At 34.5% G+C, this 71243-nt stretch overlaps 7 protein-coding genes, 1 long non-coding RNA gene and 1 pseudogene across 9 annotated transcripts; 5 read left to right on the top strand and 4 right to left on the bottom strand.

The window, feature by feature from the left end:
• Positions 1-12201: 12201 nt before the first annotated feature.
• LOC145134100 (uncharacterized) lies at positions 12202-13007 on the top strand. The gene is made up of 2 exons (XR_013718917.1): positions 12202-12649; positions 12802-13007. It is a non-coding gene; the product is annotated as an uncharacterized LOC145134100 (long non-coding RNA).
• Positions 13008-14206: 1199 nt separating this feature from the next.
• Positions 14207-18001, bottom strand: LOC145132799 (protein INVOLVED IN DE NOVO 2-like). Its single transcript, XM_079067708.1, has 7 exons — positions 17698-18001; positions 15785-16824; positions 15547-15707; positions 15409-15477; positions 15045-15329; positions 14741-14950; positions 14207-14638 (listed from the first exon to the last, which is right to left on the bottom strand). Exons 2-7 carry the CDS (start codon positions 16818-16820, stop codon positions 14405-14407), a joined length of 1995 nt encoding a protein of 664 aa, XP_078923834.1. The 5' UTR covers positions 16821-16824; positions 17698-18001; the 3' UTR covers positions 14207-14404.
• A 9255-nt stretch (positions 18002-27256) lies between these two features.
• LOC145134023 (uncharacterized) lies at positions 27257-30285 on the bottom strand. Its single transcript, XM_079068953.1, has 7 exons — positions 30008-30285; positions 28683-29122; positions 28466-28539; positions 28322-28390; positions 27975-28157; positions 27667-27885; positions 27257-27603 (listed from the first exon to the last, which is right to left on the bottom strand). The coding sequence occupies exons 2-7, from the start codon at positions 29113-29115 to the stop codon at positions 27370-27372; spliced, it is 1212 nt and encodes a 403-aa protein (XP_078925079.1). The 5' UTR covers positions 29116-29122; positions 30008-30285; the 3' UTR covers positions 27257-27369.
• An 8099-nt stretch (positions 30286-38384) lies between these two features.
• LOC145130849 (protein INVOLVED IN DE NOVO 2-like) lies at positions 38385-39032 on the top strand (annotated as a pseudogene).
• A 44-nt stretch (positions 39033-39076) lies between these two features.
• On the top strand, positions 39077-40485 carry LOC145130848 (protein INVOLVED IN DE NOVO 2-like). The gene is made up of 8 exons (XM_079065608.1): positions 39077-39182; positions 39271-39356; positions 39451-39519; positions 39591-39704; positions 39749-39859; positions 39932-40159; positions 40242-40328; positions 40447-40485. Exons 1-8 carry the CDS (start codon positions 39077-39079, stop codon positions 40483-40485), a joined length of 840 nt encoding a protein of 279 aa, XP_078921734.1.
• A 471-nt stretch (positions 40486-40956) lies between these two features.
• LOC145134470 (protein INVOLVED IN DE NOVO 2-like) lies at positions 40957-44771 on the bottom strand. Its single transcript, XM_079069309.1, has 10 exons — positions 44500-44771; positions 43241-43680; positions 43018-43091; positions 42868-42936; positions 42411-42774; positions 42166-42326; positions 42042-42086; positions 41689-41964; positions 41379-41597; positions 40957-41315 (listed from the first exon to the last, which is right to left on the bottom strand). The coding sequence occupies exons 2-10, from the start codon at positions 43674-43676 to the stop codon at positions 41082-41084; spliced, it is 1878 nt and encodes a 625-aa protein (XP_078925435.1). The 5' UTR covers positions 43677-43680; positions 44500-44771; the 3' UTR covers positions 40957-41081.
• A 13811-nt stretch (positions 44772-58582) lies between these two features.
• Positions 58583-59641, bottom strand: LOC145130847 (uncharacterized). Its single transcript, XM_079065607.1, has one exon. The coding sequence runs from the start codon at positions 59639-59641 to the stop codon at positions 58583-58585; it is 1059 nt and encodes a 352-aa protein (XP_078921733.1).
• Positions 59642-60200: 559 nt separating this feature from the next.
• LOC145134473 (factor of DNA methylation 3-like) lies at positions 60201-62064 on the top strand. Of its 2 annotated transcripts, none has more exons than XM_079069311.1 (6): positions 60201-60607; positions 60682-60755; positions 60851-60919; positions 61108-61248; positions 61343-61555; positions 61662-62064. In XM_079069311.1, exons 4-6 carry the CDS (start codon positions 61138-61140, stop codon positions 61926-61928), a joined length of 591 nt encoding a protein of 196 aa, XP_078925437.1. In that variant the 5' UTR covers positions 60201-60607; positions 60682-60755; positions 60851-60919; positions 61108-61137; the 3' UTR covers positions 61929-62064. The 2 variants fall into 2 exon arrangements, with proteins under 2 accessions (XP_078925437.1, XP_078925438.1); XM_079069312.1 differs by having other exon boundaries at positions 60202-60607; positions 61108-61227.
• A 1872-nt stretch (positions 62065-63936) lies between these two features.
• Positions 63937-66963, top strand: LOC145134472 (uncharacterized). Its single transcript, XM_079069310.1, has 7 exons — positions 63937-64213; positions 65099-65538; positions 65682-65755; positions 65831-65899; positions 66062-66244; positions 66334-66552; positions 66616-66963. Exons 2-7 carry the CDS (start codon positions 65106-65108, stop codon positions 66847-66849), a joined length of 1212 nt encoding a protein of 403 aa, XP_078925436.1. The 5' UTR covers positions 63937-64213; positions 65099-65105; the 3' UTR covers positions 66850-66963.
• The last annotated feature ends 4280 nt before the right edge of the window (positions 66964-71243 follow it).

Genomic DNA, 71243 nt, shown 5'->3' with positions numbered 1-71243 from the left:
AATATCCAAAGGAATATTTTGTAATATCTTTGGTCAAGTCTCTGTGACTTTTGGTACCTAGACATTACAAAAGAATCATTGCATGATAGTTTATAATCTAACACTTCCTAGCAGTGACAAGAATTTGGAATTATTACACTTGCAATAAGGATTTGGAATTTTGAAATGAGCATCATTGAAATGTTTTTCAATTGATCTATTTCACAAAGTAAGGACCATAGACAAACATAGTGTGCATGCTTGGTGCATGGCATAACTATTGTTTAGACAAACATGGTGTGCATGCTTGGAGCATGGCATAACTATTGTTTTAATTCAAGTATTAAGTTGATTATTTGAAACATCATACAATGAATAATGAGTAATCAATATGACTCAAAAGTTTTTAGGCCATATAGGATTAGTATTATTCTTGATTTCTTGTGTTTCACTTTGCATGTTTTGACTTCCCGAATAACTAGGTTATTCAACCCATCCACAGTCGATCATACTTTGGAAGTAGGTATTGAGGCAAGACTGTCATGAATGGGTCTGTACTTTGTCTAGGACAAAGTGGCTGCAGTGTTCATGAGTACTCTTGGAATAAGATTCAAGTATTGGATTCAACTCATGCTCATTTGAATCACTTCATGGATTTTATCACGAGTGATCATGAGACGATAATATCTTATATTCTTCAAACGGAGACGTGTGAGTTGTAGTTGCGAGTCGGTTGCACATTGACATATGTAAACGCACCAGTAACTTGGTTGTTATAAAACATATCGTTGTGTGTAATTTGATGAGTAAAATACAAACGAGCATTTGGGTCGAAGTTTATCTGTTCCTTTTATCCCATGTGGATAAAAGCGATATATGTGGGCCCCTCGATGATTTAGTGATGACATCAGGCCTGGACTGATTTGATTTGTTCAATTAGTCGGTCGTCATAAATCGGAAATCGGGAAACAACAGATGGACATAGAGAATGATTATAATCCATGTCTCAGTCCATATGATATCTAGAATGGAGGAATATATGATCCATTATCTAATGGACACGTCATTGACTAGATCAGAGTTCGACAGCGGCTTTTAAGAGCTACGATTGCTAGTCGGGTTGGAGTCATGCTTGCAATAATAGTTATTAGACTTATCCAAGTGGGAGATTGTTAGGTTAGGTGTCTAAGCCCATAACTATTATTGGTATGTACTTGACCCGAGAGTAGCATGGTCCATTTGGGTTGCATGGCATCAGAACAATTTGGATAGACTTTTGTGAGAAGAGGATATTTATGATTTATTAATATATTATAAGTTCTAATATAATAATATGAAATCATATTATTTAATTAGTATTGATCAAGAATTAGTTTGGAATTAATTTTGTGATAAAAAGAGACTAATTAAATAAACGGGGATTGATTTGGTAAATCATTCATTCTTATAAAGTGGGCTTATGATCCATAGTTCTTCATGTTGGGCTAAACCCATGTGGTGACCCATGGATACTCCATGGAGGTTAAAACCCATGGATCATGAGGAATGTGGAAAGTCATGAGTTACATGGCGTAACCCTAATGTGCACACTATATAAGAAACCCCAAGGCTCATGAAATTGGCACTAGTGATAGTGATAAGAGGGCTAGCCGATTTGTGAGTGGAAATATCATTCTCTCAAGTTATTCCAATTGTTGGTGGTGTTGTGTGATTCCATTTGAGGTGCAACACTTGGGGCACTAAGTTCTTAAAGGTCCAAGGCTTCCAACTATAAGAAAAGGTATGTATTCTAACTTATTTTATTACCCAAGTATCAATGTTTTCTATGCTAGTTAGGGTAATACCTTGGAAAGTTCAAGTTTGCATGTATAATAGAGAAAACATAGATCCAAGGTATTTAGTGTTGCATGTACACCTTAGGAGTGTTAGAATGCTCAAAACCCAACAGAAATGTGGACTGGCAAGTAAGAGTAGGATAAGGGAGGTTTCCGGCAAGTTGCGGGCATCGCCGGAGATCCAATCGAGGGTGACAGAAAGAGTCACGAGCTCCACCCAAAACTTCCAGCGACGACTGATGGTCTTTGAATTGATCCATCGTCGTTCCTGTAACAACGACGGGGGTCGCCATGGTTGCAGGTACTCTAACACGCGATTGTCGGAGCTTTAGAGATTTGGCGAATAGCAATTGGGTGGTTAGATTTGGAGCTACTGGTGGGTAGTGTAGGTTGTGATAGAGAAATGAGGGTGGTGTTTTTGGGTTGTGCCTGGTGGTAGTATAAGGTGGAATGGTGGTTTGGTGGTGGTCATAGTGGTGGGAATGGAGATGGAGAAGGGTGGCGTTAGGTGGTAATAGATGATGAAATGTAACGTCCCAAAAATCAAGACCAAAAATTCCATTTTAATTGATTAAATAAACCATAAGTTATCAAAGCATTTTATCCAAACATTGTCATCAAAGTTCCATATCAAAATCCAGAGTAAAACATCCCAGGCTAAACATCATGGTGTGTGCGATGCAGTCATCCCGAGCTCTTCCCTCCGCTACCGGAAGTACCTGAAACCAAAACTAAAAACCGTAAGAACGAAGCTTAGTGAGTTCCCCAACCTACCACATACCATACACATAACCACATACTGGGTCCCTGCCCGCTGCATCGGGACTTGCCCGACATCAAGCCCCGCCTGGCATCGAGCCCCGCTCGGTATACATATCTGTTTCTCTTAGGCCTCGCCTGTCTCTGGGCCCCGCCCGCTATACATATACAATCACATAAACATACTAGCACAATAAGCAAACATACTCTATTGTATTCTTGTTCTAAGGCCTCGCCTATCTTGGGCCCCGCCCCTGTCCTGCTACTGAAGAGTCATGGAACCCCGTTCATACTCCTGCTAATGGCGATATATGGGCCCCCGCCCACACTCACCTCTCTCCTGTCCCGGGCCCTACCCCTGCTCTGCTAATAATAAGATACGGAACCCCGTCCGTACTCAGCTAGTGGTGAGATACAGGACCTCGCCCATACTCACCTCCCTACCAGGCACATACATGTATCACAAAGACAACAAGTATAACTACAATGCAACATATAACATTCCTCGGGCTTACCCCGGCATCGGACCCTAGTCCGAAACATACTACCGACACATGCAAGAATCACAAAGACCTCTAGCATACCAACATACCTCGGGCCTTGCCCAACATCGGATCTTAATCTGGAACATTTATAGTAAAAATGCCTATGGCTAACCCCCGAGTCTTCCTACTATACTCAAACATAATGGGCCGGCATTGTGGCCGTAGACCCATGCACACAATGAGGAGACTCACCTTGCACTGCTGAAGACATGTTGATACTCTTCTGGCTGCTAGCTGGCAATTCCCCGAACTGCTGCTCCTTCGGCTCCCCGAGCTACCAATACCAAAATAACACTTAGGCCAAAATACCCTCAACAGTCAAACTAGGTCAACCTTAGTCCAAATCAAAGTCAACGGTCAATGGTCAAAGTCAACGCTCCGAGTTGACTCAACTCGCTGAGTTGCTTCATCAACTCGTCACGTTCTAAAAACTCAGAAATTTGAAATCCTGAACCAACTCGTCGAGTCAACCCCTGACTCGCCGAGTTCCCTGGTTACTCAGACTCGGGATTAACCGAGTCAACCCGTCGAGTCATCCTCAGACTTGTTGAGTTCCTTAGAACTCAGAACCATGCAAAACCTTGGTCAACTCGCCGAGTTGTTCCATCAACTCGTCGAGCACATGCAAAATCCATAATCGAGAAAACCCTATCCACTCGTCGAGTCACCGTATCGACTCACCGAGTTCATGCAGTAACCAAACACAGGAAAACCCTCTTCAACTCCAGTGGCGGAGCTTGAACAATTAAATAGGGGGGCGAAAGTATTATAAATTGAAATTAACGTTCTTAAAAAAAACAAATTGTTTTCAACAAATAAACACCAAAAACACCTAGAAAAAGAATTACAACTCAGCCCGATGATCTTTAATGTCTTTAAACACCAAAAATAGTTTAAGGTTTTCATCTTTCCCATGATTATATCTATTAAAATCAAAATGAAGGAACAATTGATTCAATCAAAATCAAAATTAGAACAATAACCAATAACTCATTTAACAATTAACAATGTGTGAAAACTGAGAAGTAAAACCAAATCAAATTGACAGCCAAATCAATTTTATAAAAATAGTCTATGGTTTTCATCCATCTTTGTTTTCAGTTTTGTTTGAAGCATAACAATTAACAAAATCAATTTTTTTGTCTATTCCAGACTTCCAATTTGGTGTCCAGTGTCCAGTCCTACTATCCTACAGCTTACAATAAATAGACTAGAAGAGCTAAACAAATCATAATTGGATACTGATAAATCAAATTGACAAATTCACAGCCAAGTTAAAAAACAAACTGTAACTCCTAATTTGGAGTTTGGACCGAGAGAAAAAGAGGAGTCAGGAAAAACTCGGAAACAGCAGCAAGTCACCAACAGTGCAGCACAACATTCAATCAGAACAAATAAATGAAGAACAATAGAACTAAATAAATGAAGAACAAGAGAACTGGAAAAGAAAGAACAAGATTCGGGATCGGGGATTCCATACCTGATTTTTGGACTGAGAGAAAAGAGGAATCAGAACAAAGAAGTGAGACCAAGCGAGTGACTCAACACAGCGACAGCAGGTAGCATCGATTCAGCGTACGAGGAATTGGGGAAGAGCCGATTTTGATTTTTGGATTATTTCTTGGAGAAGTCGGACTATGCTTGCTGCTTGGAGTCTGATTCGGGAGGGGCCAAAGCCCAAGTTTGAAAATAACAGGCCTGTAATTAAATTTATTGAAGTATAATCTCTATTTCTAGCCCAAAAATCAGGGGGGCAACTGCCCCTCCTAGCCCCATAGATACTTCGCCCCTGTTCAACTCGTCGAGTTGGCTATCCAACTCGCCGAGTTCGTTTAGTCCACTTCTCATTCGGACGATTCTAAGCCGAACAATTGCTCCCAAAGGTAGATCCAACCTCCTAGAGAATGTTTTCCGTGTAAAGTTGCAACCTTTACGTGTAAACAATTCCCAAAAGCAAAAACTAAACTACAAGGTAGGGTTTTGCTATGGAGGAGGGCTTCAAGCCTCAAAAGCTTGAGACTTTAATACATTAGGGACCTTGGAGAGTCCAGATATGAAGTTGCAACTTCAGATCGCGTTCCATGCAAGCACTAGTCCACAAATGTGTTAGGAATGGCTATGAAGCTCAAGATGAAGGGATCTATCAAATGAATGCTCAAGGTAACGACTTGTTACCTTCTATTAGCTGCCAAACTGAAGTAAGAGCTGGATCTACACTTCCTTCCTTGATCCTTGCTTCCAATCCTCCAAGATGTGCACTCCAAATGAACCTTTATCTTCACAAAGCTCAAGAAATGAAGTTGGGTGGCTAAGGTTCCGTTTCTGGACTTGAGAGGGTAGTAAGGGGGCTGAGTGAGAGGCCTCATGTTCTTTAAATAGGGTACAAGGCTCGAATTTAGGGTTTCCCAAACCCTGACCAACTCGCCGAGTTGGTCCCTCGACTCGCCAAGTCGGTCACTTAATCCGCGACTCAAAAATCCGCTCCTACTCGTTGAGTTCCTCTGTGGACTCGGCGAGTAGACCTCTTGACTTAGAGTTTTTCTTTATTTTCTTGACCTTCTAGATTCCGGGTGTTACAAATCTCCCCCACTTAAACTAGACTTCGTCCTCGAAGTCCGCCACGTCTACTACCCTGCAACCTCTCACAACATTCCTATACGAGGCATGCTTCGCCTGCTCGTCCAATCCTCGGAGGGCCGCTTCCACTAGCCTTCCATTCAGTCTTCCGCATAAGCAAATCCTTGGAGGTAAAAACCTCGAGAGCACTTCTAATCACTAACAATTCCGAGAACATGGCTCTTGCCCAAACCAACAATCCTTCCGATCTCCCCAAGTACTTACACTTGCCATCCAAGGGTTCAGCCTCAACCCTGCGCAATCCACGGTCTTCCCAAGGCAACTGAACTTAAGCAACAACCTTTCCTATCTCTGTGAAGGACAGACCCTTCTTTGTAACTACATATCCAGCCACTCCCAGTGCTTGTCACTTCACTGATACTCACTGAATGCTTTCTCTTACTATATCCCAGTGCTGAACCCCCAACCCAACGAATGAATAAGATAATCCTTTGAGTAAAAGACTCATCCCTGCAACGGTTAGACTCATACGAGAGCTGCGCAACGGAGTCAAATCACTCACTCTGAGATTATTTAATCCTGTTGTGTGTGGCTTAGCACCTCTCGGTCAACTAACTACTCCACGCACAAATTCTCTTATCTCTGTCCCTGCCTGAAGTTTCTGCTGTCTCTTATCCTCTTTCCGGATGAACCAAGACCACCCTGGTCCCTACTAATCTGCCATTTTCTGGGTTACTGGGCTCCCACCGGTTACTGAACCCAAGTTCAATCTTTCAGTCGCTCCCAACGACTTTCGAAGAAAACTTCGGCTATCTGTAACTTCTCTATCTACCTTGCCACTCTAACTCAATAAGTCCTGGGATCCTCGATCCCCTACCTTGACCCTAAGGTCTCTACCAGGTCCCACCTGCGCTGCTATAATTACACGGGCCTCGCCCACGGGTCTCACCCAACTGTATTTCGGAGTGGCCTCTCCCACATGTTTCACCTATCTAGGGCTACACAGGACCAAATCCATCCTGAAACTCAACGAACTATCCTTTCTTGATCTCTATCATGCTAACTATGAGATACGGGCCTCGCCCACCCTCTATTAATTAGGAGATACGGGCCCTCGACCACACTCCTTTATCTAGCTGCTAACGAATGCTACAGTTATCCCGTAGTCTTACATCCTGACTAAACTAGCGTACTGCCTACCAAATCTCCAACCTAGTTTCCCAAACCAGTCATCAACTAATCGTGAATACACGAACCCAACATCAAGAAGTTTTCCCAAACTTCCAATTCCTGCACTACTCTATCCACAAGGTCAATCAGGCTGCTTCCATACTCAACGTGATGCGAACTTATCCCGGCTCACACCTTCTTCTGCTCCTGAATACTCGGATGGTTCTCCCCCACTTTGATTCAGCTAACTCCTTACAACTCACAGCCTTGTAAAGGTTTCCCATCCTTCCCACCGTCCAACGATCGATCCGCTCGCAATCCGACGCTCACACTGCTAGTGATCTAACTGTCCAGTACCAATCAATACCTCCCTCGAAATACTTACGACACATATCCCGAGTTCTAGCCGCGCTTGCTACAGTTACTGCATCCTGATAACCTTCTCTAAAAGGGAACGACCTCTAACTACTATTCTAACATCCAAGGTATGCAAATGGCATATAACTTAATATCGATGAAGTACCATAACAATAACAATAAAATCATAAGTAAAAGCTAATAGGAAAGCAAAAGATATGCACATGCAACATCGGAAGCTGCTCGTATCTCCTCTGTGGTCAGCTGGAGCGCCCTGCTCCTCACCGTAGGTGCCTCTGCCCGGCCCTGACGGCTGGCGGTGATCCTCAACGTCACAGGGGCAGGTGCTATTACCTGTCCCATGGTAACCAAACTCGGATACTGGGCCTTCTTGTGGCCCCACTGACTGCAATGGAAGCATATCAGGTATGATCCCTGGGTGGTGGTAGTTGTACAATATCTGCTAAAATGACCAACCCTGCCGCATTTGTAGCAACCAGAATCACCACCACTACCACTCCTACACACACCCTCGTGCATCCTGCCATACTTGCCACATCGACTGCGGCTCTGATAGTCCCTCGATCTCGAGTCTGACCCCTTGGGTCTCTTGCCTGAATCCGTGGCTACCTGAATCTCATCCGGCTTCCTCTTCCTGGGGTGCTCTAGGTTGATCTCCCTCTCCCTGGCTCGAGCAATCATATCCTCCAGCGTCTTGTAGCTGGACCTGCTCACAAACTGCCTGATGACATCCCTCAACATCTCGTGATATCGGGCCTTCTTCATCTCCTCGTCCGCCGCATACTGCGGAACAAGAAGAGCCCCCTCCCTGAACTTGGCGGTAATCTCCGCCACAGTCTCAGTCGTCTGTCGGAGGTCCTGAAACTCCCGCGCTAACTGTTGCACCTCAATCACCGGTGCAAACTCGGCCTTGAACCTGGACGAGAAATCACTCCATGTCATCGCGTCCAACGCGACATCATCCCCACTGGCATGTCCAACCTCCTCCCACCAATCCCGTGCTCTGTCCTTCAGAAGACAGGAGGCAAGTCGGACCTTGTCCCCATCGGGACATCGACTCGTACGAAAAGCGTTGGCACCATCGGCCAACCACCTGCTACTAGCGATGGGGTCCCGAGCCCCATGGTAATCTGGAGCTCCACAAGCTCTGAACTCTCGGAATGTCAGGGTACGCGCCCCCATCATGGTCATCATCTCAGTACGAAAAACTCCCAGCTTCTCATCCAGGAGCTCTAAAATACCCTCCTTCACCGAACCAAAGATCATAGGAGTCTGATCTAGAAAACTGCGCGTAATCTCTGCTGAAATAAGCTCTCTCATCTGCTCCCCGAGCTGCTCGGCTCCTGAGCCCGAGCCTGATCCCTCATCGATGCCTGAATTGCCAACTGGTCTACCCCGTAGCGTCACCATTCTGCAACATATCATAATAACCATCAGAATACTCATCACTACAGAGGGATCACACATGCACTACAAGTTCCTTGGTTTTATCTCACCCCTCCTTGATTCGAGTACAGATCCTCTGCTTTCAGTAGTATGGGCCCCTACTACCTTCCACATCTATCCGTACTTTCCTCAAAGATTGCCTTGACTCCACCAAATCCCTTGCACTACTACTACTACTGCTCCCAACACTAATCTCATCCTAGGCTTACCCTAGGGAAATCTATAACCCAACCCAGTCCTCAGCTGTTGAAGGACTCTTCATAATGCCAATTAGCCACTACGTGAATACTATCACATGTAACGAGGCTCGGATAATCCTTCGAGTAAAGGACTCATCCCTACAACGGTTAGACTCAGACGAGAGTTGCGCAATAGGGTTGAATCCAACACTCTGAGATTATTCAACACTGGTCACATGTGACTTGACGTATTCACCTAGTAGCTAACTCCCATCACTCAAATCCCCACAAAGCACAAAGCAAACAACATTCAGACCAACGGAAAATTTAACCCTAAACATAATCAAGCAATTTTATCCACATATCAGGAATCTGTACTAGCATGCAACTTATAAAGCTCATACACATAGCAGGCACATAAGGCATCCTTCCTAGATCCTTAGCCCTAATCTAGCATGCAGTTCTCATAATAATATCATATCTAAACAAACATGTATGGGTAATTTGGGAGAACTTACTTGAGCTCGGCTGATTGCATGCACCACACCCTTATCTCTTTTCAAAGTTCTTTTCTTTTTCTCAAAAATCTTATAAAAATGATTTTCTTTTGAAAAAATTTCATACCACGTCCTCAGTTTGAGTCCAGACACACCCGAGAGTGTGCCCGAATCCCTCAAACCAAGGCTTTGATACCAACTTGTAACGTCCCAAAAATCAAGACCAAAAATTCCATTTTAATTGATTAAATAAACCATAAGTTATCAAAGCATTTTATCAAAAAATTGTCATCAGAGTTCCATATCAAAAATCAGAGTAAAACATCCCAGGCTAAACATCATGGTGTGTGCGATGCAGTCATCCCGAGCTCTTCCCTCCGCTACCGGAAGTACCTGAAACCAAAACTCAAAACCGTAAGCACGAAGCTTAGTGAGTTCCCCAACCTACCACATACCATACATATAACCACATACCGGGCCCCCACCCGCTGCATCGGGACTTGCCCGTCATCGGACTCGCTCCGGTATCGGGCCCCGCCTGGCATCGAGCCCCGCTCGGTATACAGATCTGTTTCTCTTAGGCCTCGCCTAAGAGAAATTTATTTTTGTTTTTTATTTTTTTTTTAAATCTGAAAATCAGAAAAACAAATAAGAAAAAAAAATCATATCAACAGGGGCAAATCCGTCATTTTGAAAAAAATCAAAACATATTGGACCAAACAAGCAACAAAATGAAAACTTTGGACCTCTGGTACTAGTTCAAACCTTTTTGGACCAAAGTGGCAATTTTGCGCAAACCACAGGGACCATTTGTGCAGTTTAGTCAATATAATACTCCCTCTGTCCCAAAATTATAGTCCATCTTTCCTTTTTGGTTTGTCCCAAAATAATAGTCCACTTCTAAAAAAAATAACATTTTTACCAAAATACCCCTCATTATTAATTAACCAACTAAGCATTTAATGGAACATTAAATGCAAAGTAAGGACAAAACTGTCATTTTATTAAATAAAGTTAGTGGTAATTAATGCTTTTCTTAATATGTGTGTTTTTTGTCTGTGGACAATAATATTCGGACGGAGGGAGTATCATTCATTTCTTGGGAAAAATATTTATGCCCAGTTTTTAATTGATTTAATTGAAAAAGTAAAATGAAAATTTTGAAAATTTTCAATTAATATCAAAGTTTTTTTCTATCGAATTTATGTGTTAAATATTTTATCCCTAATTACAATGTTTAGGTATAACTTTGCGACCAAAGTTTGTTGGTTTTTATCAAATAGATATGTTAATCCATACTATTTTATTTTCACTTTTATACAATAATACATAAAAGTTGATCTATATTTGTTAATTTTCTATAATAAAGTAATAAAATTGTTGAAAAACTCTTTAAGTTTTTTTTTTCAGAATAAGTTTAATTAGATTTTAGTTTATTCTAACTGCCTGCAGATGTTAAAAAACAAACAATATTTTTTTTTCAGACTGCAGACGTTTGGTCCACCTCTTTTACTATAGAGGTCTGCAAATGTTGTCTGCAGACTGTAGACATTTTGCCTCAGAAAAAACAAACAACACCTAAGTGTGATATGTATTTAATTATATTAGATGGATATGAGTATATATATATATATATATATATATATATATATATATATATATATATATATATATATATATATATATATATCTAATAAATGAATCCATTTTTACCATGTGGCACCTCATTATTGCATCCTACAATAAAAGTTAAATTACTAATATACCCTTTACAACTTTTAAATAATCTCCCCGCTCAAGAATTTAGGGTAAATAACATAAAAGACACTCAGTTTACACCAAAATTCTAATTTGATGACGTGGCATGCTGACGTGTCAAAATTGATTTTTTTTCCACAAAAAACACTAAATTTTCATTTTTTTTTTTTCGATTTTGACACTAAGTTTAATTTTTTCTTTTACCTTTGACACTATTTTTTTTGTTCCAAATCGAACATCATTTTTTCCAATTTTATTCAATATTGACCATTTTCTATTTGAAACCGTATAAATATTTTTTTAATACATTTAAACCATATAAATACATTTTTTTACATTCAAACCATAATTTTATATATAAATATGTATTAGTTATATAAAAACCGTATTTTATATTAAATACGCAACTTTAAAATGAGTTTGGAGGTTTGAAGGCGTGTAGTCGATCAAAACCCGGATGTCAAGTTTGCAACCCATGAAATTTTTACGTCTTATTAGAAGCTTATGATTAGTTTGATTCTCATAATATAACTAATGCATATTTATACATTATCTTTATGCTTTGAATGTAAAAAAAAAATTGTATTTAAATAAAAATGTGGTTTTTAAACGAAAAAAATATATTTATACGGTTTAAAATGTAATAAAAAATATATTTATACGGTTTCAAATGAAAAATGGTCAAAATTGAACAACATTTGATAAATGATGTTCGATTTGGAAAAAAAAAACATAATGTCAAAATTAAAAGAAAAAATTAAACTTAGTGTCAAAATCGAAAAAAAAATGAAAACTTAATGTTTTTTGTGGAAAAAAAAAATTAAATTTTGACACGTCAGTATATCATGTTAGAAGTATGCCACGTCATCAAAACTGACACGTAATCATGCCACGTTAGCTTATAACCTGGTTGACCAGTTAAGTGGTCAGAATTGTAACAAATTGAAAAACACAGTGTCAAATTAAAATTTTGGTGTAAACTGAGTGTCTTTCTATTTACCCGCTAAATTATTTCTTCGATTGTTTAATGATAAATACTAATCCCATAAATTTCGGTTTATTAACTTCTCAAATTTTGTAATTTTGTTTCCTTCATCTTGGTCTTCTTTCTCGCCAAACCCTAAACAAGCTTGATTTTGAAAAACAGTGCCTACGTGTATGCTCTAACAAAAAGGATAAGCGTATGCTCTAATATTGCAGAAATTTTAAGTTCTTGCTATGGTGAGAAATAAATAACAGGTTGTGGTTATGCTGAAGAATAAATATAGTTTAATAGAGGCTTTTTATCTTTGGTTGGCGTTTCTTTAAAGGTGTCATATCCTTTAACGCCATCACCTCCAGCATCAACACAGGTTACCGCCTTCACCAACACTCCCTTGGTTCTTATGACCTACACTCTCACATCTCAATCAAAATTTTATATGATTACCTGAAATTTTGGTATTTATATTTGGCTCTGTTGCAGCCTTTCAGTGTTACAGAGACAACAATGGCTATCACCATTTATGTTATCTTGGTTAATTGAGGTTTTATGAGTTTTGGTTTATTGCTACACTCAATTTTATGCTTAGAATTATATACATCAATATGTCCTCCAAATGTTTGATAAAATGCCTAATTGACAAAATCATTCCAATCAACTTTGTTCAAAGACTATACTAACACTATTCAATTTCAGGTTGTTGAGAAGACACGCCTTGAGATTCAAACGAAAATAATGAAAAAAGATAAATCTTGAAACCTCTGTTTCCATATATTATAATAAATTCAAATGTTTTATTCATCGATTAGTTCTATTATCTTGATGTTTCCTACAACAGGGAAAAAGAAATCCTGATACCTTTGTTTCCATATATAGTAATAAATTTTTAGATGTTGTGTTCATGGATTCATTCTATTTTCTTTATGCTTCATACAACAAGATATAATTGTGATTTAGGTATTTGTCCAGGATCACGGTTATGTAAAATTTTAGAAGGGTGAAAGACCTGACACAATTGTAGTTTAAAATGTTTGTGTGTAGGCGAATGGTTGTCTGAGTGTGTGTGCCTGAATGCAAATTGTAGTTAAGAATGTTTCTTTTGTCTTGTGGAAATGGCAGTGTAAAGCAACCGGAACATCAAAGTGAGCTTGAATGAATGTAATTGCAATCTTTGGTGCCACATTTATGTTATGATGTTTCCTTTCACTTTATCGTATTAAATTTGCTTTGTTTTAGTTCTATAATTATTTTATTTATTTTTTAATTTTTTTAATTTTTTTTTAATGGAAGTCTAACTTGTGTTTGTCTGTGAATGCATGTTGTGTATCCCTTTTTTCTTTAATATATTTAGATAAACAAGAGACATCATTGGAATACAATAACAATAACTAAACCCTCTTGTCACAAAAATAGTCACAAAATTCATTTGTTTCTATTATAGCATTGAACTTTCATTTTAATCTTGATTATAGCACTTTACTTACATTTGTTTTTCAATTATAACATTGAGCTTTCATGTTAATGTCAATTATAGCATTTTACATCTATCTTAATGACAATTATAACACTTTAAATTCATTTGTAGCAGTTTTTTTTAATGTGGATTACATCATTTTACTTTTAAATTTATGCCATAGCAATCAAACATCATTTTAATGTTAATTTACACATTTTAGTTTCATTTATTTTGCAATTATAGCATTCAACATTCATGTTACTGTCGATACAGTCATTCAATTTTCATGTTCTAGGTTTCAATCACACTGATATCTATATAAGTGGTAGAACTATTTCGAAGATCAAAATCCTCGACCCCGTGTTCACACGGGCTTATCACCTAGTGTGTGTGTATATATATATATATATATATATATATATATATGATTTACATAACATAATACAATATTACTTAATTGCCAAGCTTATTTGTGTGATACCATCAAAAATCAACTAAATGAATTGCCACTTTGGAGACAAACCAATGTTAACACCACCCTTTAACTATTTGAGTAAATGTAGATAAAAGTTGTGTAGCTGATATAATTACCAGGGTAACAAGTTTGCATGATAAACTTTTTTGGTCAAATATGAATATTCCCCATGTTTAAATAATGATAGTGAAACCATCAAAAATCAGATGACATCTCCTGCGTTTGTTTATACACAAATTCCATATTAACAGTAACAGTCACTCAAAATGAAGCTACAAAATATGAATAATAAACAACCACCATCCATCCATCCATCATCATCATCATCAATCATAAATCATTTTAGGTTTTTTAAACTGACATGCTCTTCAACCTCGTTTCTTCTGTTTGTATAATTTCCATTGTTTCAGCAGAAACTCCACACCTTCTTTCAATATCGCCTTTCTGTTCTGTTTGTTGTTCCAAAGCTCAGGCAATGGATACCTGCCACTTGGATTGTATTCATTCATCTCTTTTAGAGCTGTCACAACCGCATTATATACGCCTTCATCACATTCAGCCTTCAGCCTCGCAATCTTTTCATCTTCTTCATCCAGTATTTCCTGTCACACCAATATAATAATAATAATAATAATAATAATAATAAGTTAAAAAACAAATGAAATGATGTTTTATTTACATGTTAATTAAGTTGATAATCAGACCTTGCAATCATCTCCATTAATGGTGATGACCTTAAATGGATGCCAGCTTGGATCCCTGAGATGATCCTCCCACATTGACAAAAACTTGACTGTATCCTCTCGACTTAAACAACGTTTCTTAGCATCAACTATGAAAGGCTTTGCATCAAGATCCCCCATTCTTTTCACACCAATATGGGCTCGACCAGAACCACATATTTCCTTCAAATCCTGTTTCACACAAACAAAACATCAGGGATTTCAAAAAGGTAAATTACATAATTATAAATCAATAAACATGATTGATTAAAGAAAAGAAGCTGACAGAAATCAACTCTTTGCGAGCATCCTGTAATTCATCATTGCTTAGTCTTTCTTTGATTATCAAAGCTTGATTAAGCTCTTCCAAATCCTCAAGTTCCTCTTCTTTTTCTTTCAGATCTTTTTCAGTCGACTCCAGTTTATTCTTTGCTTCAGCATCCTCATCACTCATGTGCTTCATTACTTCCATGGCTCCTTTCAACTGTTTGATCTCCAGTTCCAGTCGTTGCTTATCATCAAGCTTCTTTTGAAGCTCAATAATCTTCTGGTGAAGTTTCTCTTTTTCTCTCTACATAAACAAACCACAAAACATATGATTATCCTAAAACACTTATCAATTTTAAGAATAAAATTACTTTCTAATAAACCTTATGATCATCCCCCAATTTCAACATTCTCTCATCTGCTTTCTTCTGCTCCAAAATCGCCAATTCATTCTGCAAAATGTAAACACGAGTCAGATCATGTAAAGAAATATAAAGGTTAACACAATATGCACTGAGTACCATTTTCTTCTCATTGTCAAGCTTCTTTTGCTCACTTTCATTTCTAGCTTCACGTGCTCTCAGTTCCTTTTCACGTTCTTCAAGCTGTAATTTGCTCTGTTCATGCTCAATGGAAATCTTTTTAAGCTGTTCATTCGCCTTCTTTCCCATCATCTCATGTGCTAATCAAGAACAAAGTTAGGAATCAAGAAAAAGATTCATCATAGCTTTTATATACAAACACTATAAATATGAATACCTTTATTGTATTTCTCAGCCATCATATTTAAGTCCTTCATCAACATTTCATTCTGCTTCCTAACAGAAGCCATATAATCATCTGTCCTACTTATTTCACTCTTGATTTCTTCACTTTGTTTCTCTGTCTCTTCCAACCTTTTATTCAATCCCATACGAAGCTTACAATCTTTTACTTCATCTTCTTTTTCAACTTGAGAAACAGCAGCCTTTAGGTCACCATGTTTTCTCAGATAATCTCCAACAAGACCATTGGAGTTATAATCTTCATCCCTTGCAATCCAAGCATAGAGCTTATCATCTTTGCACTTTTTGCTATTATACCAATCTTTCCTTCCATGTTTTTCCACCTCAAAATCCTTCACAAACAATGTAGCATAACCAAATCCATCCATTTCTTTTGCAAATTCAACCACAGCAAATCCAGAGTGACCCCTCCTGTTCCATAGAGGATGAACTTTTGTAGGTTTGTACCCTTGATTTATCCACTCATCTTTTAGCTTTTTACCACTATCACCAGTATACCTACCATCCTTGTATTGAACTGGGATGTTAGCAACCACACACACCCATGGCCAAACAATTGCCTCTTCCCTTGACATGTCATTCTTCTCCTCTAAATCAAAACTTTTCCTTTTACTCGTTGATTTCGAATCCTTGACTTTAGCATCAAAGTCTTTCTCTAGAAACTCATCCAGTCCCTTATGATTCCCCTTTTCTTTCAAATTAGCACTTGTTGATTCTATATCCTTGATTTTAGTATCAAATTCTCTCACTAGAAACTCCACCAATCCCATATGCTTGGCCTTTTCTTTATAAGTAGCACTTCTTGATTCACTTGTGATCCGTGATGCATGCCTACAGAGGTCCTCACTGTAAGTGTATTCTCTACTCTCACGACAATAAGGACATTTAAGAATCTTTTCTGAAAATTTGACTTTGACTTTGCCTTCTTTGAGGTCCTTGTAAGAGGTGTATATGTATTCCCGGAATGCAGGATCACTATGGCTTAACTTTCCTCCTCGTTGAGTCATCATACACCTATATGGAAAAATACCAAACAAAACAATTGAGCTGCATAACACTACTTCTAAAAGGAAATCTTTTGGCAAGAGGTGAACCTCAATAAATATTTATATCCATTTTTGACTCACATCATATAGATATCACCAGCAAAACACCATGTTAAGATAACAAGCTAATGCTTTACAAAAACAGCAAGAGATTAACTGAGACAATGACAATATGTAATTGACCATAAATTAATTGCCTATTGCTAAATGAATGGATCAATTCTAAAGCAATAAAACTCAATAGAAAACAAGTAGGTAACCCTTTAAGGTGAAAAGAACTTCAAATTAATGACAAAATGTATGCATATACAGTTAGTTCTACTAACAATGATACATTCATCTACTTGTAGGATCTCCATATAAGAAGTTAATCAACCTATTTAGCAGGGTAAATCAGTTTTTTTAGCAAAATTTCAAGGGGAAATAGCCAACAAATTACCAAATGTAAGTTTACAATCACGTACCCTCAATTTGCAGGGAGGGAAGAATAAGCATAAAGAGAAAAACAGAGGTTGGCATACGACTTCATTATGATAGTAATGTGAAACAGTGTATGATCCTTAAAACGGACATATCATAAAATGAATTAATTTCATCTATTAATCTACCACTCACGCTGCTTTGTTGCGATTAAGCTTTTAAAAAAATCAAAAAGAAGTACAAAGATTATTAAAAACTGATCACATTTTAATCTGAGACTACAAATCATCGACAATATCCACCTATAAAAGTAATCGGAAGCATAAACGTATAAATTATAATCAACTCGGCTCCATGAACGACATAAAGTATATAGCAGAGAAATTAACACAAACACAACACGATGATTGGAGTAGTATACCTGAGATATTCGAGAAAGTTTGAAGTAGAAGGATTCAGAAAAGCAAACCAAAACCCTAAGTTAGAATCGTTTGGGTTTTTTCCAGTAGTAATGCGGAAGTTAACGATCAACCGAGCAAACTTGTTGAAGAAATGGCAAAAGCAGGTTTTAGTGAGAGGAGATCAAAATAGGCAGAGGTTTTTATACGCTTACGTGATTGCGGGATTTTGAAGGAATTTGAAAGAGAATGAGGGAGTATAGTAGTATACATATGGATTTCAAAGAAGCATCACTGGGAAATGGGAAGTTGGGAATGGTTTCTGTCTTTCTGTTGCGTTTTTCCCATAACTAGAAAAAGAAACGAGTACGACTTACACTTTTTGTTTTATGCGCCCCCCCAAAGTACGTTAATGGAATAACATACAAAATTTGTCATTTCTAAATAATTTATATGTTATATACTAAATAATTTATATATATTGTTATGAATTAAGCGTAATTAATGTAACTATAAATCAAACCAAACTAGTAAACTTTGATAAGAACTTTAATTGAGAAGAAAGAATATTTTGAGAGAATATGAAAGTTATATCTCTTATAACTTTTTGGTGTATCACATTCTTTACAATGGAGGGGTATTTATACTACAAATTTTACTAACATACAATTGTAACTAGTTAGAAATGTTGACAAATTTACCATGCACCAATTATTATGTCATCCACCAATTATTTACATCACCACCAATTATTTACAACACTCCCCCTTGGATGACATCATTTTAGCGTTCAACTTTGACGTACTGCCTCATTAAAAACCTTGCTAAAGAAAACCCAGTGGGAAAAAAACTTTAGCGAAGGAAAAAAGAGTGCAGTGTATAGTTGACTCCCCCTTATTTAGACATCTGTCACATTATATTCTATGCACATGTCGCATTCCGATGCCATGGACATGTTTCCTGAAGATTGCAGTAGGAAGTACCTTCGTAAAAAGGTCTGCTGCATTGTTACTGGATTGAACATATTTGATTTCAACTTGATGGTTCTTTATAAGCTCTTGAGTGTACTCAAAATACTTTGGAGGTATATATTTTGTCATGTCGCTCTTGATATATCCCTCTTTCATTTAAGTGACACATGCTGAGTTATTTTCATAAATTAAAGTTGGACATATATCCTTTTCAAGTCCACATGAATTTAAAACTAGTTGTGTCATCGATCTTAACCATGTACATTCTCTACTAGCTTCATTTAGTGCAATTACTTTAGCATGATTTGAGGATGTGGCAACAAGTGTTTGCTTTTGAGAACGCCAGGAAATTGCAGTACCTCCATTCATGAATACATATCCAGTTTGAGATCTAGCTTTATGAGGATCAGACAAATAACCTGCATCTGCATAACCAATCAAGCCATGTTTTTAATTGTAAGGGTAAAATAACCCTAAATCACTAGTTCCTCGAAGGTATCGAAAAATATGTTTGATTCCATTCCAATGTCTTTTTGTTGGGGCTGAACTAAATCTTGCTAGCAAGTTTACAACGAAAGAAATGTCAGGTCTAGTACAATTGGTAAGATACATAAGAGCTCCAATTGCATTTAGATATGGTACTTCTGAACCAAGGACTTCTTCATTTTCTTCGCATGGACGAAATGGATCCTTGTCAATATTTAATGATCTAACAACCATTGGAGTGCTTAAAGGATTTTCATTTTCCATATTGAAACGTTTCAAGACTCTTTCTGTGTAATTTGATTGATGCACAAGTATTCCGTTAGGCATATGCTCAATCTGTAAACCAAGACAATATTTGGTTTTTCCAAGATCTTTCATTTCAAATTCTTTCTTTAAAAGTTCATTCACTTCAAGGATTTCTTTATTCGTTCCAATGATGTTTAGATCATCAACATAGACTGCTATGATCACATATCCAGATGTTGTTTTCTTAATAAATACACATGGACAAATAGTGTTATTTTTATAACCTTTACTTGTCAAATAATCGCTTAAACGATTGTACCACATGCGCCCAGATTGCTTTAACCCATACAAAGATCTTTGTAATTTTATAGAATACATTTCTTTGGGTTTTGCACTTAACGCTTCAGGCATTTTAAATCCTTTAGGGATTTTCATATAGATATCACTATCAAGTGATCCATACAAGTAAGCTGTAACAACATCCATAAGACGCATCTCTAAATTTTTAGATACTGCCAAGCTGATTAAATATTTGAAAGTGGTTGCATCCATTACCGGTGAATAAGTTTCTTCATAATCAATTCCAGGTCTTTGAGAGAAACCTTGAGCAACAAGCCTGACCTTGTATCTTACAATTTTGTCTTCTCATTTCTTTTTTGTACGAAGATCCATCTATATCCTAATGGTTTCACAACTTCAGGTGTGAGGATAATGTTCCCAAAAACCTTTCTCTTGTTAAGAGAATTTAATTCAACTTGCATAGCTTCCTTCCATTTAGCCCAATCATTTCTTCTTTGACATTCAATGACAGATTGTGATTCGGGATCATCATTCATAATATCACATGCAACTGAATAAGAAAATATTGCACCTATATTGTCAGTTTCATTTTGGTCACATATTCTATTTGTCTGACCATAATTTAATGCATCATCCTCCTTTCCTGGGGGAATTTGAATAATTCGTGTTTCTCCATGAACACTTTCCTCGTGATCTAGTGCATTTTCTGCTCCTCTTCTTTTTCGTGGGTTCTTATTCTTAGAACCAAATGGCCTTCCACGCTTCAGGCGTGTTTTAGACTCTTGAGTGACTTTATCATCAGATTGTCCATGTGGAATGTCAATTCGAGCTGGAACATTGACAACTGGTATATATGATTTAGTCACCCTTTTTGTGTCAGTAAATGCATCAGGTAATTGATTTTCCATTTCTTGGAAATGCATTATCTTTTGAACTTCCATGTCACATTGCTTTGTGCGAGGGTCAAGATATGATAAAGTAGGCTCATGCCATGACACATCTTTTTCCAGAATCTTCTTTTCTCCACCTAATGATGGGAAATTTGCCTCATCAAATTGACAATCTGCTAGGCGTGCTGTGAAAACATCACCTGTTAATGGTTTAAGATATCTTATAATAGAGACTGACTCATAACCAACATATATTCCCAACCTTCTTTGAGGACCCATTTTTGTCCGTTGAGGTGGTGCAATAGGGACATATACTGCACACCCAAAAATTCTCAAATGGGATATATTTGACTCTTGACCGAAAGCAAGTTGTAGTGGAGAATATACATGATATGAACTTGGTCTCATGCGTATCAATGATCCAGCATGTAAGATTGCATGGCCCCAAACAGAAACAGGAAGTTTGGTCCTCATTATCAATGGTCTAGCTATTAGCTGGAGACGTTTAATCAGTGATTCAGCTAAACCATTTTGTGTGTATACATGAGCAACTGGATGCTCAACAACAATTCCCACAGACATACAATAGTCATTAAATGCTTGTGAAGTAAATTCACCAGCATTATCAAGTCTCACTCTTTTGATAGTATAATCAGGGAAATGTGCCCTTAATTTAATAATTTGGGCAAGAAACTTTGCAAATGCCATATTACGAGTTGATAATAGGCAAACATGAGACCATTTGCTGGATGCATCTATTAAGACCATAAAGTATCTAAATGGTCCAGATGGTGGGTGAATCGGTCCACATATATCACCTTGAATTCTTTCTAGAAATCTAGGTGACTCCCTTTCAACTTTCATTGGAGAATGTTTTATAATTAACTTTCCAAGGGAACAAGATGTACATGGTTTTATGCTATTGGATTGAGGGAACTTTTGGTCCTTCAATGGATGCCCGTGTGTATTCTCAATTATCCTTCGCATCATTGTTAATCCTGGGTGGCCCAACCTATCATGCCATAAACTGAATGTCCCAGGATCACAATGTTTTCCTTCTACTACCATATTTGATTCAATCATATGTATATATGTATAATGCATACCAGAATCAAGTGTTGGTAGTTTTTCAAGCACATGGTTTTTGTCTATAATATACATATATTTCTTATTTTCAATGGTCACAGTTTTTGTGTCATAACCTTTGAAATATATGTCATTGAAACTTAATAAGTTTCTACTAGACTTTGGAGAAAATAAGGCATTTTCTATACAAAAGCTTGTACCATTTGGTAATATAAAATGGGCTTTCCCGGTTCCCTCTATCAAGTCTGTAGGACCTGATATTGTATGTATGACTGTTTTTGTTGGTACTAATTCTGAAAAATATTTCTTTAATTTCAGAATAGTATGTGTACTACCACTATCTGCTATACAAAGATCTCCAATCTTTTCTTGGTGTTGTGCTCCAGTTGGACTCATATTAAACTTCACATATAAAAGGAATAATAAGTGAATAAACATAATCATAATTATTATTAAAAAGAAAACTCATTTATTGTAGGAAAGACATTACATGAAAAACAAACGAAGGAAAAACAATTTTACTAGAACAATAATAGATTTTTTTTTAGTTTATGTCTTCCATGTCATTACAGAAATCAGCAACATTTAGCGGAGTGAATTCAACATTATCAATGAGGTTTGCTTCTTTTCCTTTTCCTTTAATGGACTCTTGATAAAGTTGACAAAGATGTGCAGGTGTGCGACAGGTCCTTGACCAATGGCCTGTGCTACCACATCTATAACATGAACCATCAGATTTTTGTGATGTCCCAGTGTCATGCCTTGCCACTTTGGCCTTATCTTGTGTGTGGACATTGTTTCTTTGTGAATATTGGTAATTATTCCTTTTCTGGCCACGACCACGATTATTACCTTGTCCACGACCAGAATTATGGTTCTGATTATGGCTTTGGTTTTGATTAAAATAGCCACGACCTCGTCCTCGACCACGACCTCGCCCTTGTCCACGTGTATTGTTTCGATGACCATCAATATTTGTAGCATTTGCTTCAGGAAGTGCTACTGATCCCGTTGGACGAGATTCATGGTTTTTCATTAAGAGTTCATTGTTTTGCTCTGCAACGAGCAGACATGCATTCAGTTCATAATATCTTGTGAACTTTTGCATCCGATATTGTTGCATCAAAGTAATGTTTGTTGCATGAAATGTTGAGTAAGTTTTCTCCAACATATCTTCATCAGTAACCTCTTGTCCACAATACTTGAGTTGTGAACATATTCTGAACAAAGCTGAGTTGTATTCATTTACTTTCTTGAAGTCTTGAAACCTTAGTGTTCTCCATTCATCTCTAGCATTTGGAAGTATAACTTCCTTTTGATGATCAAATCTTTCTTTCAAAAGATTCCAGAGAATACTTGGATCAGTAACATCAAGATATTCAAATCTCAACATTTCATCAATATGCTTACGAAGGAAAACTTGTGCTTTTGCTTTGTCTTGTGCCAAACAATTATTAAATTCATATATAGTATTTGAGATACCCATGGATTCAAGATGCATTTTTACATCTATCATCCATGGCACATAATTTTTCCCACTAACTTCAAGTGCTGCAAACTCGAGCTTTGCAATGTTGGACATAATGTAACTATAAATTTTAAACAAAATAAAAATTAAAATTAAAATCCATTTATTTCAATAAATATTACACAAAAAAGAAGCGGTAAAGCTAATATTGCATACAAGCCTAAAAGTAAATGAAATTCCATATTATCTTCGATGTTAAGGATTGGTGAAAAGTAACATGACTATTATAGTCATGATTATCACAAAAGGATGAATCATCTTGAAGCTTGATTTCTTGAAATTGATTTATTTGATAGAAGAGAGAAATATTTGTTGTGGATAAAATAAGCAGGGTAAAGATGTTTATTTATGGTAAAAAAATATAGCCGTTGTTTTTGCTGTTTATAACCGTTGCATATATATTCCCATTGTGTATATATGTATATGTATTTTATAAATCATATAATAAGACTTATAACTAATATATAACTTTACTAATTAGAAACATAAATAAATATTAGTAAATGCTTAAATAAAATTATGAAGCGTATCTAAAATATAAATAAACATTGACATGTATAAATAAATATAATTTAAATGTTAGTATGCACAAATAAAAGTTAGTAGCATAATATAAATGTTAGTATGCATAAATAAAAGTTAGTTGCATAATGTAAATGTTAGTTTGCATAAATAAAAATTAGTTGCATAATGTAAATGTTAGTATAAAAATTAGAATACATAAAGAAATGTTAGTATAAGAAATAAAAATTGTTAGTAGTCTATAATGTCCATAATGTATAAGTTTCATTAATTCATTAGTATTATTATTTTAATATGATTGAGGTTTTTATAATTAATAGTGTTTTTACTAAGTAATACATACCTTGATTAAGATAGATGTGATTTTCCACTTGTTTAATAACCTTGATTAGAGCTTTCGTGCTGATAACGTGTTATGAATTAAGCGTAATTAATGTAACTATAAATCAAACCAAACTAGTAAACTTTGATAAAAACTTTAATTGAGAAGAAAGAATATTTTGAGAGAATATGAAAGTTATATGTCTTATAACTTTTTGGTGTATCACATTCTTTACAATGAAGGGGTATTTATACTACAAATTTTACTAACATATAATTGTAACTACTTAGAAATGTTGACAAATTTACCATGCACCAATTATTTACAACACCACCAATTATTTACAATATATATATATATATATATATATATATATATATATATATAATTTGTATATGTAACTTTTGTGTAAATGGTTAATGATGTGCACATATTATATATATAAGATTAGTCGTGTAAACATTGTGAATATATATATATATATATATATATATATATATATATATATATATATATATATATATATATATATATATATATATATATATATATATATATATATATATATATATATAGACACAGGCAGACAACAACCTTTCGTTATAATGACTTGAAAGGGTAACAAACTTTCGACTTTGTTCATATTTAGTCACTAAATTTTTTTTCGTTATCTATTTGCCACTGAACTATTAAAACTGTTCACATTTTACCCTTATGACCGGTTGTTACCGGTCATAAGGGTAAAATGTGAACAGTTTCAATAGTTCAGTGGCAAATAGATAATGAAAAAAAGTTTAGTGACTAAATGTCAACAAAATCGAAAGTTCATTTCCCTCCAAAAAGTTCAATGACTAAATGTGAACAAACTTCTTATTGTATTATGTTTTAGCAAATTATTTATTTTTGTTAAATTCTAGCAACATTTGTTGATGAAGAAATCTATGAAATATAAAAACCAAACCCCGAAAATATATTAAAAAAAACGAAAAACCAAAACCGAATTAAAAACCAATGGTTTGGCATTTTCCAAAAAAAAAAATCAAAATTTCCAATCTGATTTTGGTTTTACAAAAAAATGAACCATTCTCACTGATGTGAATTATGACCATTGGTTTGACATGCGGAATTAAAGAACACACAAAGAACACGGTGATTTGGGTGTTTAAGAGATGCATTCGATTATGAAAGGTGTTTACAAAAATGATCTAGATCTAAATCTATATAATTAACACACACTAACACTCTCAATGTTATATCTCTCAAGCACAACTCTACATGTGGTATGAACCCACCTTATATAGAGGTGTTTAAATGTCTCTCTCTATCTCTCATGTCACAAAGGGGAGTTTTGGATAGAAAAATTCTGAATTGAGCTCTTTCTCATTCCCTTTTTGGTTTTATAATCATTTTTCGATTATAAAAAGGTGGAGATATTTAGATATGGAAATCCAAAAGTTGAATTTTTGTAAAACCAAAATCAGATTGGAAAATTGTGATTTTTTATTTTGGAAAATACCAAACCATTGGTTTTTATTTCGGTTTCGGTTTTTCGTTTTTTTTAATATATTTTTCGGGGTTTTGGTTTTTTTTTATTTAATAGATTTCTTCATGAACAAATGTTGCTACAATTTAACAAAAATAAATAATTTGCTAAAACATAATACAAGAGGAAGTTTGTTTACATTTAGTCATTGAACTTTTTTAGAGGGAAACGAACTTTCGATTTTGTTCACATTTAGTCACTAAACTTTTTTTCGTTATCTATTTGCCACTGAACTATTGAAACTGTTCACATTTTACCCTTATGACCGGTAACAACCGGTCATAAGGGTAAAAGATGAACAGTTTCAATAGTTCAGTGGCAAATAGATAACGAAAAAAAGTTTAGTGACTAAATGTGAACAAAGTCGAAAGTTCGTTACCCTTTCAAATCATTATCCCCTTACTATTGACATTCCACGCCTATATTACAATGAAGCTTCTATGTTTCGATTAAAATATTAGGTATAATCCATTAACATTTATTGGTCATATGCAATTCATTAAATTTAGGCTCTAAAATTAGTAAATTATGATAAATTATATTCGCGTACCTTTTATTTTATTTTATAAGATAACAGTAAGAAACGTTTCGCTCAAAGTAAGTATCAAAAAATCTTATATTTACTTAAGAATTATTATTATTATTCTTCTAACAATCGGCGAGTCAAAAAAATTTAAATACGCTTTAACAAGGAATTTTAACCAGAAGGTTGATCTCAATTATTATTATAACTAATTCATTAAGTTGTTTTTTTGTCATTGTAGAGTTTAAATAAACCATCAACAACTTTAATTTTAAAAAATACCCTTTCTGCAAAGTAACAAAATTGTTAACAAAATTCAATTTTATTGAAGTGGGGAATCTTTATTTTGTTGTTTTTTCGTATGTTTTAATTTTTATATCCGATAAGGCATATTAAAGTATAGAATTTGTCAATTTATTTCTCTATTGTTTTTTAGTTATGCGTGTGGATGTACATTTCTTCTTGAAGAAAAACTTAAACAAGTAACTTTCAGTACTATAAAATAAAATTTAACATGTAAAAAAAAAATACTAAACACCAAAAAACTCAAAACATTGATTTAATTCAAAAATACTTAAAATAAAGTTTAGCATGTGTAAAAATAATTATAAAAAAACACATTACCTACATCCTATTCATCAAAACAAAAATAAATAGGCAATTAGATAACCCTCAAATCACCATCACTAGTCCACTCGAGCAGCCATTCATACAACAAGTATATCTTTTCTTAAATATTCTTCAAAAGTGTACATATCACAATTCATTTTCATCAAACCAGAAATTAAAGTGACCCGAGTAATTAAATAATAACTATTTCGTTATTTCTTATTCGAATAACTAATAAGAGTTAGTGTCGAGTGTTAACTATATAAACCATTTGTTAAAACTTATTATTTTTTTTTCTCCAAAACACCTATAAATCCACAGACGAAAGAGATCAAAGCAAATAAAAAAAATTAAGATGCCACGAATGATTTTAGAAACTTTAATATGTTTTAGGTAAAAACTCAATTGAATATGTTTTAGGTAAAAACTACATACGAGTCTATTAAGTCACTCTAGAAGAAAACCAAATCAACAACTATCCAAATCATATTGGTTACATCATTTTTTATCAATCTCAGTTAAATTAACATGATTGACCAATTGGAAGATAGATAGACCAACGTTAACATCTCTAAAGCTATATTGATGATATATGACATATATATAGATAATATGACTAAACCTGAATAAATTTATGACACACTTTTTTGTTGAAATATGATTAACTCTTCAATCTCGTTTCATGTTTTTGTATATTCTCCATTGCTTGAGAATAAATTCAAACCCTTCTTTCAATGTCGCTTTTCTTTTCTCTTTGTGGTTCCAAAGCTCAGGCAATGGATATCTGCCACTTGGATTGTACTCATTCATCTCTTTTAGGGCTTTCACAACCGCATTGTATACATCCTCATCGCTTTCACCCTTCAACATTGCAATCTTCTCATCTTCTTCATCCACCATTTCCTATCATGCCAATAATAAATTAAATTAAATGATGTTTTTATGTTTAACTAAGATCGATCATACCTTGGATTCCCCTTCTCCAATGGCGATGACCTTGAATGGATGCCAGCTTGGATCCCTGAGATGATCCTCCCATAAAGATACAAACTTGGCTGTATCCTCTTCACTTAAACATCGTCTTTTTGCAGAAGCAATCAAAGGCTTTGCATCAAGCTCACCCATTCTTTTCACACCTATACTAACATTATGTGCACGAACACCAACGCAATTATCTTCCAAACCCTGTTTATTGTAAGAGGGGTAAAAAGGTAATTAGTACGTAATTATTATAGATGCATAAGAGTCAAAAGGATGGAAAGAAAGAAGGCTACATAAATTAATTGTTGGCGAGCATCTTGTAATTCATCATTTCCCAATCTTTCCTTCACTATCAAGGCTTCTTGAAGCTCTTCCAACCTCTTCAATTCTTCTTCTTTTTCTTTCAGATTTTCTTTAATGGATTCAGACGTCTTCTCAAGCTCCATGATTTGGTGCTTAAGTTTTTCTATTTCTCTCTGTCATTATGTACCACATAACTTTTATATATATATATATATATATATATATATATATATATATATATATATATATATATATATATATATATTAAAAAGAAGAAATCATATAACCATATATGTGTATCAGAGCTTTCAAGATCCACAAAAGAATTAGAATTAACCTTTTGATCCTCTACCAACTTTAACATCCTTTCATCTGGCTTCTGCTCCTTCAAAGTTGCTGATTCATTCTATAAAAAAAGAAACTTGTGTCATGATCAACACCTAACAAATAAACCATATCAACAATATCTTAATCTTAGTACCATTTTGCTGTGTTCATGCTCAGTCATAATCTTTTTGATTTTCTTGTTTGCCTTCTCTTGCAAGATTCTAAGATCTAATTAAAGAAGCAAAGTTAGCAATTTGCAAGCATGTGTATATCAAACTAGAAATTGTCTGAAGCAGTCCAGATGAAAAATAAAGGACCAATGATTCAATCATATAGTTGTAACTTTCATGAGACACTTTAGAAATTAATACCTCTGTTAAAGTTGTCAACGATCATTTCATTCTGTTGAATAACAAAAGCCATATCAGAATCTGTCCTGCTTATAAGTTCTTGACTTCTTTTGCTCATTTCTTGTAAGAGAGTTTCCAACCCCAATTGAGGATCTCTGCTTCTTTTACAGGTTGATTCAGAAGACTTGATAGATCTCTCTAGAAACTCCAAAAGTCCCATATGCTTCCCCTTTTCTTTTAAACCAGCACTTTTTGATTCTGTTGCTATTCGAGTTGCATGCCTACAGAGGTCATCATAACTGTATTCTCTACTCTGGGGGCAATATGGACATTTATACACCTTTTCTGAAACCTTCACTTTGACCAGACCGAGGGTCAACTCCTTGTAATACCTGCACTTATATTCATCAAATGTAGGATCACTATTGATCAGCTCTCCTCTTGTCTGAATCATGGTACACCTGTATTACAAAATATCAAACACAACAAATTAAGCTGCATGACATCACTTCTTAAAGGAAAAGCCTCTACTAAGAGCTTCACCTAAACAGATATTCAAAATCATTTGATAGACAAAACATGAGATTAATAACAACAATGACAACAAGCATTTAAAATAAATTTATGAAATTACAAAGCAATAATCTCCAATAGAAAGAACCCTTTACAGAAAAAAAGAACTTTAATTTATTTAGAAAGAAGAACAAGCATGCATATATAGTTGGAGTTGGTTCTCTTGATGTTCATACATTCATCTATTTGTTGAAATTTAGGGTTTAGTAGGAGAATGTGTGATATGTAAGTAAACACAAAGAACACAAAAGCCAACAAGGATAGCACCTAAACCAACAAGGATCACTGATATGTAAGTAAACACAAAGAACATAAAAGCCAACAAGGATAGCACCTAAACCAACCCAATAACATTGCTTATCTGCAGAAATAAGGGCATTAAGCTACAATATTTAAAAAAAAAACAGTATAATTTCACAATAGTAAGCTGAAATAGTGTATAGTCCTTAATAAGTTGATATAGCACAAAAAAATCAACGACATTAACGGAATAAACTACTGTTATCGATTAATATACTCAAGACGATATTTTGGTGCGATTAAGCTTTACTGAAAATCAAATCAACTGCAAATATTACTACAAAACTGATCACATTGTAATGGACACTAAAAAAACATAGAAACATCTTACATCTACCTCTAAAAGTAGTAAGCACAAACATAAAATTTTCAATAACACCGCTCCATGAACAATAGGGAGTATTGTCGTATACTGTATATCACGCAGGTTAACAAAAACACAACACGATGATTGGAGTAGTGTTATAGTATACCTGAGAGTTTCTAGAAGTTTGAAGCTGTAGGATTCAGAACTATAAACCAAAACCCTAGGATGGAATCGTTTGGGTTTGTGGAGTGGTAATGCAGAAGATATCGATCAAACAGAGCAAACTTTTTGAAGAAATTGTAAACCGATTTAGAGCGCGGAGATTGTTGATGCGTGATTCTGTGAGTTTTTTTGAAGAGATTTGAAAAGGAATGAATGTAAAGGAGTAATCGTATATATTGCTTTCTTCCTAACAAGAAAGTACTTGATTGAGTTTTTTTGCAGAAATGGGTGGTTTCTCGTTTCCTGAGATTCTTTTGTAGTTTGTACAAATGAGGAAGAGCTGCAGTGCTCGCATCGCATGTCTCTATCCAATCAATTTAAATGATTTAATATTACATTTCAATTTATATAATATTTTATAATTTTATATCTTTAATATTTAATAAACCTGAAATGGTCCAGTAAAATTAAGGTTGCGTTAGTTATGAAAAAACAGTTTTCATATTTAATAAACGGGGTAGTTACTAATCTAGCCAAATTAAGAAAGTGATTAGCAATTTTTAGCCAAAAATTAGTAAATGTCCAAATATAGCCCACGAAACCGTAGGTTTCTATATTCGTCTACTGTTTCGCCAATTCGTCTACTGTTTCGTGTTTTGTATAATTTTTTTTTTTCATTTCTAAGAAACAAACCGTAGGTTTTTTAAAACCTACGGTTTCCTCTCGGTTTAGCTACGGTTTTGGGAAAAAAAATACGTTTTTTTTAAGTGTACTGTTTTAGGGTTTAATCTACTGTTTTGTCAAAAAAGCTACGGTTTTGGGGTTTAATCTACTATTTTGTCAAAAAAAAATTTCGTACGGTTCATACGAAACCGTAGGTGTACAAGTCGACACTGCACAATCTGTGCATTGGGCACTTGAACACCGCAGGTTTCGTATGAAACCTACGGTTTATATATATATATATATATATATATATATATATATATATATATATATATATATATTTCGATTTTTTTCAAAAAAAACTTAATCCCATATACAAAACATACTCCTAATCACAAACACGGTAAAATTTTGATAAAAAGTAGACAAACCTGATTGTTCTTCGGGTTCTCCATTGATAGAAAAAAATAGCCAAACCAACAAAAAAAATAGGAAAAAATGAACCGAACCGCACCATGCTCACCCCTATGGGAGGGGGTGGGTGGGCTTGGGAATGGGAGTGGGTGGGGGTAGGTAGGGGTGTGGTGAGTTGGGGTGTTAAGGTGTGGGTAGGTAGAGGTGAGAGTGGGTGTGTGTTTATATTTTAGAAAAATTTTGGAATTAGAAAAATATAGAAAATAATGATTATTGGTTTTTCCAAAAGTTTTTTAACTTCGTTGTAATTTTAGAAAACAAAATATTTTCATTTTCCGTAAAAAAATTTAGAAAAACAGACGAACTAAACGCGTTTTCAAAATTTTCATTTTTCTTGGAAAATTTTTCCGGAAAACGGCACATTTTTCCGCAACTAAACGTAACCTAAGTATTTTGTCCCTAATTTTTTATGTTGCATTCTCATGTCTTTTTATTTTGTTGTTTTTTCATTCCTACAATATAAAAAGTCTATATTATCCTTATTTATAGTTTTTGGAGCTATGCATATTCTTTTGGAAGGAATTAGAATTCAACAAGAATTTAAAGGAATCAAAATCCTATAAAGTGTTGGTTGAAAATTGGATGGACTTCAATTTAATAATTTTTAAAATCTATGGTAAATTACCAAACGTAATAACAAGAATGTATTATGTTTTAATTAAATGTTCTTGAGGAGGGAAGAAAAAACACTAACAAATTTATAGTTACAGTTATATCTTTCTACAAGAATTCTTCTCGATTTTCAATGATACTTTTATTATTAAAATAATTATGGATATTCTATGTTTTTGATGAAAACATCTTTGAAGTGAACATTAAATAATACTTTTCTTAGGGTTCAATGTTTTCCTCTCCATCTTTAGATCTTGCAAAACTTTGATTATCCTAAAATAAAACACTTTATGTATATTATCATAGAAAACACTTCCAACTTAACTTAATATATTGGGTTTAATTTCGTTCTATTACAACATTACATTCCAGAAATCTTACCAATATCATCCAAATACATAATAAATTACTAGATAAAAGTTATGTGGCTGATAATATATATATGACATATATATTGTTATGACAAACTTTTTTTTGTTGAAATATGATTTTATCTTCCATATCAAGACATTAAACTCCCTGGTTTTGAAATGTGCTCCTCTTCAACCTCGATTCTTTGTATTTGTATGTTTTCCATCGTTTGAGAATAAACTCAACACCTTCTTTCAGTGTTGCTTTTCTTTCTTCTTTATTGTTCCAAAGCTCTGAAAATGGATATCTGCCACTTGGATTGTACTCATTCAGCTCTTTTAGGGCTGTAACAACCGCATCATATACATCCTCATCACATTCAGCCTTTAACATGCCAATCTTCTCATCTTCTTCATCTATCATTTCCTATTTGGCAAAATAAATACTCCATGGTTACTGTTTTTAAAAACTTTACACCTTCACAATCATATCATTACACCTTTTTCTGTTAGTTAAGTACTTAAATTCATACCTTTCCTTCACCTTCTCCAATGGCGATGACCTTGAAGTACTTAAAATCATATCGTTTTGGTTGGATACACATTTATTGTATTGTACTGTATTTTGTTGTTACTTCTACCTGGATACTTGATTACATACCTATGTAATCAATGCACTTTCAAGCTACCGGTTATTCTGCTCTTGGCTTCTAGCTGAAAATTGTTTGTGTTCATATAGTATTTCTTGTCTGTGTTTCTTCAAATAGACAAATAGGTAATATTCTTAGTTTCTTATTCTTAAAATTGTATACTAAAAGATAACTAGATATATTTTGTGGAAGTTTCCTTCAAACTTCAACATTGGCTGATTTCTAGAATACCATTCTACACATGTGGTTTTAATTTGTCAAGAATGGGTGGTAGCATGTTTGTCAAGAATGGATGGTAGCATGTTTGTCAAGCTTGGATAGTAATAGACAATTGAATTCATACATTCATTTGCCTATAAAAGGAAATGAAACCAAGCTTATTAAAAACACCACACCTCAAATTACATCTTCATTTTTCTCTCATATTCATACAAATATATATTTGATATATTTGTTTTTCTTTCCTCTATCTCTGTAAACACTGAATATTATAGTAAATTGGTTCTCGGCTTCCTCCGCCCGTGGTTTTTCCCGATTTGGGTTTCCACGTAAATATCGCGTGTTTTTTCTTTTTATCGTTCGATTTATTCTTGGTTGATTATTCAAATAGTTTTATATTCCGTTGAATCGCTATCGTGATATTTGGGTTTTATACTTCGATCTTGAAGTTATCGATTATTTATTGTAGTCGATTTGTCTACAATTGGTATCAGAGCTATCCGGGTTTTCCGATAACGATTCGTAAAAAACTATTTTCAACCATGTCATCGATGAAGTACGATATTCCTTTACTTGACAGAAACACAAGATTCCCTCTCTGGCAAGTAAAGATGAAAGATGTGTTGATCCAAATGGATCTCCACAAAGCACTATTAGGAATGGAGAAAATGCCGGCAACTTGGTCGACTGAGGAAAAGGAGATGAAAGATCTGAAGGCGTCGTCGCAGATCCGTCTGCATCTTTCTAACGACGTTCTCCAAGATGTGTTGAAAGAGACATCCGCAGCGGCTCTCTGGCTAAAACTCGAGCAGCTACTTATGACGAAAAGCTTGCCCAACAAGCTACACTTGAAGCAACGACTTTTTAACCTAAAGATGGGTGAAGGTAGTTCTTTGTCTGATCACCTCTCTACCTTTAAAGAGCTTGTAGGAAATCTGGAGAATATGGACGTCAAATACGAAGATGAAGACTTGGCGTTATTTTTATTATATTCTCTCCCAGACTCCTACGATCACTTTCGTGACACCATTATCTATTCTCGGGACACTCTTGTCCTTGACGAGGTAATGACTGCTCTTGATTCAAAGGAAAAGATGAAGCAGATAGTTGGGAACAGTAGCAACGATTCTAAAGCCGAAGGTCTCAACATCAGAGGGAGACCTAACGAGAGAGGTAGCTCTTCACAAAACCGATCTAGATCTAAGTCCAAAGCCAATCGCAAGTATTGCAATTATTGCCACAAGAAGGGACATCTGATCGATGAATGTTTCAAGTTAAAGAACAAGGAGAAAGCAAAGGCAATCGCAAAGGGAAAAACAACCAATAACACCGTTGAAGCCGATGTTGCCGAAACTGGTTCTGATGGCGAGCTTCTATCCGTTTCAGACTACGGTTTAATGACCACGAGTGAGTGGGTACTTGATTCAGCGTGTACTTTTCATATGAGCTCCAACCGAAGCGTTTTTCATTCATATGAAAAGGTTAACGAAGGCCACGTTCTAATGGGTAACGACACTTCGTGTCGTATTATTGGACGGGGTACACTCAGGTTCCGCATGTTCGATGGCGTTGTTCGAACGATTCAAGATGTGAAGCACGTATCCGGTCTTAGGCGAAATTTACTAAGTCTCGGTACTTTCGAGAAGAAAGGTTACGAGTTTGTTGGCAAAGACGGGAAACTCCATATTTTCAAGGAAGGTTCTGTGGTCATCCGAGGAGTTAGAAAATCCGCAAACCTTTACATTATGGATGGGTAAGTTATCTCCGGCGAAGTCTCGGTATGTTCTAAATCCCTCTCCAACGCTGATCGCTCTCGTCTATGGCACCTTAGGCTCGCTCACATGTCATACCATGGTATGAATGAACTAAGTCGAAGGGGGTTGCTCGGGGAGCACAAATCAATCGAACTTGAATTCTGTGAAGATTGTGTATTTGGAAAGCAGAAGCGAGTGAGTTTTATCGGTGGCAAACATACGACGAAAGGGCCACTTGACTACATACACTCTGATTTATGGGGACCAGCAAAGGTTACATCGAAAGGTGGAGCCTCTTATATGCTCACGATCATTGACGATTTCTCAAGAAAGGTATGGTCGTTCTTCTTGAAGTCAAAGGGAGAAGTATTCCAAACTTTTAGAGATTGGAAAGTATTGGTTGAAAAGCAATCAGGTTTTGAAGTGAAATACCTTCGTACTGATAATGGACTGGAATTTTGTTCTGAAGAATTCAACTCCTATTGTCGTAGGGAAGGAATTACGAGGCATCGCACCGTAGTTCATACACCACAGCAGAACGGCGTAGCGGAACGTATGAACCGCACCATCATAGAGAAGGTCCGATGCATGCTATCTCATTCGAAGTTGCCGAAGTCTTTTTGGGCCGAGGCCGCTTCAACTGCATGCTACATTATCAACTGTTCCCCTTCTCGTGCTATTCAAAAGAAGACCCCATTTGAGCTTTGGTCCGGCCAACCTGCTGATTACACGAAATTGATTCCATTTGGATGTCCAGCATATGCCCGAGTTGATAACGGTAAATTGGAACCGAGGGCAATTAAATGCGTCTTTCTCGGATATCCGGCAGGTGTTAAAGGGTTCAAATTATGGAGCCCGGAGCTAAGCAAGGTTTTGACATCTAAAGATGTGACCTTCGGTGAAAAAGCCATGCTTCATCCTGTCTCCAACATTCAGACCAGAGAAAATGAAAATTCGGAAAAAGACAAAGTTCGAGTGGAGGTGGAGTTTCCTTTAAATTCATCTTTCGAGGACCAGTCTCATGAAGGTGTCGAGGTTTCTCAACCCTCGAATAATCAACATTCCTCTTCTCATGAGCCAGCCGAAGCTCCAAGCCAACCTCACAGTCCCTCCATTGCAAGAGATAGACCTCGCAGACAGATTGTACCTCCAAAGAGATATGTTCAAGCCAATTCTGTCGCTTATGCACTTACAGTTGCCAATGAAGTTGAGTCTGTTCTGGAGCCCACAAGCTACAACGAGGCCATTCAATCCAAACATTCTAATAAGTGGATGGTTGCTATGCACGAGGAGATGGAATCTCTTCAGAAAAATGGCACATGGGATCTCGTTCCAGCTCCAAAGGGTAAGAAGACAGTTAAGTGCAAATGGGTCTACAAGTTGAAGGAGGCTATCCACCCTGGTGACAAACCAAGATATAAAGCTCGTTTGGTAGCCAAAGGCTACAATCAAATCCCAGGTATCGATTATACCGACATTTTCTCTCCGGTTGTGAAACACACGTCAATACGTGTCTTGTTGGGATTAGTTGCCTCTCATGACTATGAATTAGAGCAACTTGATGTTACTACAACATTCTTAAATGGTGTGCTTGAGGAAGAGATATATATGCAACAACCTGAAGGTTTTGTAGCTCCTGGCAAGGAAAGCTACGTGTGCAAATTGAAGAAGTCTCTTTATGGCCTCAAGCAATCTCCTCGACAATGGTATAAAAGGTTTGACTCATTTATGACCAGTCACAAGCTGAAAAGGTGCACCTACGACAGCTGCGTTTACTACAAAAAGTGTGACGATGGTTCAATGGTCTATCTACTTTTATACGTGGATGACATGTTAATTGCAGCGAAGAATATAAAGGAGATTCAAAAGATAAAAGACCAGTTGAATGCTGAGTTCGATATGAAGGACTTGGGTGCTGCCAAGAAAATTCTAGGAATGGAAATAGTGCGAGACCGTAGTGCAAGAACTCTATACCTTTCTCAACAAAGCTACATTGAGAAGGTTCTGCACCGTTTCAATATGCATGACGCAAAAGAAGTCAGCACTCCTTTCGCAGCCCACTTCAAGCTATCATCCGCCTTAAGTCCTACCACCGAAGAAGATATAGCATACATGGCAAAGGTACCATACTCCAGCGCTGTAGGATCTCTTATGTATGCTATGATTTGTACACGTCCAGATTTGTCATATGTTGTAAGCATGGTGAGCAGATACATGGCGAATCCAGGAAAGGAGCATTGGGTTGCTGTTAAATGGATTTTTCGCTACTTGCGAGGTACTTCCTCTTTATGTCTGCGGTTTGGAAAAACCGATAATGGAGTACTTGGTTATGTGGATTCCGATTATGCAAAGGACTTGGATAAAAGACGATCGATTACAGGGTACGTGTTTACTTTGGGTGATTGCGCAGTTAGCTGGAAAGCGCAGTTACAATCTACTGTAGCGTTATCCACCACTAAAGCCGAATACATGGCTGCTACGGAAGCAGTGAAGGAAGCCCTCTGGTTGAAACGGTTGATAGGTGAGCTTTCAAACAAGTTATCTGTTAACACTGTTTTTTGTGACAATCAAAGTGCAATATTTCTGACGAAGGATCAAATGTTCCATGATCGAACGAAGCATATTGATGTTCGTTATCACTTCATCAGAGATGTTATTGCTAAAGGCGATATTACAGTAAACAAGATCAGCACCAATGATAATCCTGCTGATATGTTCACTAAAAGTCTTCCAATAGCCAAATTCAAAGCATGTTTGGATTTGGTGGGTGTTTCAGATCGCATTTGAGCCTGATAGGCTCGTGGTGGAGGAAGTATATTTACTTTTCGAAATCAATTTTTTCTCATATGGTGTTTGCAGATTCTTATAGAGATTTGGAGTATGATGAGCTGTTGATAAACTGTTTTGCATGATCATTGTGCAAGTTAAAGTTTTTTCATCCTGTCTCATTTGAAGTCAAGGTGGAGATTGTGGAAGTTTCCTTCAAACTTCAACATTGGCTGATTTCTAGAATACCATTCTACACATGTGGTTTTAATTTGTCAAGAATGGGTGGTAGCATGTTTGTCAAGAATGGATGGTAGCATGTTTGTCACGCTTGGATGCTAATAGACAATTGAATTCATACATTCATTTGCCTATAAAAGGAAATGAAACCAAGCTTATTAAAAACACCACACCTCAAATTACATCTTCATTTATCTCTCATATTCATACAAATATATATTTGATATATTTGTTTTTCTTTCCTCTATCTCTGTAAACACTGAATATTATAGTAAATTGGTTCTCGGCTTCCTCCGCCCGTTGTTTTTCCCGATTTGGGTTTCCACGTAAATATCGCGTGTTTTTTCTTTTTATCGTTCGATTTATTCTTGGTTGATTATTCAAATAGTTTTATATTCCGTTGAATCGCTATCGTGATATTTGGGTTTTATACTTCGATCTTGAAGTTATCGATTATTTATTGTAGTCGATTTGTCTACATATTTCGGTCTAACTGTGCTTCTTAGGAGTCCAAATTTTGTGGTTATGTAAATGGAAATGCGAAAAAAAGCTCTTTGGTTGTAAGGCATAATCATTGTGGTTAATCCACACATCGATTATGCTTTTAAGGGAACTTATTACAACTATTTATATGCAATTGACTCAGTATGATGAAATTTTGTACTTCTTATAGCAGAACTTATTACAACCTCTGTAGGCATGCATCTCGAATTGTGAGAAAATCAAGAAGCACTGGTTTAAAAGAAAAGGCCAAACATATGGCACTGGAAGAGTATTTGGAAAGGGATTTTAAGGATTCAGAGTCAATTAGTAAAAGCACTGATTTAGAGGAGAATAGTGACAACATTATGAGGGACTATAATAAAGAAGAGTCAGTTGTTTGACCTACTATGGCTGTGGTAGCCAACATACCAGTTGAATACGAGGATGATAGTTATTTGGATGATGGTTTTTTGGGTGATGTGGCTAAGAATCTAAAGGATGAGTGGATAAAACAAGGCTACAAACCTGTAAAAGTCTATCCTTTGTGGAGCTGTTTGGGTCACTCAGGATTTGCTGTGGTGAAGTTTGGAAAAGAATTGGATGATTTTAATAATGCAATGAGGTTTGTGAATGGTTTTGAGGTGGAGAAACATGGGAGGAAGGATTGGTATGATAGCAACTGGTGTAAAGATGATAAGCTCTATGCTTGGATTGCAGGGGATGAAGATTATTACTCAGATGATCATGTTGGTGATTTTCTCAGAAAGAATGGGGTTTTGAAGACTGTTTCTGCAATCGAAAAAGAAAATGAGTAAATAACCCAAAACTTGTTATGGGATTTGAAACTCTCTTAGAGGAAATGAGCCAAAAAAGTAAAGAATTTCAGAGTCAAGTAAGTGTGGCAAATTCTCGTATAGCTTCTGTTATGAAAGAGAAAGATATGCTTATTGAGAACTTTAATAAAGGTAGTGATTTTCTAAAGCTTTTTATGAAGTTACAATGGAGTATGTTTTTTGTTTGCTACAGGAAATTTCTAACTTTGTAACTGATTAGATCTCAAAAGTATGCAAGAGAAGGGCAACAAGATCATTGAGCATCTTCAGATGAAGCTGCAACATGAAGAGCATGAAAAGAAAATGGTACTAATTATTTGTTGTTAATATGGTATGCTGATATATGCTCTCGATGTTTTTTTTTTTTTTTGATAAATTTATTCTATAATTTGTTGTTCAGAATGAATTGGCAATGTTGGAGCAAAAGAAAGCATATGATAGATTGTTGAAGTTGGCCTATGATGAGAAGGTTTGTTTCTTGAATCTTACACATGTCTTTGGAAATTGTTTTCTAATAGTTTAGTTATGAACACATGACAGAGAGATAATGAAAGGCTTCAGAACAAAATCATGGAGCTTGAGATTAAGATTGATGATGACAAGGAAGTAGAGATGAACCAAATGGAAGTGATGAAGAATTTGAGTGATGAGAATGTGGAATTAAAAAAGAAAATGAGTGGATTGAAAAAGATGTGAAGGAAAAAGAAAAAGAAATCGAGAAGCTGAAAGAGCTAAATGAAGCCTTATTAATAGTGAAGGAAAAATTGAGCAATGATGAATTGGAGGATGCTCGTAAAGAGTTAATATCTGTGAGTTTACATGTCCTTCCAACTTGTTTTTACAAGATTAATAATTACCTTTCTATCCCTGTTTTAAAACAGGGTATGAGAGAAGCTTTTGATCCTCTTCCTGCCCAAAATGCTGCAAAAAAGAAGTTGGATGAGCTTGATGTAAAGTCTTTCACTGTTGCTGCTAAGAAACGGTTTTCTAGTCAAACCAAAGTAGAGAAAGTAATCAAGTGTTTATCTTTGTGGGAGGATTTTATGTTGAGGGATCCAAACTGGCATCCATTCAAGATGTGCTTCGGTGGAGACAAATTTTATGTATGGGTATATTTTAATTTATTATTATTATTATTATCATGTGTAGATCATTTTTTTTCTAGCTTGTTGTGTGAAATGTGGTTTTCAGGATATAATCTATTATGAAGATGAGAAGATTGCAAGACTTAAGGCTGAGTTTGGGGAAGATGTATGTAATGCTTTTGTGGCTACTCTGGTACATGAATACAATCCAAGTGTCAGATATTCCTTGACAGAGCTATGGCACATAAAAAAGGATAGAAAGGCAACCTTGAAAGAGGCTATTCCCTTTATTCTAAACCAATTGAAAACAGCAAAACAAAGGAAATCAGGTTGATAGATGGAGACTCTAAAATTGTGTGTTTATTGATGATGATATTTTGTGGAGTTTAGCATTCTCTGATAAAACTAAACTGGTAATGTTCATGATGTTCATTTAATTAGCAAAATACACTTATTGCCAGTTTTTTATTTTATGGTGTTGGCCACTTCATGAAGTCGTTAAACATATCTTATTGTTGTTAGCTATTGCTGTTGTATGAAATACCTTTCATGAAATCATTTTCCCATTTACCATGTTAAAAGACATTGTATCTACTTAGAAAATTTTACCCAAATGTTATAAACATAGAAAGCAATTTAATTTCTGAGTAGTTTTTTCCAATTACGAAGCCCTAGTAAGAATATATCATGCTGTAAGAAACTACAGTGAAAAAACAGAAAACACTATGCTAACAAAAGTCCATTGCTATTTGTTTATTTAGCTATCCTGTTAAGTAACATGAAGTCATGAATAACCAACTTGGGAAATAGACCAATGTTAATAGGATATCTAAAACTATTAATGATTTATAATATAATATTAATATTATGAGTAGCTAAAATTGGATAAAAGTTATCACAAACTTGTTTAATTGTTGAAATATGCAATAATAAATTGTGGTCCTCTTCAATCTCGTTTCATGTTTTTGTATATTCTCCATTGCTTGAGAATAAATTCAAACCCTTCTTTCAATGTCGCTTTTCTTTTCTCTTTGTGGTTCCAAAGCTCAGGCAATGGATATCTGCCACTTGGATTGTACTCATTCATCTCTTTTAGGGCTTTCACAACCGCATTGTATACATCCTCATCGCTTTCACCCTTCAACATTGCAATCTTCTCATCTTCTTCATCCACCATTTCCTATCATGCCAATAATAAATTAAATTAAATGATGTTTTTATGTTTAACTAAGATCGATCATACCTTGGATTCCCCTTCTCCAATGGCGATGACCTTGAATGGATGCCAGCTTGGATCCCTGAGATGATCCTCCCATAAAGATACAAACTTGGCTGTATCCTCTTCACTTAAACATCGTCTTTTTGCAGAAGCAATCAAAGGCTTCGCATCAAGCTCCCCCATTCTTTTCACACCTATACTAACATTATGTGCACGAACACCCACACAATTATCTTCCAAACCCTGTTTGTTGTAAACATGGGTAAAATCGTAATTAATTAATATTATAGACGCATCATAACAGTCGGAAGGAAGGAAAGAAGAAGGTTGTTACAGAAATTAATTGTTGGCGAGCATCTTGTAATTCATCATTTCCCAATCTTTCCTTCACTATCAAGGCTTCTTGAAGCTCTTCCAACCTCTTCAATTCTTCTTCTTTTTCTTTCAGATCTTCAGACTTGTTTTCTGCTTCTACATTTTCATCACTACTCATCTTTTCCATAACTTCCATTGCTGCTTTCATCTCTTTCATCTCCTCTTCCAATTCCTGTTTACCATCAACCTTCTTCTCAAGCTCCATTATTTTCTCCTCAAGTTTTTCCATTTCTTTCTGTTATGTATTTATAACTTTTATATAAGTCCTAATACTTATATGATGTAAGAAACTAAAGTTTGTAATAAATAAACCTTGTGATTTTCAGCCAGCTTCAATATTCTATCATCTTCCTTCTTCTGCAAAAATGAAACATGAGATAATGTTAAAACAAATAAAAAAGTTAACAGAAAACTATATCTATATGTTAGTTACTACCATTTTCATCTCATTTTCAAGCTTCTTTTTCTCACTTTTGTTTCTAGCTTCACATGCTTTCAGTTCCTTTTCACGTTCTTCCAGATGTAATTTGCTTTTTTCATACTCAGTGTTAATCCTTTTAAGCTGCTCATTTGTCATCTCTTGTGTCATTTCATGTTCTAATCAAGAACAGAGTTAGGGACAAAAGAAATGATTCATTCTAACTTTCATAAATAAAAAAAAAACACTATAATTATTAATACCTTTATTGTAGCTCTTAATCATCATATCAAAGTCCTCAATCATCGTTTCTTTCTGTTTCATAACAGAAGCCATAAGCAAATCTGTCCTACTTATTTCACATTGAATTTCTTCGCTTCTTTTTCTCTTTTCTTCTGAGATGGTTTTTAACCCCAAAAGAAGTTTTGAATTTTTTACTTCTTCTTCCATTTCGATTTCAACAAGAGTCTTGAGGTCAATTTTCTTGTTTGCTTCAACATCCTCATTTGTCATGTGTTTCACTTGCATGGCTTCCTTCATCTGATTAATCTCCAATTCCAACCCTTTTGTAGCATTAAGCTTCTTCTGAAGCTCAATCATTTGGTGATGAAGTTTTTCTATTTCTCTCTGTCATGAATCCATAACTTATATATATTAAAATAAACCAAAGATGTGTGTATCATAGCACTCAAGATTTAAAAAAGAAAAAATAAAATGAACCTTTTGATCATCTACCAACTTCAACATCCTATCATCTGTTTTCTGCTGCTCCAAACCTGCCAATTCATTCTGCAAAAAAAAAAAAAAAAATCTGTTATGATGAACACTTAACAAATAAACCATATGATCATATGAGCAATATCTTAGTACCATTTTGCTCTGTTCATGCTCAGCGATAATCTTTTCTATTTTCTTGTTTGCCATCTCTTGCAAGATTTTAAGATCTAATCATGAAGCAAAGTTAGAATTTGCTATTGCAATTTGCAAGCATTTATCAAAGTAGATATTGTCTCAAGAAGTCCAGATGAAAAATGAAGGACCAATGATTCAATCATATAGCTGTAACTTCATGAGACAATTCAGAAACTAATACCTCTATTAAAGTTGGTTTTGATCATTTCTTTCTGTTGAATAATAAAAGCCATATCAGAATCTGTCCTTCTTATAAGTTCTTTACTTCTTTTTCTCGTTTCTTCAAAGAGAGCTTCCAAGCCCATATGAGGATTTGACCTGTTTTGACTGGTTGACTCAGAAGGCTTGAGATCCCTCTCTAGAAACTCCAAAAGTCCCATATGCTTCCCTTTTTCTTTTAAACCATAACTTTTTGATTCTTTTGTTATTCGAGATGCATGCCTACAGAGGTCATCATAACTGTATTCTCTACTCTGGGGGCAATATGGACATTTATACACCTTTTCTGAAACCTTCACTTTGAACAGACCAAGGGTCAACTCCTTGTAATACCTGCACTTATATTCATCAAATGCAGGATCACTATCCATCGTCTCTCCTCTTTGCTGAGTCATCATATACCTATATTGTAAAATATCAAACACGGCAATTAAGCTGCATATATATATATATATATATATATATATATATATATATATATATATATATATATATATATATCATCACTTCAAGAAGAAAGCCTCTACCAAAAGCTTCATTTCAACAGATATTTAAACTCATTTGACTCACATTACATAACCATCACCAGAAAATCACCATGTATAAGATAAAACAATCATGTTTTGCAGATATAACAAGAGAGTTGACAACAACAATGACCACCAGTATTTGACCCTGAATTTGTTGGATATGATAAATATATTTATGACATTACAAATGAATAAGTTTCAGTAGAAAACAAGTAGGCACCCCTTTATGGCAATTTCCAGTTCAGTAACACAAAAACCAACAAGAATATAGCACCTAAACCAAACCAATAAAGTTAATTATCATCTGGATAAATCAGGGCATTAAGCTACAATATCTTTAAAAAAAATAGTATAATTTCACAATCGTAAGCTGAAATAGTGTATAGTCCTTAATAAAATTATAGCACAAAAAATTAACCGAATGAACTAATGTTATCGATTAATATACCCAAGACGCTGTTTTGTTGTGAGTAAGCTTTAACGAAAATCAAATCAACTGCAAATATAACTACAAAACTGATCGCATTGTAATGGACACCAAAAAACATAGACAATAGCTACCTCTAAAAGTAATAAGAAGCACAAACTAGTAAATGTCAATAAAGCGGATCCATGAACAACAGGAGCATAATGTATCGCACACAAGTTAACACAAACAAAACACTACGACTGGAGGAGTTTTATAGTATACCTGAAAGTTTCGAGAAGTTTGAAGCAGTAGGATTCAAAAGTATAAACCAAAACCCTAAGTTGGGATCATTTGGTTTTGTGCAGTGATAATGCAGAAGTTTTCGATCAAACAGAGCTGCAGAGTTTTTGAAGAAATTGTAAAGCAGATTTTAGTGAGCGGAGATCTATAGCCAGAGATTGTTGAGGCGTGATTATGTGAGTTTTGAGAATATAATTATCACTGGTAATGGAGTAGTAATGAGAATTGTTGCTTTCTTCCAAACAAGAAAGAAAGAAGTGTTTGATTGAGTTTTTTTTGCAGAAATGGGGTGGTTTCCCGTTTCGTGGGATTCCTTTGTAGTTTGTACAAATGGGGAATGGTCCACATGCCTCCAATGAATCCATTTAAATTTTTAAAATTACATTTTTAATTTATATAATACCAGTATTTATATCTTTATATTTTAATCGTTATTTTACACATTTAGAGAATTTTTTACATAATCTTATATATTTATTAAATTTTATATATAACTTATATACTTTATACAACTTAAACATTCTCATTATTACCGTCAAATCAATTATCTAGATCAAACATAAAGTTTAAAAATTTTGAAAATTCGTAAAAACAAAAATAACATTATTTTGTGCCCTAAACACTCTCGAATGCCCAGAAAACACACTATATCATGGCAAAACCATGAGAGTTTTGTTAATTGGTCCATTTCCCATAAGCCATCAAATTCCATCCGAATTCAAGACTATAAAACCACTTTGATAGATTTAGGATGATGTCATCAAGCCTTCAATCATACTAGTGATAACATCATCATGACTTGTACCATTCGAAGTAGAAAATCCTTATAAGAGGGTCTTGTTATGATTATTTGATGTTTTACATTAGCCGATATACTTTCATGTTATGATTATTTGATGTCTTATGTTAACTGATGTACTTTCTTGATATAAAATTTTCTTGTGAATTTCCAATGGAGAGTATTATACACTTAAAGACTTAAAAGACCAAAAATTATGGGGAGGCTTCCAAAGTCCTTTAGAGTTCAGGGGATTTAGGACTTGTATAAAAAAGGGATAATGACTCTTTAGGATAACTAACTGTTGCGTTTGTTTTCATTTGGTCCATTTCCTTTTTTTTTACTCAATATATCATCGAACTTGTTGTTTGTGTTCACCATAACCCTTTTGACCAGCTTTTGACCTGTGATAGCCGGTCAAAGGGTTATGGTGAACACAAACAACAAGTTCGATGGTATATTGAGTACAAAAAAAAGGAAAGAGACCAAATGAGAACAAACTCAATACTTGGTTACCCTCCCGAGTCATTTTGCCCGACCGCAACTTTCTTTGGCCATAACGTATATGACTCGGGGAAAATTGCGGTCGGGGAAAATGACTCGGGAGGGTAACCAAGTATTGAGTTTGTTCTCATTTGGTCCCTTTTCTTTTTTTTGTACTCAATATACCATCGAACTTGTTGTTTGTGTTCATCATAACCCTTTGACCGGCTATCACATGTCAAAAGCCGGTCAAAAGGGTTATGGTGAACACATACAACAAGTTCGATGGTATATTGAGTACAAAAAAAAGGAAAGGGACCAAATGAAAACAAACGCAACAGTTAGTTACCCTAAAGAGTCATTATCCCTATAAAAAAAACTTAAAATTTCAAAGGATTTTAAAACTTATTGAACTTGATTATGGTCATTATCCGAATATTAAGTTTAACTTTTTTAGAACAACTAACACATACCCGATTGTTGCCCTTAACAAAAACCCTTGTACGCATCGATTTTAGCTCCCACAACAAGAAAAGGCACCTTTAGGGACGACAAAATGCGTCGGAAATAGTCAAGAAAGTCGCCCAGGTATTAGGGACGACAATTCATCCCAATTGGGTCGCCGCAAATACCTCGTAGCTAATACTCAAAAGTCGTCCCTAAAGGCATCGTCTCTAATACATGTCGTCGCTAATACCAGTCGTCGTCCCTAAAGGTGTTGTCCCTAATAATATTCCGGCGACCGGCCAGTGTTATTCCGGCCAAATATTCCGGCTAGATGTGTCGTCGCTAATGTTGAAGATCGTCCCTAAAGGTGTCGCCACTAATGCTTGTTTTTTTTAGATAAAATTTATATTTTATATTAGTTTATATTATAAAAATACAAAATTTATAAAATTATAAAACTTATAATTTCAAAATCTGCATTACATAAAACATCATACAGAAAGTATATAACATTAACATCATCTAAATCCATAATAACATCATCCATAACATAAAGCAATATATATTAATCGTTGTCCCCATCATCGTTTTCCTCGTCGTTGTTGGTCGCATTGTCAACTTACTTGCTAAACGAGCGGATAATATCTCCAATTGCCGTCACAAACGCCGGGTTTTGGAGAAAAACGTTAACATCCACATCCTACAAAGTAAGAATATAAGTTAAAATATATCATACTATAAAAACAAATTATTATTACTTAACAATTAAGTCACAAACACATTAAGTCCTTAACAATTTAACAAACTACCAAATGCATAACAATTTAACAAACTACCAAATTTATAACAATTTAACAAACTAACAAACTAACAAACTACCAAACTATCAAACAACAAAATTCACAACAAATTAATAAGTACGTGTGTTGGTTGCGGTGTTTGTGACTGTGAATGCCACTGGGTGGGAGCACTTGTACCCGCTACAGAAGGCTTAGGCCCGATGCCTCTCACATGTCCCCTTCGAGCACCTAACACCTTCTCAAATAAGGCTATCCAATCAATGGAGTTCGGATCACCACCGGAGTCGGCTATGTGCTGAGTTTGTAAAGCAACCTCAGCAACTAAAGCATTCTGCATTTCACGAAGATTGTCAATATACTTCAAAACAAACACAAAACAATAGTCTACTTCATTTTTAAGTAATAATAACTTACATATTGTTCTTCAACTAACGGGTCAACGAATTTCCCTTGTTTATTGACATGTGCACGGTGAAATACTTCAAGTTTATTCAAATTTTGTTTAACATTAAAAAATATGTTATACTAAAATAAACATTACAAAATATGTTATAACTGAATAGACATTAATGTAACTTACATTTTTGAAAGAAGCACTACCGTAGCTGCACGTCCCTCCACGATTCTTAACTACTTGCTTCTTCCGGCATTCTTTGTTTACACTGGATCGTTTACAATGTGTATCAGTTAAGAAGTGGTTAATAGTAGCACTCCAACGCGCTGAATCCATACCTGCGGGGGGTCGAGTCCTTGCTACCTCGCACCTTCTAGCATATCTATAAATTTATCTTTTGCAATATTTTTGCGGCCTCTATACCGCTGACATATCCGATGGTTCAGTGATGCCCATAAAATTCTAGCATCTGGATCATTTGAAATGGCTTGAAAATCAAAATATGTCTACAAAAAATAGAGAAGTTAAAAATAAATCAAAATTAAACATGTTAAATATAACTTTATAAATAATTTACCGAAAGATATGTAAACATGTCATTTCGATAGGCTTCAGGAACTTCTTTCCAGGTGTTCTTATCCAAAGCTATGTCGCGCCAGATATAACTTCCAACCTCCCAAATAAAGCATTCGTATACATACCCAATCGGCACAAAAGTATTCTTGTCAAATATTATTTTTAGAGGTTGTCTGCCGTTTGCTTCATATAGCCGATGCATTTTCTTGTTTACTGTCATGCCTCTTCGTCTGGGAGGTACAGCTGCAAAAAAAAATATTAGTAAATTTAAAGATAGTTTTTTATATACATACAATATGAAATACAATGAATTAGAATAAATCTTAATTACCATCAATCTGGTGAACACCAAAATCTCCACCGAACGGATGTGGCGGCTCGTCACCACCATCACCTTCATGGCCCATTACAGCAGCCATGAGATGAACCAATGCAACCCAAAAAAATGACATCTTGAAAAATTATAACACTATATATATATATATATATATATATATATATATATATATATATATATATATATATATAACACAATATGAAAAATTACTTTCAAGATATTTAGGTCAAAAGTCGACAAAAACATATAATCAATTAAGCAATGTCATAATATAGTTAACAATGTAAAAAACATGACAAAATATAATATTCTTAAAAGTAAAAATGAAAAATCACAATCGGAATTACTGTATATAAATTTTGATTAATTTGACAATCCAAAACATAAACAACAAAATAACTATCCTATAATTTATAATTAACTTGTAAATAACCATGTGTTTATTAAATTAACAAGTTATATACAATTAAAAAGCCTAGATAGAAAAAAAAAAGTTAAATTATAAAAAAACTATATTATAATTTATAGATAATACAAATAATTACATTACAAATATTGAGTAATATAATTAATGAAATAATAGAAGTTAATAAAATTAACAAAAGATAAAAACACATACTCAAACACATTCTTAAAACCAAATACACGTTGGAGAGCACTCTTCTCAAAATCTCACTCAAAAGGTGCTGAGTTGGAATCCCATTCTAACTAAGGATTCTTGTGGTTCCGGAGGATCCAGCTACAGGAAACCAGGAACGGAGAGCTTTCCCCCCTTTTCCGCCGACTCTTTGGCCTTAAGAACGCTGGTTTTAAGAATGAGTGATTGCCCTTCTCCGACCCTTACTGCCCAACCTGAGAGCGGACAGCTAATGCGTTCCACTTATTGAACAGGGTAAAGCGCGAAGGGTAATTGATCAAATTCGTGCCTAAAACGGACTATGTAATGCTATGTAATGTACTTTATCTGCTGGGTTACGGGCGGTCATTTTACTAGTTATAATCTACCCTTGTGTGATTCCTGTTGAAGCATATACTCGGGGGGTGGGTGCAGGGCGGACGATTTTCACGATATATAACTTTTGATTATACTAAATTAACATATAATCAAACACATTTTCAAATACATATACACACATATATCAAATTCATACACATATATATCAAATTCATACATACATAGAGTATATTAATGAACATGTGGTTGTGGTTGTGGTTGTGGTTGTAGAACTAGAACTGCAAACAGTGGAGATAGGTGGCAGTGGCGGTTGGGAAGTTCGCCGGAGACAGGCAGTAGTGGCGGTGATTAGTGGTTGTAATGGGGAAATCTCCTTAATTGAATTCCTTATCTCACTACGGAATATACCCAATTGAGTACCAAAGGAGAGAGCTAGCCTTAAAGGCATTCCTAAAGTGAAAGTTGGGAGATAGCCCGTTGCCTTGACGCCTTCCTAATAGAAGCCGCCGAGTTGACTTCGAAGGCCGAATTCTATGGTAGGAACGCTGTAATAATAATTGGGTCATGAGAGACTTTTTTAAGTATTGCAAAAGAAAGGGCCTGCTGATAGAGCTGGGCGAGGAGGCGATACTAGTTATCAGGTCAGAGAGAGGCCTGGGCCGTAAGCTGGCCCCCTTAAAAATCCATTACTTAATAAGGATTTGTTACGCGCGATATGCCGACGACTTACAGTCCGCGGATCCATTCTTCTATACGATAAATCGCCATCTCGTAGCACCACCACGACACCGATTCCCCAACAAAACCCCCGATTCCCCGAGAGTGAGATAGCCAATAGTAATAGACTAAGGCCGCTATTTCTGACAAGGAACTCTCTCTCCTGCGCTAGTTAATCATATGCCATCCTTAGAGTGCAGCAGGGACACCTTTAAAGGAGAGTGAGTCATCCCTTTAAGAAGGGCCTTATCGCAAAAAGTATCTTTGAAAGGTCACTCTCATGAACTTTCAATAAAGCATCTCTCGCTTGGAAAGCAGGAATCGGTCTGTTTTGGAGATCCCGCAGAAGTTCCCGGATCTTCAAAAGCTTCGCGGGGGACGCGACATCCAGCAGAGCTTGCTGCAGAGGAGATCCGGTAACTGTTATGAATGTGGAGGAGTGGGGCATTTTTCTCGTTACTGCCCTAATGTTCAGACGGACGAATGCTGCTGGGGGAGTGTAGAATAGACCAGCTGAAGATGGAAGAGTGCACGTTGTGGAGCTTAGAGCCCGGGAAGCTCTAAAGGTAAGTGAAAGTCGGAAACATAGCGGGGGTTCTGAAGATTAGGAGAGGAGACTGTTTCGCTGTCGTTAAATTGTATGGCAACGTGAGCCAACGCCATAAGTTAGTCTTGGCTTCTTCTTCTTTTATGGGAGACAGGGGCAAGGAACCCACTCTTAGAGTAGGAAGCCCGTAACCATATTAGATTCGTAGCTCGTTAAGGGAAATTCAATCAAGTCAGCTACCATAGAGTCAGACCTTTTTCCGATCCTATCTCATCAAAGTTGGGTAACAAAAAGAAGGAACTTTCTAATGAAATGAAAGAAAGGCGAAGGAACAGAAATGGACTCCTTCGGTTACCGTTCTATCCGTTCTAATCCTGACGGTTTTGAATGCTATTGACTTTACCGCTCCAGAATGAGAAGTGGTTTTTTTTATTCCGGCCTGATAAAAGTGATCTTTGAAATAGAAATCGACTCAAAAGTAAAAGAATAGGCTTGAGAGTAGCTCTTTCCAAATAGGTCGAGTAGCCAATGAAAAGGAGCTCTCTAGTTGGGATTTACACGCACAGCCTTCTCCTATGAGTCAACCTATGTTATGCGCCTGCCTTTGAGAACCTTTAAGCTGGTTCCCTTCGTCGGCATCATTGAACCTCGTTAGCATTTCTAAAAGAATTGGAGGCTCAAAACGAATGGTCAAAGGAATTGATGATTCGTGTTTAGTCTCCGATCTTTGCCTAGTCTTCGAACCAGCACTGTATAGAGGGGAACAAGCTAAGACATATAGCAAGACTAGAACGACCACCAAAAGCAGTAAAATTAGCAAAAAAAAAAAAGAGAGAGAGAGAGAGAGAGAGAAACGGAAACAAAAACAAAAAACGGTGGAAATCATAAAGGAAAACATACCTTTGTCGGTGGAGAAGTACGTCGGAAAATCAGCACGTCGCCGGTGGAGCAGCTGGTACGCCGGTGAGGAGCTGGAAATCACTTTGGTTGAAGAAGTGGGGTGCACCGGTGGTTAATAGTCGATGGAAGATGCAATCAAGTCTCCAGTCACCGGAAAAGCGTTGAAATCGCCGGAAGAACGAGAGAGAAATGGAGTGGAGGTGGTACCTGATCTGCAATCTGCTACCCGGAGGGGAACAAAATGGTGACCCTTTAGGGGCGACGCCTTTAGCGACGCCGGTTTAACCATTAGCGGCGACACGTTGGAGGGAAAACACGCGCCCTTTTTTTCGTTAACCCCATCCGTCGAATCAAGATGCAATCGTAGGGCCAAGAATTGATTCAGAGGCATTCACACGGATCGCCGGTACCACCCTTTAGAGACGACGCTATTAGCGGCGACAAGGGCCTTTAGTGACGACAAAAATGCGAATTTCGGATGTCGTCCCTAAAGGTACCTATCGTCGCTAATGGTGGCGCCCCTAAAAGTTATATTTTTTGTTGTGTCCGATTCAACAACAATAGGGACGATTTAACTCCGACATCATCTACGTCAAAGGTGTAAGCCAGAACCTGATTTCGCTCAAAGTCAGTGTTGATGACCTAATCCGAATGTAGGAGACCTAGGTTCCGATTTTTAGAACTTCTTTTATTATTATTATTATTATTATTATTATTATTATTATTATATTTTTTTGTTTTTTTCAAAAATTATTTTAAACATTTTTGTAGTAGAAGGTGGTCGGGTAGAGGATCATTCAATTGGGACCTAAATCGATGTATCCCTTGATTTTAATAGATGATATATCTGGAGAAAAAAAATAGATTGTAAAATATATAATTTATATGTTGCATATCTTGAATATTCCTAAAAAATTAGCTCTCCTGTTCTTATATTTACATATTTACTAATGAATTGTCCATTATGTGTTCTTATATTTGCATATTTAGTAATGAATTGTTCGTTATAAAAGAAGAGACGAGTGAGGGTGAGGGGTATGGGTACGGGTACAAGTAGGGGCGGGTTGCTTTTTTTTTTTTTTTTTTGTATTTAAAGTTATATCTAATTTAAAAAGGATTAAAAAAAAGGGTGGATGATCGATGACCTAGCTCACTGCCATATAAACTTCCTCAACACGTCACATTTCCACATAAGTTCACTAAACTGGGAACTGTTTAAAATTAATGAAAGTGACTTAATTTATAGGTAACTTGCAAATTTAATGACATATTGTGCAAAAAAAAAAGTTTATTGACCGGATAAATGACAATAATTGATTGTGGGGAAAATGACTTAAAAAGATAAGATATTTTTCGTTTTGTACACATTTAGTCATTAAATTTGTTTGTCTACATTTGCAAACTTGTTTTTTTTTCATATATTATCATTATGTCCGTTTAGTGTGGGTTTAGCCAGTTTCCAATGTTCTTTACAACTCTAGTGAGACTTAGGTCATTTTCTCCGGCAAATACAAGTTTTCTGGTGAGTTTCAGCCAACTCCGATCATATTCTCCAACGATTTTTGGTCATTTTCTCCAAGCCTTCACTCTGCAGAGAACTTCAACAATGTTCCTGCCATATTGTTCCATCCACCTTATACCACTTCTACAACACCGTAACCCCCCTCCCCCCCCCCCCCCCCCCCCCCCTTTTTGAATATATTCAAACACTAGAAACATCACCATCTTCGAACACCAAACACACCATCGGGACCACCTCCTGCCATCCTCATCTACTCCCTGCACCACCGGTTGACTCACCACACCACCTACAACCACCTTTATATCGTCATCATCACCACATGCAACAACCACCATAGAAGTTACCACTTCTAGAGGGATACCCACGAAATGGGGCAGGAATTCAAGGTTTTCAGTTGAAATTCTGCTAGGAGTTTGAAGGTCCATAAGTCATATCTCGATTTGTGGATTTGAAATCGCCGGAAAACTCATTTTGGGCGGAAGCTTGCGCGGAGAAAATGATCGGAGATGACAAAGTCGTCGGAAACTTTGAATAGCATGTTGCAATGGTATTTTATAAAAAAAATAAATAAATAAATAAATAAAATCAATAACTAAGTACATATGAAACAAAAAAATATCTTACTCTTTTTAAATCATTTTCTATTTGATTATGTTACAATAACATTTTTTACTTAATTAAAACATAATCATAAGATTTTGGAAAAAAGCTAGACAAATACACATTAAATAATAGATATGGGCCTAACATACAAAACTGTTTGTACACTAAAAATAAAATTCCCCACATAGACGTTTAAATTGTCCCTGAAATTCGTGAAAAGAATATTAAGATATTTTAAAAGTTATATATTTATTGTTAGTTATATAGGTCTTATATATTATTTGTTATCTATATAATTTTAATAAGTATAGTGATTTGAAAGTATTAGTAAAGGTATTTTAAGAGTTATAAATTGTGACAAACAGTATATAAAATTTAATAATATATTTTAAATATATAAGGTTATATCAAAAGATGATAAACGTATAAGATAAATATATATTAGATAAAAAAGATATAAGGTTATATAAGGTATTGTATAAATTAAAATGTAATAATTAATAATTCAAAATTAATCGTTGGAGGCACGAGACCATTGTGGCACTGCCTCATTTGTACAAACGACAAAGGAAACCACAAAACGAGAAACCACCCCATTTCTGAAAAAAAAAAAAAAAAAAAAAAAAAAAAAAAAAAAACTCAATGGAGTGCTTCTTTCTTTCTCGTTAGGAAGAAAGCAACATTTCCCATTACTCCTCCATTACCAGTGATAATTATATTCATTCCCCTTTTCAAATCCCTTCAAAACCATAGAATCACGCATCAACAATCTCTGCCTACAAATCTCCTGCTCACTAAGATCTGCTTTACATTTTCTTCAAAAACTTTGCTCTGTTTGATCGATAACTTCTGCATTATCACTGCACAAAAACCAAACGATCCCAACTTAGGGTTTTGGTTTATACTTTTGAATCCTACTACTTCAAACCTCTCGAAACTCTCAGGTATACTATGATACCACTCTAGTCATCGTTTTTTGTTTTGTTTGTGTTAACTTGTGTGCGATACATTTCTACAATTATACTCCTGCTGTTCATGGAGCTGAGTTATTAAAATTTATATGTTTGTACTTCTTATTGCTTTTAGAGGTAGATGTTTCTTTGTTTTTTAGTGTCCATTACAATGTGATCAGTTTTGTAGTAATTTTGCAAGTTGATTTGATTTTCATTAAAGCTTACTCACAACAAAACAGGGTCTTGGGTATATTAATCGATAACATTAGTTCATTCGGTTAATTTTTTGTGCTATAATTTTATTAAGGAGTATACACTATTTCAGCTTACGATTGTGAAATTATACTATTTTTTAAAAGATATTGTAGCTTAATCCCCTGGAAATTTCAACAAATAGATGAATGTATGAACATCAGGAGAACCTTTCAATATGATTAATATGATAAGAAAGAGAAGTAATTGATGAAAACTCCATTGATTTACATAATGAAGCTCTGAAAGCTAATTGCAGAGTACAACGAACAGAATGAAATTTACGTCTAATTAAATCTGTTTTAACAACCTCTACATATTTACAGATCTAACCCTCATGAATCTAAATATTTACAGAATAGACCCTGAGATAAAATGTAATATCCTCCCCTCAAGTTGTACCTCCATGAATGTCTTGGAGGTTCAACTTGGATAACAGATACTGAAACTGTGGCCCACATAGTCCTTTTGTGAAAATATCCGTTGTTTCTTGTTTTGTTGAAACATGTTTTGGGAGAACAAATCCAAGTTTGAATTGATCACGAACAATGTGACAATCAATGTCTAAGTGCTTGGTTCTTTCGTGAAATATTGGATTCTTAGTAATGTGTATTGCTGCTTTGTTGTCAAACCATAAATCCACCGGAATTTTCAACTCAATCTTCAAATCCTTTAAGATGTAACTAATCCATAAGAGTTCACATACGGTTGCAGCTAAGCTTCTATATTCTGCTTCACAGGACGATTTTGATACAGTTTTCTGCTTTTTAGTTTTCCAGGACACCAATGAACTTCCAATGAAGATACAAAAACCTGTTAATGATCTTCTTGTATCACTGCAACTTGCCCAATCTGAGTCACTAAATGCAGCTATGTTATTTATTGATGAATTTGCTTCAAAAAACAACCCCTTTGAGGGACAACTTTTCAAGTACTTTAACACATGTATTGCAGCCTTCCAATGTATCGTGGTTGGAGTATGTAAGAACTGGCTCAATTGTTGTACAGCATGACTTATGTCTGGCCTTGTGAAATTGAGATACAAAAGTTTTCCAACTAATTTCCTATATCTCTCCGGATCTTTCAAAGTCTCCCCACCTTCTGTACTCAATTTTATGTTTTTGATTGTTGGACTTGATACCGGTTTCGCCCCTGTTAATCCTGTCTCAGATAATATGTCCAATACATATTTTCTTTGATTGACATATATCCCTTTTTCAGTTCTGAGTAATTCAATACCCAAAAAATAGCTTGCATCTCCCAAATCTTTAATTGTGAATGCTGCATGTAAATGATCTTTGACCTTGTGAATTTCTTCCTTATTTGGTCCAGTGATTAGAACATCATCAACATAAACGACCAATGCCACAAATGTTTCGCCTTTACCTTTTGTGAACAAACAATGATCATGTGAAAATTGTTTAAAATCAATTTCCAACAACTTATTGCAGAATTCCAAATGCCATTGTCTACTTGCTTGTTTCAAGCCATAGAGAGATTTGTTGAGCTTGCAAACCTCTCCTTTTTTCGCTTTTCCATACCCTTGGGGAGGTTGTAGATACACCTCTTCATCTAGAAATCCATGCAAGAAAGCATTGTTGATGTCCAATTGATTTAATAACCAGCCTCTTGATGTAGATAAAGCCAATAAAATTCTAACTGTAACCACTTTAGCTACAGGAGAAAAGCTATCAAGGTAATCAATTCCATAAATTTGATTATACCCCTTTGCAACTAGTCTTGCTTTATACCTTTCAACTGACCCATCGGGATTAAGTTTAACTTTGTAAACCCATTTTGAACCAATTGCTTTCTTGTTTTGTGGCAAGGGCACAACAGTCCATGTCTGATTGTTTTCAAGTGCATCTAACTCTTTATTCATTGCTTTGACCCATTCTTCATTTCTGCAGGCTTCATTATAACTTGTGGGTTCTTGAATTTGAGAAATGGTGGATAAGAGGCTTTTATGTGTTTGGGTTAATAAAGCTGAATGGTAATAAGGGTATGTAGGAGGAAAATGAGGAGATGTGAATTTCTTGGTATTTGAGGTTGTAGCATCAATAGTGTTACAATGCATAATATAATCATTATGCCAAGAGGGTTTCTTTCTTTCTCTTAAACCAAAACGAAGATTGTCTGCTACAGGAACATTTTGGTCATTTTCATTATCAACATCATTTTCTTCAGCATACATGTCTTCTTCACCTTCTTGTTGTTCTGGAAAGTTGAAGTGTTCATCTTCATTAATAAGATCAAACTCATCTGGATTATAATCATTTGCTGGAATGAAATCATTTGCACACACTTCAAAATCTTCAATTTCATTCGGAATGACTAATTTTTCACCACTTGAATTTTCTTTTATGCTCTTGTAAGGAAACAATGACTCATAAAAGATGACATCTCTGGACATAATTATCTTTTTGTCTTGTAAATCATAGAGTTTGTATGCCTTCTGTCCATGATTGTAACCAATAAAACAGCACATTGTAGCTCTTTTTTCAAACTTCGTTTTGTGAGGTATGGTATTTGTTGCAAAGCAGAGACAACCAAATACCTTGAGATTATCATATGTAGGATCTTTATTGTATAGCTTCTTGTATGGAGTTGACCAATTTAAAACTTGTGTATGAGTAATGTTGATGATATAGGTAGCCATCAAAATAGCATGTCCCCAAAAATGGATTGGTAATTTTGAAGAAAACATCAAAGATCTTGCCACTTGTAACAAATGTTGGTGTTTTCTCTCAACTCTTCCATTCTGTTGAGGTGAATAAGGAGCAGTTCTTTGATGGACTATTCCTAATGAAGAGAATAAGTTTTGACAATTGTGATTGATGAACTCACTTCCATTATCAGTTCTGATAATTTTGACAGTTGTGAGGAATTGATTTTTGACATATACAAAGAAATTAGACAAAGTCAATAAAACTTGAGTTTTGTCAATGAGTAAGAAAGTCCATGTTGATCTAGAAAAATCGTCAACTATTGTTAGGAAATATGATGCTCCTGTGATAGTTTTTGATCTATATGGTCCCCAAAGATCCACGTGAATCAATTTAAAAGAAGAATCAACACAAGAGTCACTAACATGAAATGGAATTCTTTGTTGTTTTGCAAGATGACATGGAATACAAGGAAGTAACTCGTCAATAGATTTCTTAGGAATAAAAGTCAAATGACTCAATACAGACTCAGAACTATGGCCTAATCTCTTATGCCATATGGAATAACATTCCTTATTCTTGAAATGAGCAACATTACAAAAGTTGAATTTCAAATTCTTTGAAAGATTACAAGAATTAAGAATGGACTCTATGTTTGCAGACTCTAAACTAAACTTGTTTAAAACATAGAGATTGCCCATGACCATTCCAATGCCAAGGATTTTAGCAGTTTGAAGGTCCTGTAAAACACAATAAACAGGCAGAAAAGTGAATGCAATGTTAGCAGATGTTGCTAATGCTTTCACTGAAAGAAGATTACATGTGAATTGAGGCACATATAATACATTTTTTAGTACAACTCTAGAGTTAAGAGTTATAAACCTGTATGAGTAACAGATTTAATAGAACCATCAGGTAAAAAGATAAGGGTATAATTGGAAACAGGGACTGGATGACCAATAGAAGAAAGTTGAGCACACATGTGAGCAGTTGCTCCAGTATCCAGAATCCATGTGTCAACATCAAAATGACTAGTTTTGATGGAATTGAATAAGGAAATATTCATACCTGCAAAGTCACCAAAATGGGACAAATTTGCAAAGTGAGTATCAGGATGTTGGTTGTTCTTCAAGAACTAGGTGAATTGCTGAAACAAATTGTTCAACGACTCATCATTGTTGGGATTTGCTGATGTTGCTTGAACATTTTCACCAACTTCATGTAAAGGATTTTCACTTTGTGCATAAAATGATATATTGGCCATGTGAGCAGAATTTGACCCAAACTTCTTTTTCTCTTTCAATTCTTTATACCAATCAGGATAACCATGTAGTTTGAAACATGCATCCTTAGTATGACCACCAGATTTGCAATGATCACAGTATTTATCAGAATTAATTTTTCCTTTTTGCTCAAATTTGTTCTTTGTCTGGAAGGACTTCTTGGTATTGTTCCTATAGTTTGGTGTTCTAGCAAGCATTGCGGAAACTTCAGTAGGATTTGCAAAGTTAATTTGTACTTCTCTTTGTTTTTCAACACTGAGTGCCATGGAATATGCTTTATACACACTAGGAAGAGGATCTAGAACCAAGATTTGGTTTCTTAAACTATCATATGTTTCGTTCAATCCCATAAGGAATTGCATCAATCGTGTAGAAGAGTTATGATCAGAAATAGCTTTTGCAGAGCCACAGGTACATGAAGGAATTTGAACAAGAGAATTCAATTGATCCCATAACTGTTTAAGATTTGTATAATATTTTGAAAGTGATGAATCACCTTGACTGATTGAAGCAATTTGTCGTTGCAATTGATAAATCAACGGACCATTGCTCTCTCCGAAGTGTTCTTCTAATTCAAGCCACAATTCTCTTGCAGTCGTCGAGAAAATGAAGGCTCCGACGATCTCTTTTGAAATTGCGTTCAGAATCCAAGATCTGACCATACAATCATTGCTAATCCATTCATCTTGTTCAGTACCAGCAGATTCTGGTTGTTTCAAGGTTCCATCAACAAATCCGGTTTTCTTCTTAGCTCCGAGAGCTAGTTTGATCGAGAATTTCCACTGCATATAGTTTTCATTTCCAGTGAGGAGATTTGAAACAAGAAACATAGTGTTGTCATTTCCTTTTGGATTAAGAACGGATGAAGAAACATTGTGTATATTCGAGTTTTGAATCGGAACTGAATCCATTTTGATGAACTCAGATCTATAACGAGGATAAGAGAAAAGAAAGAAAAAAAACAACGAAGATCAAAGGATCATACGCTCTGATACCATTTCAATATGATTAATATGATAAGAAAGAGAAGTAATTGATGAAAACTCCATTGATTTACATAATGAAGCTCTGAAAGCTAATTAAAGAGTACAACGAACAGAATGAAATTTACGTCTAATTAAATCTGTTTTAACAACCTCTACATATTTACAGATCTAACCCTCATGAATCTAAATATTTACAGAATAGACCCTGAGATAAAATGTAATAGAACCAACTCCTAACCGTATCTGCATACTTGTTCTTCTTTCTCATAATATGACAGTTTTTTTTTCTTTAAAGGGTTGTCTACTTGTTTTCTACTGAAAATTATTGCTTTCTTGTTTCATAAATTTACTTAAAAAGCTTGCTCCCATTGTTGTTGTTAATCTCATGTTGGTAGAGGCTTTTCCTTTAAGAAGTGATGTTATGCGACTTAATCTGTTGTGTTTCATATTTTGTAATATAGGTCTACCAAAGAGGAGACACAATGGATAGTGATACTGCATTTGAGGAATATAAGTGCAGGTATTACAAGGAGTTGACCCTCGGTCTGGTCAAAGTGAAGGTTTCAGAAAAGGTGTATAAATGTCCATATTGCCCCCAGAGTAGAGAATACAGTTATGATGACCTCTGTAGGCATGCAACTCGAATAGCAACAGAATCAAAAAGTGCTGGTTTAAAAGAAAAGGGGAAGCATATGGGACTTTTGGAGTTTCTAGAGAGATCTATCAAGTCTTCTGAATCAACCTGTAAAAGAAGCAGAGATCCTCAATTGGGGTTGGAAACTCTCTTACAAGAAATGAGCAAAAGAAGTCAAGAACTTATAAGCAGGACAGATTCTGCTATGGCTTTTGTTATTCAACAGAATGAAATCATCATTGACAACTTCAACAGAGGTATTTAATTTCTTAAGTGTCTCATGAAGTCACGATTATATGCTTGCAAATTGCTAACTTTGCTTCTTGATTAGATCTTACAAACTTGCTAGAGAATGCCAACAAGAAAGTCAAAAGGATTATCACTGAGCATGAGCAGATCAAAATGGTATTAACTATTAAGATATTGTTCATATAATCATATGGTTACTTAATTTATCAAGTGTTCATTACTTCATCATGACAGAAGTTTCTTTTTTACAGGATGAATCGGAAACTTTGGAGCAACAGAAGTCAGATGATATGATGAAGAAGTTGGTATAGGATCAAAAGGTTGATTCTGATTCTTGTATTAAATCTTATGTGCTACAATTTACAATAGTATACACACATCTTTGGATAATGTTTGTGGTTTCTTCCTTTTAATATATATATATATATATATATATATATATATATATATATATATATATATATATATATATATATATATATATATATAAGTTATGAACACACGACAGAGAGAAGTAGAAAAGCTTCAGCAGCAAATCATGGAGCTTCAGAAGAAATCCGAGTCCTTTGAAGAAGAAGTGAAAGAAAAAGATAAGAAAATTGAAAGCTTGGAAGACGAATTACAAACTGTACGCCAACAATTAGTTTCTGTAACCTTCTTTCTTTCCTTTCTCCGAGGGTTAATTACGCGTCTATAAATATGTGGTGACTAATTACCTTTTTACCCCTCTTACAACAAAATAGGGTTTGGAAGATAATCGCGTTCGTGGATTTTGTTCTACGATTAGTGTGAAAAGAATTGGTGAGCTTGATGCAAAGCCTTTGATTGCTTCTGCTAAAAGACGATGTTTAAGTGAAGAGGATACAGCTAAGTTTGTATCTTTATGGGAAGATCTTCTCAGGGATCCAAATTGGCATCCCTTCAAGGTCATCGCCATTGGAGAAGGTGAAGGAAAGGTATGAATTTAAGTACTTAACTAACAGAAAAAGGTGTAATGATATGATTGTGAAGGTGTAAAGTTTTTAAAAACAGTAACCATGGAGTATTTATTTTGCCAAATAGGAAATGATAGATGAAGAAGATGAGAAGATTGGCATGTTAAAGGCTGAATGTGATGAGGATGTATATGATGCGGTTGTTACAGCCCTAAAAGAGCTGAATGAGTACAATCCAAGTGGCAGATATCCATTTTCAGAGCTTTGGAACAATAAAGAAGAAAGAAAAGCAACACTGAAAGAAGGTGTTGAGTTTATTCTCAAACGATGGAAAACATACAAATACAAAGAATCGAGGTTGAAGAGGAGCACATTTCAAAACCAGGGAGTTTAATGTCTTGATATGGAAGATAAAATCATATTTCAACAAAAAAAAGTTTGTCATAACAATATATATGTCATATATATATTATCAGCCACATAACTTTTATCTAGTAATTTATTATGTATTTGGATGATATTGGTAAGATTTCTGGAATGTAATGTTGTAATAGAACGAAATTAAACCCAATATATTAAGTTAAGTTGGAAGTGTTTTCTATGATAATATACATAAAGTGTTTTATTTTAGGATAATCAAAGTTTTGCAAGATCTAAAGATGGAGAGGAAAACATTGAACCCTAAGAAAAGTATTATTTAATGTTCACTTCAAAGATGTTTTCATCAAAAACATAGAATATCCATAATTATTTTAATAATAAAAGTATCATTGAAAATCGAGAAGAATTCTTGTAGAAAGATATAACTGTAACTATAAATTTGTTAGTGTTTTTTCTTCCCTCCTCAAGAACATTTAATTAAAACATAATACATTCTTGTTATTACGTTTGGTAATTTACCATAGATTTTAAAAATTATTAAATTGAAGTCCATCCAATTTTCAACCAACACTTTATAGGATTTTGATTCCTTTAAATTCTTGTTGAATTCTAATTCCTTCCAAAAGAATATGCATAGCTCCAAAAACTATAAATAAGGATAATATAGACTTTTTATATTGTAGGAATGAAAAAACAACAAAATAAAAAGACATGAGAATGCAACATAAAAAATTAGGGACAAAATACTTAGGTTACGTTTAGTTGCGGAAAAATGTGCCGTTTTCCGGAAAAATTTTCCAAGAAAAATGAAAATTTTGAAAACGCGTTTAGTTCGTCTGTTTTTCTAAATTTTTTTACGGAAAATGAAAATATTTTGTTTTCTAAAATTACAACGAAGTTAAAAAACTTTTGGAAAAACCAATAATCATTATTTTCTATATTTTTCTAATTCCAAAATTTTTCTAAAATATAAACACACACCCACTCTCACCTCTACCTACCCACACCTTAACACCCCAACTCACCACACCCCTACCTACCCCCACCCACTCCCATTCCCAAGCCCACCCACCCCCTCCCATAGGGGTGAGCATGGTGCGGTTCGGTTCATTTTTTCCTATTTTTTTTGTTGGTTTGGCTATTTTTTTCTGTCAATGGAGAACCCGAAGAACAATCAGGTTTGTCTACTTTTTATCAAAATTTTACCGTGTTTGTGATTAGGAGTATGTTTTGTATATGGGATTAAGTTTTTTTTGAAAAAAATCGAAAATATATATATATATATATATATATATATATATATATATATATATATATATATATATATATATATATATATATATATATATAAACCGTAGGTTTCATACGAAACCTGCGGTGTTCAAGTGCCCAATGCACAGATTGTGCAGTGTCGACTTGTACACCTACGGTTTCGTATGAACCGTACGAAATTTTTTTTTGACAAAATAGTAGATTAAACCCCAAAACCGTAGCTTTTTTGACAAAACAGTAGATTAAACCCTAAAACAGTACACTTAAAAAAAACGTATTTTTTTTCCCAAAACCGTAGCTAAACCGAGAGGAAACCGTAGGTTTTAAAAAACCTACGGTTTGTTTCTTAGAAATGAAAAAAAAAAATTATACAAAACACGAAACAGTAGACGAATTGGCGAAACAGTAGACGAATATAGAAACCTACGGTTTCGTGGGCTATATTTGGACATTTACTAATTTTTGGCTAAAAATTGCTAATCACTTTCTTAATTTGGCTAGATTAGTAACTACCCCGTTTATTAAATATGAAAACTGTTTTTTCATAACTAACGCAACCTTAATTTTACTGGACCATTTCAGGTTTATTAAATATTAAAGATATAAAATTATAAAATATTATATAAATTGAAATGTAATATTAAATCATTTAAATTGATTGGATAGAGACATGCGATGCGAGCACTGCAGCTCTTCCTCATTTGTACAAACTACAAAAGAATCTCAGGAAACGAGAAACCACCCATTTCTGCAAAAAAACTCAATCAAGTACTTTCTTGTTAGGAAGAAAGCAATATATACGATTACTCCTTTACATTCATTCCTTTTCAAATCTCTTCAAAAAAACTCACAGAATCACGCATCAACAATCTCCGCGCTCTAAATCGGTTTACAATTTCTTCAAAAAGTTTGCTCTGTTTGATCGATATCTTCTGCATTACCACTCCACAAACCCAAACGATTCCATCCTAGGGTTTTGGTTTATAGTTCTGAATCCTACAGCTTCAAACTTCTAGAAACTCTCAGGTATACTATAACACTACTCCAATCATCGTGTTGTGTTTTTGTTAACCTGCGTGATATACAGTATACGACAATACTCCCTATTGTTCATGGAGCGGTGTTATTGAAAATTTTATGTTTGTGCTTACTACTTTTAGAGGTAGATGTAAGATGTTTCTATGTTTTTTTAGTGTCCATTACAATGTGATCAGTTTTGTAGTAATATTTGCAGTTGATTTGATTTTCAGTAAAGCTTAATCGCACCAAAATATCGTCTTGAGTATATTAATCGATAACAGTAGTTTATTCCGTTAATGTCGTTGATTTTTTTGTGCTATATCAACTTATTAAGGACTATACACTATTTCAGCTTACTATTGTGAAATTATACTGTTTTTTTTTTAAATATTGTAGCTTAATGCCCTTATTTCTGCAGATAAGCAATGTTATTGGGTTGGTTTAGGTGCTATCCTTGTTGGCTTTTATGTTCTTTGTGTTTACTTACATATCAGTGATCCTTGTTGGTTTAGGTGCTATCCTTGTTGGCTTTTGTGTTCTTTGTGTTTACTTACATATCACACATTCTCCTACTAAACCCTAAATTTCAACAAATAGATGAATGTATGAACATCAAGAGAACCAACTCCAACTATATATGCATGCTTGTTCTTCTTTCTAAATAAATTAAAGTTCTTTTTTTCTGTAAAGGGTTCTTTCTATTGGAGATTATTGCTTTGTAATTTCATAAATTTATTTTAAATGCTTGTTGTCATTGTTGTTATTAATCTCATGTTTTGTCTATCAAATGATTTTGAATATCTGTTTAGGTGAAGCTCTTAGTAGAGGCTTTTCCTTTAAGAAGTGATGTCATGCAGCTTAATTTGTTGTGTTTGATATTTTGTAATACAGGTGTACCATGATTCAGACAAGAGGAGAGCTGATCAATAGTGATCCTACATTTGATGAATATAAGTGCAGGTATTACAAGGAGTTGACCCTCGGTCTGGTCAAAGTGAAGGTTTCAGAAAAGGTGTATAAATGTCCATATTGCCCCCAGAGTAGAGAATACAGTTATGATGACCTCTGTAGGCATGCAACTCGAATAGCAACAGAATCAAAAAGTGCTGGTTTAAAAGAAAAGGGGAAGCATATGGGACTTTTGGAGTTTCTAGAGAGATCTATCAAGTCTTCTGAATCAACCTGTAAAAGAAGCAGAGATCCTCAATTGGGGTTGGAAACTCTCTTACAAGAAATGAGCAAAAGAAGTCAAGAACTTATAAGCAGGACAGATTCTGATATGGCTTTTGTTATTCAACAGAATGAAATGATCGTTGACAACTTTAACAGAGGTATTAATTTCTAAAGTGTCTCATGAAAGTTACAACTATATGATTGAATCATTGGTCCTTTATTTTTCATCTGGACTGCTTCAGACAATTTCTAGTTTGATATACACATGCTTGCAAATTGCTAACTTTGCTTCTTTAATTAGATCTTAGAATCTTGCAAGAGAAGGCAAACAAGAAAATCAAAAAGATTATGACTGAGCATGAACACAGCAAAATGGTACTAAGATTAAGATATTGTTGATATGGTTTATTTGTTAGGTGTTGATCATGACACAAGTTTCTTTTTTTATAGAATGAATCAGCAACTTTGAAGGAGCAGAAGCCAGATGAAAGGATGTTAAAGTTGGTAGAGGATCAAAAGGTTAATTCTAATTCTTTTGTGGATCTTGAAAGCTCTGATACACATATATGGTTATATGATTTCTTCTTTTTAATATATATATATATATATATATATATATATATATATATATATATATATATATATATATATATATAAAAGTTATGTGGTACATAATGACAGAGAGAAATAGAAAAACTTAAGCACCAAATCATGGAGCTTGAGAAGACGTCTGAATCCATTAAAGAAAATCTGAAAGAAAAAGAAGAAGAATTGAAGAGGTTGGAAGAGCTTCAAGAAGCCTTGATAGTGAAGGAAAGATTGGGAAATGATGAATTACAAGATGCTCGCCAACAATTAATTTATGTAGCCTTCTTTCTTTCCATCCTTTTGACTCTTATGCATCTATAATAATTACGTACTAATTACCTTTTTACCCCTCTTACAATAAACAGGGTTTGGAAGATAATTGCGTTGGTGTTCGTGCACATAATGTTAGTATAGGTGTGAAAAGAATGGGTGAGCTTGATGCAAAGCCTTTGATTGCTTCTGCAAAAAGACGATGTTTAAGTGAAGAGGATACAGCCAAGTTTGTATCTTTATGGGAGGATCATCTCAGGGATCCAAGCTGGCATCCATTCAAGGTCATCGCCATTGGAGAAGGGGAATCCAAGGTATGATCGATCTTAGTTAAACATAAAAACATCATTTAATTTAATTTATTATTGGCATGATAGGAAATGGTGGATGAAGAAGATGAGAAGATTGCAATGTTGAAGGGTGAAAGCGATGAGGATGTATACAATGCGGTTGTGAAAGCCCTAAAAGAGATGAATGAGTACAATCCAAGTGGCAGATATCCATTGCCTGAGCTTTGGAACCACAAAGAGAAAAGAAAAGCGACATTGAAAGAAGGGTTTGAATTTATTCTCAAGCAATGGAGAATATACAAAAACATGAAACGAGATTGAAGAGTTAATCATATTTCAACAAAAAAGTGTGTCATAAATTTATTCAGGTTTAGTCATATTATCTATATATATGTCATATATCATCAATATAGCTTTAGAGATGTTAACGTTGGTCTATCTATCTTCCAATTGGTCAATCATGTTAATTTAACTGAGATTGATAAAAAATGATGTAACCAATATGATTTGGATAGTTGTTGATTTGGTTTTCTTCTAGAGTGACTTAATAGACTCGTATGTAGTTTTTACCTAAAACATATTCAATTGAGTTTTTACCTAAAACATATTAAAGTTTCTAAAATCATTCGTGGCATCTTAATTTTTTTTATTTGCTTTGATCTCTTTCGTCTGTGGATTTATAGGTGTTTTGGAGAAAAAAAAATAATAAGTTTTAACAAATGGTTTATATAGTTAACACTCGACACTAACTCTTATTAGTTATTCGAATAAGAAATAACGAAATAGTTATTATTTAATTACTCGGGTCACTTTAATTTCTGGTTTGATGAAAATGAATTGTGATATGTACACTTTTGAAGAATATTTAAGAAAAGATATACTTGTTGTATGAATGGCTGCTCGAGTGGACTAGTGATGGTGATTTGAGGGTTATCTAATTGCCTATTTATTTTTGTTTTGATGAATAGGATGTAGGTAATGTGTTTTTTTATAATTATTTTTACACATGCTAAACTTTATTTTAAGTATTTTTGAATTAAATCAATGTTTTGAGTTTTTTGGTGTTTAGTATTTTTTTTTTACATGTTAAATTTTATTTTATAGTACTGAAAGTTACTTGTTTAAGTTTTTCTTCAAGAAGAAATGTACATCCACACGCATAACTAAAAAACAATAGAGAAATAAATTGACAAATTCTATACTTTAATATGCCTTATCGGATATAAAAATTAAAACATACGAAAAAACAACAAAATAAAGATTCCCCACTTCAATAAAATTGAATTTTGTTAACAATTTTGTTACTTTGCAGAAAGGGTATTTTTTAAAATTAAAGTTGTTGATGGTTTATTTAAACTCTACAATGACAAAAAAACAACTTAATGAATTAGTTATAATAATAATTGAGATCAACCTTCTGGTTAAAATTCCTTGTTAAAGCGTATTTAAATTTTTTTGACTCGCCGATTGTTAGAAGAATAATAATAATAATTCTTAAGTAAATATAAGATTTTTTGATACTTACTTTGAGCGAAACGTTTCTTACTGTTATCTTATAAAATAAAATAAAAGGTACGCGAATATAATTTATCATAATTTACTAATTTTAGAGCCTAAATTTAATGAATTGCATATGACCAATAAATGTTAATGGATTATACCTAATATTTTAATCGAAACATAGAAGCTTCATTGTAATATAGGCGTGGAATGTCAATAGTAAGGGGATAATGATTTGAAAGGGTAACGAACTTTCGACTTTGTTCACATTTAGTCACTAAACTTTTTTTCGTTATCTATTTGCCACTGAACTATTGAAACTGTTCATCTTTTACCCTTATGACCGGTTGTTACCGGTCATAAGGGTAAAATGTGAACAGTTTCAATAGTTCAGTGGCAAATAGATAACGAAAAAAAGTTTAGTGACTAAATGTGAACAAAATCGAAAGTTCGTTTCCCTCTAAAAAAGTTCAATGACTAAATGTAAACAAACTTCCTCTTGTATTATGTTTTAGCAAATTATTTATTTTTGTTAAATTGTAGCAACATTTGTTCATGAAGAAATCTATTAAATAAAAAAAAACCAAAACCCCGAAAAATATATTAAAAAAAACGAAAAACCGAAACCGAAATAAAAACCAATGGTTTGGTATTTTCCAAAATAAAAAATCACAATTTTCCAATCTGATTTTGGTTTTACAAAAATTCAACTTTTGGATTTCCATATCTAAATATCTCCACCTTTTTATAATCGAAAAATGATTATAAAACCAAAAAGGGAATGAGAAAGAGCTCAATTCAGAATTTTTCTATCCAAAACTCCCCTTTGTGACATGAGAGATAGAGAGAGACATTTAAACACCTCTATATAAGGTGGGTTCATACCACATGTAGAGTTGTGCTTGAGAGATATAACATTGAGAGTGTTAGTGTGTGTTAATTATATAGATTTAGATCTAGATCATTTTTGTAAACACCTTTCATAATCGAATGCATCTCTTAAACACCCAAATCACCGTGTTCTTTGTGTGTTCTTTAATTCCGCATGTCAAACCAATGGTCATAATTCACATCAGTGAGAATGGTTCATTTTTTTGTAAAACCAAAATCAGATTGGAAATTTTGATTTTTTTTTTTGGAAAATGCCAAACCATTGGTTTTTAATTCGGTTTTGGTTTTTCGTTTTTTTTAATATATTTTCGGGGTTTGGTTTTTATATTTCATAGATTTCTTCATCAACAAATGTTGCTAGAATTTAACAAAAATAAATAATTTGCTAAAACATAATACAATAAGAAGTTTGTTCACATTTAGTCATTGAACTTTTTGGAGGGAAATGAACTTTCGATTTTGTTGACATTTAGTCACTAAACTTTTTTTCATTATCTATTTGCCACTGAACTATTGAAACTGTTCACATTTTACCCTTATGACCGGTAACAACCGGTCATAAGGGTAAAATGTGAACAGTTTTAATAGTTCAGTGGCAAATAGATAACGAAAAAAAATTTAGTGACTAAATATGAACAAAGTCGAAAGTTTGTTACCCTTTCAAGTCATTATAACGAAAGGTTGTTGTCTGCCTGTGTCTATATATATATATATATATATATATATATATATATATATATATATATATATATATATATATATATATATATATATATTCACAATGTTTACACGACTAATCTTATATATATAATATGTGCACATCATTAACCATTTACACAAAAGTTACATATACAAATTATATATATATATATATATATATATATATATATATATATATTGTAAATAATTGGTGGTGTTGTAAATAATTGGTGCATGGTAAATTTGTCAACATTTCTAAGTAGTTACAATTATATGTTAGTAAAATTTGTAGTATAAATACCCCTTCATTGTAAAGAATGTGATACACCAAAAAGTTATAAGACATATAACTTTCATATTCTCTCAAAATATTCTTTCTTCTCAATTAAAGTTTTTATCAAAGTTTACTAGTTTGGTTTGATTTATAGTTACATTAATTACGCTTAATTCATAACACGTTATCAGCACGAAAGCTCTAATCAAGGTTATTAAACAAGTGGAAAATCACATCTATCTTAATCAAGGTATGTATTACTTAGTAAAAACACTATTAATTATAAAAACCTCAATCATATTAAAATAATAATACTAATGAATTAATGAAACTTATACATTATGGACATTATAGACTACTAACAATTTTTATTTCTTATACTAACATTTCTTTATGTATTCTAATTTTTATACTAACATTTACATTATGCAACTAATTTTTATTTATGCAAACTAACATTTACATTATGCAACTAACTTTTATTTATGCATACTAACATTTATATTATGCTACTAACTTTTATTTGTGCATACTAACATTTAAATTATATTTATTTATACATGTCAATGTTTATTTATATTTTAGATACTCTTCATAATTTTATTTAAGCATTTACTAATATTTATTTATGTTTCTAATTAGTAAAGTTATATATTAGTTATAAGTCTTATTATATGATTTATAAAATACATATACATATATACACAATGGGAATATATATGCAACGGTTATAAACAGCAAAAACAACGGCTATATTTTTTTACCATAAATAAACATCTTTACCCTGCTTATTTTATCCACAACAAATATTTCTCTCTTCTATCAAATAAATCAATTTCAAGAAATCAAGCTTCAAGATGATTCATCCTTTTGTGATAATCATGACTGTAATGGGCCATGAAGGTGATGGTGGTGACGAGCCGCCACATCCGTTCGGTGGAGATTTTGGTGTTCACCAGATTGATGGTAATTAAGATTTATTCTAATTCATTGTATTTCATATTGTATGTATATAAAAAACTATCTTTAAATTTACTAATATTTTTTTTTGCAGCTGTACCTCCCAGACGAAGAGGCATGACAGTAAACAAGAAAATGCATCGGCTATATGAAGCAAACGGCAGACAACCTCTAAAAATAATATTTGACAAGAATACTTTTGTGCCGATTGGGTATGTATACGAATGCTTTATTTGGGAGGTTGGAAGTTATATCTGGCGCGACATAGCTTTGGATAAGAACACCTGGAAAGAAGTTCCTGAAGCCTATCGAAATGACATGTTTACATATCTTTCGGTAAATTATTTATAAAGTTATATTTAACATGTTTAATTTTGATTTATTTTTAACT

The sequence above is a fragment of the Lactuca virosa genome, chromosome 8, assembly GCF_052849685.1.
Source record: "Lactuca virosa cultivar CGN04683 chromosome 8, Lactuca_virosa_CGN04683_v6, whole genome shotgun sequence".
NCBI lineage: Eukaryota > Viridiplantae > Streptophyta > Magnoliopsida > Asterales > Asteraceae > Lactuca > Lactuca virosa.
The sequence above is the reverse complement of the archived record's forward strand: the minus strand, read 5'-3'. Positions and strand labels throughout refer to the sequence as shown.

What these genes read in the sequence shown, in the direction of transcription:
- LOC145132799 (XM_079067708.1), bottom strand. Translation starts at nt 16,820, where the DNA reads ATGATGACTCAACGAGGAGGAAAGTTAAGCCATAGTGATCCTGCATTC. An exon ending in TTGACAATGAGAAGAAAATG is followed by an intron (nt 15,478 to 15,546) that starts GTACTCAGTGCA and finishes TACATTTTGCAG; the next exon opens with AATGAATTGGCGATTTTGGA. An exon ending in TTAATGGAGATGATTGCAAG is followed by an intron (nt 14,639 to 14,740) that starts GTCTGATTATCA and finishes TTGGTGTGACAG; the next exon opens with GAAATACTGGATGAAGAAGA.
- LOC145134023 (XM_079068953.1), bottom strand. Translation starts at nt 29,115, where the DNA reads ATGATTCAGACAAGAGGAGAGCTGATCAATAGTGATCCTACATTTGAT. An exon ending in AGTTGGTAGAGGATCAAAAG is followed by an intron (nt 28,158 to 28,321) that starts GTTAATTCTAAT and finishes ACATAATGACAG; the next exon opens with AGAGAAATAGAAAAACTTAA. An exon ending in TTGGAGAAGGGGAATCCAAG is followed by an intron (nt 27,604 to 27,666) that starts GTATGATCGATC and finishes TTGGCATGATAG; the next exon opens with GAAATGGTGGATGAAGAAGA.
- LOC145130848 (XM_079065608.1), top strand. Translation starts at nt 39,077, where the DNA reads ATGAGCCAAAAAAGTAAAGAATTTCAGAGTCAAGTAAGTGTGGCAAAT. An exon ending in CTCGTAAAGAGTTAATATCT is followed by an intron (nt 39,860 to 39,931) that starts GTGAGTTTACAT and finishes GTTTTAAAACAG; the next exon opens with GGTATGAGAGAAGCTTTTGA. An exon ending in ATGCTTTTGTGGCTACTCTG is followed by an intron (nt 40,329 to 40,446) that starts GTACATGAATAC and finishes AATTGAAAACAG; the next exon opens with CAAAACAAAGGAAATCAGGT.
- LOC145134470 (XM_079069309.1), bottom strand. Translation starts at nt 43,676, where the DNA reads ATGATGACTCAGCAAAGAGGAGAGACGATGGATAGTGATCCTGCATTT. An exon ending in CAAAACCAACTTTAATAGAG is followed by an intron (nt 43,092 to 43,240) that starts GTATTAGTTTCT and finishes CTTCATGATTAG; the next exon opens with ATCTTAAAATCTTGCAAGAG. An exon ending in AGCTGGCTGAAAATCACAAG is followed by an intron (nt 41,965 to 42,041) that starts GTTTATTTATTA and finishes AATACATAACAG; the next exon opens with AAAGAAATGGAAAAACTTGA.
- LOC145130847 (XM_079065607.1), bottom strand. Translation starts at nt 59,641, where the DNA reads ATGGATTCAGTTCCGATTCAAAACTCGAATATACACAATGTTTCTTCA.
- LOC145134473 (XM_079069311.1), top strand. Translation starts at nt 61,138, where the DNA reads ATGGAGCTTCAGAAGAAATCCGAGTCCTTTGAAGAAGAAGTGAAAGAA. An exon ending in TACGCCAACAATTAGTTTCT is followed by an intron (nt 61,249 to 61,342) that starts GTAACCTTCTTT and finishes ACAACAAAATAG; the next exon opens with GGTTTGGAAGATAATCGCGT. An exon ending in TTGGAGAAGGTGAAGGAAAG is followed by an intron (nt 61,556 to 61,661) that starts GTATGAATTTAA and finishes TTTGCCAAATAG; the next exon opens with GAAATGATAGATGAAGAAGA.
- LOC145134472 (XM_079069310.1), top strand. Translation starts at nt 65,106, where the DNA reads ATGATTCAGACAAGAGGAGAGCTGATCAATAGTGATCCTACATTTGAT. An exon ending in AGCATGAACACAGCAAAATG is followed by an intron (nt 65,756 to 65,830) that starts GTACTAAGATTA and finishes CTTTTTTTATAG; the next exon opens with AATGAATCAGCAACTTTGAA. An exon ending in TTGGAGAAGGGGAATCCAAG is followed by an intron (nt 66,553 to 66,615) that starts GTATGATCGATC and finishes TTGGCATGATAG; the next exon opens with GAAATGGTGGATGAAGAAGA.